At 39.4% G+C, this 72,089-nt stretch overlaps 1 protein-coding gene across 1 annotated transcript; it reads right to left on the bottom strand.

The window, feature by feature from the left end:
* Positions 1–16,443: 16,443 nt before the first annotated feature.
* WLS (Wnt ligand secretion mediator) lies at positions 16,444–61,827 on the bottom strand. Its single transcript, XM_058177162.1, has 12 exons — positions 61,499–61,827; positions 47,752–48,024; positions 35,254–35,378; positions 33,881–34,042; positions 30,837–30,973; positions 29,639–29,807; positions 28,917–29,014; positions 27,628–27,691; positions 23,582–23,725; positions 21,132–21,215; positions 20,601–20,754; positions 16,444–17,425 (listed from the first exon to the last, which is right to left on the bottom strand). Exons 1-12 carry the CDS (start codon positions 61,602–61,604, stop codon positions 17,316–17,318), a joined length of 1,626 nt encoding a protein of 541 aa, XP_058033145.1. The 5' UTR covers positions 61,605–61,827; the 3' UTR covers positions 16,444–17,315.
* Positions 61,828–72,089: the final 10,262 nt, after the last annotated feature.

Here is a 72,089-nt window from a genome sequence, read left to right as displayed (position 1 = left end):
CATGTCCACAAACCTTAAAGTTGCCAAGTTTGGAGACCCCTGCTAATATATCATAAAAAATCATCTCTCTTACTGTGAGCTGCTAGGAGAGGACTATTGCTATAATATTGCATATTTCCTTTGATTTTTACTCATGGGTTATTTATTTGCATTTAAAAAGCAGACAGGTTAATTACAGCTCTGTATCGTGGCTTGATTTTCAAAGGTTTTCTATTATTTATTATTCAGGGCAGCTATACTTCTTCAGCTACTAAAAGCAACACATTATTGTATTTCCCCAGAACATAGATGCACGAAGCTGTGTAGTATATATATTATCTCCTCCTTTAACCATGCCCAGGATGGAGAGAGAAAATATATAATTTCTGCTCTGCTTCCCTTAAAGTATTGCAAAACATAGCTCCAACTTTTTAGGGCTCTTCATTTAAAGACACAGATTAGCAATTTTCTTTGTAGGGCACACCCATTTTTTCCCTTTAAAAATGGTATTAACCATGCTGCAATTTTTGCTGACATGCAAAAATTACTCTACCAGGGAAGAATTGCAAACAAATAGGTTGAACATAATGGGGAGGAAATCTAAACCCGATTTGTCCTTATTTGCATATCTGCTTGTTAAAGTCACAAAAAATGAGATTGGACCCTGCTAAAGGTTAACTCTGAGCTCAGATCTGTTTTATAGTGTCCTATTGTTTTTGTCCCCTTCTACTTTCTACAGGATTTCCAGGAGTTAGACTTACTTCAGATTGGGTGCTTTGTTGCAATACGGTAGTCCTCGATTTATAACTGCAATTGAGCCCCAATTTCTGTTGTTAACTGAGACATTTGTTAAGTGAGTTTTGCCCCATTTTATGACCTTTCTTGCCATAGTTGTTAAGTGAATCGCTGCAGTTGATAAGTTAGTAACCTGGTTGTTAAGTGAATCTGACTTCCCCATTGATTTTGCTGGTCAAAAGGCTGTAAAACATGATGTTGGGACATAGCAATGGTCATAACTATGAACCAGTAGCTAAGTATCTGGTTTTTGAACACATGATCCTGGGGCTTGCTACAAAGGTCATTAAGTATGAAAAATGGTCACTTTTTTTCAGTTTCATTGTAACGTTGAAGTCACTAAATGAACTGTTGTAAGTCAAGGAGTTAATTTCTTCCAGTTTGCAGCCTCCCCAGTTCTTCCGTTTCCTAATTTGAAAATGCCCAAAGGAAGGATGTCTTCTTGGGACTGAATAGAAGCACAACCAACCAGGGAGACCCAGACTGCTGGAGAGAGGTTGGTACAAGGAAACACTTTATATATTTTTTCCACCATTTTTTTTCATCCAATTACCGGTAATAAGAATGGAGGGAAACTCTGATAAAATGATGGGTACATCACTGGGGTAGACCTTTCTTTCACTTTAGCTCGGAGAGCTATAGATCCCAGCATACCTGACTTCAGGATATTTTTGATCAAAGTTTTTTTCTTGCTGCCTTAGAAAGTTTCTTAGTGTTACTGAATATATTTTTTCCCCCTCTGTCTTCATTATCCTGAATGTTTCTAGTGATCCTGCATCCACAAATACTTTTTGTAAGAGGGATTTTTTTTAGCTGCAGTTTTCAGCTGGCTTCTCCTGGAGGGAAAACACTAACTTTCAATTAAGGTTCAGAAGATAGCACAACTGTTCAGTAGGAAACTGAAAATGGAGACGACTTTAAGTCGATGGGGGGGAGGGAAATGGAAACTATAATGGGAATTTAACTGGCATTTTAGTTGGATTTCTAAGCCCGTTCAGCCCAATTAAATTCTTGAGCTATGTAAAGATAGTACAAAACAATTAGAGGTTCCTAAAACAGAATTATTTTTCTTTTCTATATTACAGTCTTTAAAATACCCAAGAGCTGGCAGCGTTTACTAAAGGTTGCCTCTTTCTCTGCATGCTCCAACTGCTACTTAATTGGCCTTGGGTGGCTGCATTATCAAGAACATTAATTTTAAAAGCTAACTTACTTTAAACATTAACCTTTTCAGGGTACTTTACAGAGCTGCTAAACTATAGTTTCTAAATCTGCTTGTTCATCTGGTGATGGGAAGATATGATAATGAAAAGTACTGATCTGGAAACCAGGAGACTGTGAGTTGTAGTCTCGCCTTAGGCATGAAAGCCAGATGGATGATCTTGGGCCTGTCACTCTCTCTCGGCCCAATCCACCTTACAGGGTTGTTGCTGGAGTGGGGGTGCAACAGGAGGATCAAGGAGTATTAGGTATGTTCACCGCCTTGTGTTAGTTATACAAAAATAATAAAGGTAGGATAAAAAACATCTAATAAAAACACACTTTTGCAAAAAAGAAAAAACCAAACCAAAACACTGTATATGCCCGTGATGGTGAACCTATAGCACGCGTGCCACAGGTGGCACGCGTAGCCGTATCAGTGAGAACACGAGCTCAGCTCTGGTGCATATGTGTACACTGGCCAGCTGATTTTCAGGCCTTCTGGGTCCACCAGAAGTAGGGAAACAGGCTGTTTCCTGCTTCCGGAGGGCCTGGTGGTGTTTGGAAAGGCCCATTTTTCCCTCTCACCTGGCTCCAGAGCCTCTCTATGAGTCTGGGGAGGGCGAAAATGGCCTTTCCCCACTCCCCAGACCCTTTGGAGGCCAGAAACGGCCCGTTTACCAACTTCCGGTTGGACAGGAAGTGATGTTTTTTGCTGTCCCCAGCCTCCAAAGCCTCTCTAGGAGTCTCTGGAGGCTGGAGAGAGCAAAAAAACATCATTTCCTGTCCAACTGGAAGTTGGTAAACAGGCTGTTTCTGGCCTCCGGCGGGCATCAGGAGGGAGTGGGGAAGGCTGTTTTCACCTTCCCTAGATTCATAGAGGCTCTGGAGTCAGATGAGAGAGAAAAACAGGCCTACAGGGCCATCGCGTGCCAGGAGCTGGGGGGCGAATCACACATGCATGCGCGGGGGTGGAGATAGCATAGAACTATGGCTGTGGGAGCGTGCGCACGTGACCCCCCACCCCCCTCCTGGCATGCGATGGCAAAAAGGTTAGCCATCACTGGTATATGCAATACATAGTCATAGTTTGCTTAATCCCAGTTTATTGATTGAATATACATTACTTTTTACAAACCATATTAACACCAGAAACCACAATGGCTTGGCTTTAATAAACCACTTAGCTAAAACCAAACAAAGCTTTGCTGTCTTCTCTTGATTCTCGGCATTTTTGCAGCCCAGATAGGTACTTCTATGCCTGCTCTGGAATTCTGGGAGTTGAAGTCCATAGTCCTAAAATTGCCATAGTTGCCCACCCCTGTTGTAGAGGCAGCCTTTTGCAATCATTTTTTTTTCCTGGAGGAACCTTTAAAACAATTTTCAGGCCTGAGGGAACTCCTGCCTAAATATAATTATATCCACAGCTCAACGTACATTAGCATGATCAATGAGTTGCAGTGTTCCCATTATAGCAAACCACAGTGTGCAAAGTTTTCTGGGTTTTTTAAAGTTGGTTTTTAATGATAATCTCTCATGGAAATTGTAGTGACCTCTTGGAGAACCCGAGGCTCCTGAAACTCCACTTAAGAAAGACTTTACACCTTGCTTTTCCTGGATAAAATCTGAAACATTTTGAGGTCATTGCATTGCTTCCACTTCTACTACCGTGTTTCCCCAAAAATAAGACCCTGTCTTATATTTTTTGAACCCCGAAATAAGCACTTGGCCTTATTTTCAGGGAGGTCTTATTATTATTTTGGGACACATGGAGAAAACCAGAGGAAATGGCGGGGACCGGCTGCGCATGCATTTAAATATTTTCAGGGAAGGCTTATTTTCAGGGGTGGGTATTTTAGTGCATGCGCTCAAAAGCCCAATTGGGCTTATTATCAGGGGATGTCTTATTTTAATTTAAGGGAAACAGGGTAGATGAGTTTCATACCCTTGCTTGTAGGATGGAGACCCTTTGCCCACATTCATCCACACTGGTATTTTGATACAGGTAGTCCTTGACTTACGACTGGTTGCTTAGCAACCAATCAAATTTATGACAGACCCCGAAAAAGGGATTCGACGTTCTGATGGCCACCCCTTATGGTCACATGACCACATTCTGGCCACTTGGCAACCAAACTGCATTATGGACATTTGCAGCACCCTGCAGCCCCTGTGACCGTGATTTATGACATTATTTTTTTTTGCCAGAAACTGGCATTTACTCCCAGCAAAAAAAAATCAACTCATAGTGAACAATGTCTGTTTAATAGCTGCAACATTCACTTTACAATCGCTGTGTTCACGTAATGACTGACGTAAAAAAGGTGAACTTGGGCATGCTCACGTGACCTGCTTTATACCCTCTCACGATGTATGACTGAAATTGTGAGCTTGATTGTAGTCATAAGTCAAGGAGCGCCTGTACTTGCTGTCAGCTCCTATGATCCAGCTTGTTTCAGTAGCGTGTGGGCTGAGTGAAGCTGGTCACGATCAATGCTGTTTAATCTTGCTGCCGGCTTTCTTCCCCAGAGAACTGGAGGACATAACCATGGTGACTGAAAGCCTTTCGTGTCTGCCCTTTGAACAGAGAGCTTTTCTATGCATTGACTGAAAGCTTCTATTGAGCACAGTACCAAGTTGGCTTGTTTCTTCTCACGACGTCTGACACAACTGTGGCTGAGCTAGCCGAGAGCTACAGGAAAAGCTCCCTCCCTCCCTCCCACCCTTCCTGTTAATGGACACCAATGCATATAGATATTCGCTACCTTATGTAATTACTGATATGCTGCTGTTCAGCACGCACACCATGCAATATGACATTACTACTTGAATGAGACATGGTTAGTTAGGTAATAATAACCCCCAGTGACATCACCATTAAAATACCCATTGTGTATAATGTGTGTTGTGGTCCGCCAGCAGCCTGCGGAGCTAGCAACAGAGTCAGACAGAGATGAGGCTGAGGAAGAGCATGGGCCAGTCCTGGAGGCTGGGGAAAGCCTGGATGAGGGCTCTGTGACAGAGGCAGAGGTGGGGCCAGGGCCATCGGGGAGTGGGGTGCGGACTCCAGAGCCTCCAGAGGCTGACAGTAGTGAGGCAGAGAAACAGGAGGAGCCTGTTCCTAATGCATGCATGAGAAGAGCTGCCAGAAGGCAAAAGCAGTTAAAGCAAAGAGGATGACTTGGGAGTAGGGCCAAGAGATGATTGGCCCCTCCCATAAAGTTTAAAAGACCAGCGACGGCATTTGGACTCTTTGCCGGAAAACAACATTGATAGCTTTGTCTTGTTGCATTTGTTTCATAAATCTGTGTCTTCTGAACTTTTGCCAAGAATGGCATTTGGCAGTTTGCCTAATTGGACCAAAGTTGGTGATAGGACTGAGGAACTGTGTTGAGAGGAATTTACTTTAATTTAGTTGGACTATGCTGAGAATGAATTAATTCTCAGCTGTTCTAATAAAGTTTGTTTGTTTTTACACAGACTGAGTTTCCTACTACCTACTTGGGCCTGGGTCACAACAATGTGAAGGTTGGATTCTATGTCTCCAGGAGAACAATGTGAGAGGAATTTAATAGCACAGAGGATCATGCCATAAATCACAAAAGTCTCTTTACATTTGTTGGATTAAATTTTCCCAGTCAAGTTAGGAGTGGCTTTTCATGGACTTATTTTAACAGTTGTTGCATTGAGAAAGTGCCTCCAAGTTTAGGCACATACAAGCTCTGTCTGAGCGAAACATTTCCTAATGGAGAGTATTTTTATCTCGCCATGCACAGGATGTGTCAATAAAGTTGGTTTGCCTATTGATTCCTTTCTTTTAGATTAGGTTTGTTAAGCCATACCCAGAAATGGAGGTACATTAGCAGTTCCAACCAAATTGAGACGCCCGAGTACCCGTTATGGCTTTTCTTGTCCTTTTTCCCACTGATCCCTTTTGTAGTCTACAGCTATTATTTCAGGTTGGTTATAGACGACATGGAGAAAACAATTAAAAAGACAAGAGAGGGGATGATTGCTGAGTCCAAGGTTAGCTTATTATGCTAACTGCAGTCTTCCTTCTCTCTGAAGGCCTTTGGCATGTGGACTTAAAAAACTGGAATTGTCAAAAAGGACAATATTATGTAGAAAAGTTAGGGAGCTGAAGCTCTTAGGTTGAGAAAGATACCGAGTCACAATTTGTGAGTTCACCAATATGATACCTAACAAGCCATTACATCTTGGGTGATGTGTGAACTTAGTTATCATTTAGCCCAACAATTCTAAGGTAAAAATCCATTTCTAGTTTCCCATTATATCATGAGAACGATTTACTGAAAATGATTTACTGTATTGTATTTCCATTCCCACAACACATGTAACTGGATCAATAAGAGTGATGGGAACACCAGAAAAGAATTAGTTGACTTAATTATCTACTTTTCAGGGGATAAGTTAAATTCCAGGGGATTAGATCCTGTCAAACATACCTATTCCAACTAGGCAGTCATTTTCTGATAATGCTAAACACATCTCTCTTATTTTGTGTATTTAGTCCTCCAAAAACAGTGATAAGAGCTGGAAAGTAAATATATCTGGAAATACAAACCTCTGTAATGCAAAACTCAGTGCCAGAGTCTAGTAATCCAGAACGTGCCTGCATGAGCAAATAAAAATTTACTGGTCTTCTGGTGCTAAAACTCATGGCTTGCCAGGCACTTTCTGGAGGATGTAAGCAGGGCTTCCGTTTCCCAATTGGTGACTTGATTCAATTGTTGGTGTGACAACACACTGTCAGTAGCACCCTAAGGATTGACTGCCTGGATTAAGCATGCTGAGGAACAGACCCTCAATGACATCTCTTTGACAATCCAGGTTGAGATAGCAGACATTGTTTTGACAAGAGGGCTACAAAGCTTAGTCCATGCTGAGCCTCAAAGCTTTGATTAGCCTTGGGATCATTTTAGTCTTCTGCTTAAGCTATTTTAATATCAGTAAAATATAAGCTACCTCCAAGCACACGTCTCATCACCAGGCTTACTATGGATTATTCAGAAGAGCTCTAGGCACAGATACAGAATTAGCCATCCTAAAATGACTGCACAGTTGTTATAACAGCACTAGAAGGAATGAAGGTCATTCTGATTAAACTCCTCTCTTGTTTCAGATGTCTAGAAGAATTAGAGAAATAATTTACCTTCTGTCATTCTGCTCACCCCCTAAGCAGCAACTCTGCAAAAATTACCGGGAATCCAGTTGAGAGGAATTCAGATGGAAGAGGGTCAATGAAGCGTGTTTACTCCTTTCTTGTAACAGTAAGGTGTTTTGGGCTAAATCATTGCTGGATCTGAATTTTTCTTTGCTAGACCTAAAATCCTTGGTGTGTGTGTTTGCTTAGGTTAATCTTAAAAATCAAGCTGAGAGCTGAACAAGGTGAATGAGTCCCTAGTTCTTAAACTAAAGGAGAGAACGAGAAGACAAGAAGAGTTTTAATGTGTCCAGAAGGAAGCATATCATACTTTGGCCTTCAGATTGTAAGGAAAAGCATCTTTACTCTTACAAGGTCAAGTCAGACTCATTTAATCCTGGGGGCCTCAACTAATGAAAGCATCGAACAGACATGTTTTTGGGAGAGGCTAGAAAGTACTTGTCTTGGGGACATGTGCTATCACCACTGAAAATGGAAAGGAAGATGTTTAAAATATGTTTTCAGCACCATCTTATCATCACCATCTTATCCTGGGATCGATTTCAGAAACGTTATCCCTTATTTTTCAATGTACTTTAAGATTAGTTTTCTCTAAGAAAAAGCAGTCTTTTACAACTCTTGACAGCTTTTTTCTTTTACTGTTCTACATTATGCTGACTGGCCTCCAGCATCAACACAATTTTACAGAAATATGCCATATAAATGGAATTAAAAGCTTTGTGACAGGAAGGTACAGCATTTGCTCCACTCTATTTATCTGATAGCCTGAAAACCTGAAGATGCTGGGATTCATTCTATCTAGCCTCAAAATGTATTGCAAACTTTTCAAGAAAGTATTGGAATATTCTATCAGTACTTCAGGTTTTAAAGATGGTTGGATTTGTGTCTTCCAATATTAAAATATTAATTCATCAAAAAATTTCATGTTTATTAGCCAATTTTCCCCCCTCCAAAAGCTATCATTTAATAAAAATAATGTCATTTAATAAAAATACTGAAGATGTGATGCATTTAAATACATTTTAACCCATTTGATTTGGAGCTTGTCTTTGGTTGTCTAGTGTTGGTTTAAGATTTGTATTTTTATTAATAAGATTTTGAGATGAGAATTAAAGTTTAAACATGCGAATTTAAGGCTCAATTACGTACCAAAAAATTAGGAATATGTCAATTTGTAATGAACTTTGGATATATCAGGCTTGCGCGTATCAGAATGTAGCAAACTTGATAATGTGCAGTGGGGGAGGGGCAGGTGGAACTCTACCAGCCCAGATTTAAAACACTGGATGGAGGACCTGTTTTGTTGCTTTCAACCTTCCAAATGGCCTTTTGTAGATGCAATAGAAATACTGACCGATATAAGTTGGTATGATTGGCATTTGTTCTAAAAATGAATATTTATATATTGATGTGTTTTAGGGTGTTTTTCCTCTTTAATTCTGGCTAAGTATTTTTTTATATATATATTCTGAAACACATGAAAATGCAGGGCCTCTAGGGTTTTATAACTGTTGGAGAGGAGGTTTGGATCCCAACTTGACAGATCTAAGAGTAAACATACTGGATGCAGGTAGTAGTTAGAACTGGTTCGAAGCCTACAGCTTTTAACAAACAAAAATGACTTAACAGACTTTACAAGAAATCTTAAATTACTTATTCCATAATACTACAGTGGCCAAATTGAAAACCATTTTGGAGGTTCTAATAACCATTGCCCACAAGCAGGATTCTTATGCCCAACATGTAGGATCTTACCATAACTCTTCTATACATCCCCAAAGAATGACAATTGACAAAATTATTTGCCTTGAAGATAATGCATTAAAAAAAGGAAAGCATTTATTTAATGGGATTTAACAGGGATTGGATTAGGAATTAATAAAATAATTAAAACAGAGCTATTCCTTGTACCTTTGCTCTGGGGCAAGAAAATATAAAAACCGATAACACCAATGAAGAAAAGGCAAGGGTATCATATAATACAATCAAGAGCCTACTTAAGTCTGTAGACTTCTACAGAAAGCTATCCTGTGTCAGGGTTCCAAGCAAATCCATAGCAAGCAAAACTTGAGGCAGGTAGATTCCTCAAAGAGTAACTTTATTGGAAATATCATATTGGCACATATCTTTTCTTTTATGTCCTATCCTATCCTATCCTATCCTATCCTACCCTACCCTACCCTACCCTACCCTATCCTATTCGGTGAAAAACAACTCTCCCGCAGTTTTTACCTAATTAAGTTTTTCTACTTTCTACTTTCTCAAAACAATTAGTCACATCCTCCAATCACAGTACGGACTGATAGCATCACTCTGCCTTCCTCTGACCAGGTGTGAGAATGTCCTTGATTCCCAACAGAAAATATTTTGTTTTGGCTACAGAAACCCCTCTATCTCAAATCCCTCCTCCCTATCAACCTCAGCTCCAGTGTGGCAACAGTGAAGTGATCAATAATAATAATAATAATAATAATAATAATAATAATAATAATAATAATAATAATAATTTAATTTTTATACTGCTCTTTCTCCCGAAGGACTCGGGGCGGTGAACAGGCAGATAAAATAATACAATACATTTCAATAAAAACACTATTTAAAAAACTTATTCCAAAAGCCTAAATTTAAAATACAATACAGAATATAAAATAAACCCCAATAAAATCCATGTTTAAAAACCCTATTAAGCCAGTCCTGCTCGGAAGAATAGATATGTTTTAAGCTCGCGGCGAAAGGTCCGGAGGTCAGGAAGTTGTCGAAGTCCTGGGGGAAGCTCATTCCAGAGGGTAGGTGCCCCCACAGAGAAGGCTCTCCCCCTGGGGTCGCCAGCCTACACTGTTTGGCTGACGGCACTCTGAGGAGGCCCTCTCTATGGGAGTGTACTGGCCGGTGGGAAGCATGTGGTAACAGAAGGCGGTCCCGAAGATATCCCGGTCCTATGCCATGGAGCACTTTAAAGGTGGTAACCAACACCTTGAAGTGCACTTGGAAAACCACAGGTAGCCAGTGCAGCCTGCGCAGGATCGGTGTTATATGGGAGCCATGAGTGGCTCCCTCTATCACCTGCGCAGCTGCATTCTGAACTAACTGAAGTCTCTGGGTGCACCTCAAGGGGAGCCCCATGTAGAGAGCGTTACAGTAGTCCAGGCGAGAAGTGACGAGGGCGTGAGTGACCGTGCATAAGGCATCCCGGTCTAGAAAGGGGCGCAACTGGCGGACCAGGCGGACCTGGTAAAAAGCTCTCCTGGAGACGGTCGCCAAGTGATCTTCAAAAGACAACCGTCCATCCAGGAGAACCCCCAGATTGCGCACCCTCTCCATTGGGGCCAATGATTTGCCTCCAACAGTCAGCCGCGGTTGCAGCTGACTGTACCGGGATGCCGGCATCCACAGCCACTCAGTCTTGGAGGGGTTGAGCTTGAGCCTGTTTCTCCCCATCCAGACCCGTACGGCCTCCACACACCGAGACAACACTTCAACAGCTACATTGGGGTGGTCAGGGGTGGAAATGTACAGCTGGGTGTCATCCGCGTACAGTTGATAACTCACCCCAAAACCACTGATGACCTCGCCCAGCGGCTTCATGTAGATGTTGAACAGGAGAGGCGAGAGAACCGACCCCTGTGGCACCCCACAAAGGAGGCGCCTCGAGGTCGACCTCTGCCCCCCTGCCAACACCGTCTGCGATCGGTCGGAGAAATAGGATGAGAACCACTGAAACATGGTGCCTCCCACACCCAATCCCCCCAACCGCCGCAGCAGGATACCATGGTCGATGGTATCAAAAGCCACTGAGAGATCAAGGAGAACCAGGGCAGAGGAATAACCCCTATCCCGGGCCCTCCAGAGGTCATCCACCAATGCGACCAATGCTGTCTCCGTGCTGTACCCGGGTCGGAAACCGGACTGGAACGGGTCTAGATAGACAGATTCATCCAGGTACTGGGGTAACTGGTGTGCCACCACACTCTCAACAACCTTCGCCACAAAGCAAAGGTTGGAGACTGGACGATAGTTACTCAAAACAGCTGGGTCCAGGGAAGGCTTCTTGAGGAGGGGTCTCACCACCGCCTCTTTCAAGGCGGTGGGAACAACACCCTCCCTCAGAGAAGCGTTAACAATCCCCTGGAGCCAGCCTCGTGTAACCTCCCGGGTGGCCAGCACCAACCAGGAGGGACACGGGTCCAATAAACATGTGGTGGCATTCAGCCGCCCCACACAACCTGTCCATGTCCTCGGAAGCCACAGGGTCAAACTCCTCCCAGATGGTCTCAACAAGACTAGCCTCCGTCACCTCGCCCAAAACTACCCAGTTTTGGTCCAGACAGTCCCGAAGCTGAGCGATTTTGTCAAACAGATACCTGCTGAAATCCTCAGCACAACCCTGTAAGGGGTCATCGCAACCCTCCTGGTGAAGAAGGGAGCAAGTCACCCTAAACAGGGCGGCTGGGCGGTTCTCTGCTGATGCAATGAGGGTAGATACATAGGCCCGCTTGGCCTCCCTCAATGCCACTAGGTAGGTCTGAGTAAAAGACCTAACTAGTGTTCGGTCAGCTTCAGAACGGCTGGACCTCCACGCGCTCTCTAGGCGTCTTCTCTGGCGTTTCATCTCCCTCAGCTCCTCAGAAAACCAAGGAGCTGGTTGAGACCTATGCCGGGTCAGAAGCCGCAAAGGCACGACACGGTCCAAAGCGCCCACCGCGGCCTGTTCCCAGGCCACAACAAGCTCCTCGGCCGAGCTGTGGGCCAGATCGCCAGGGAACGGCCCAAGCTCCATCAGGAACCTCTCCGGGTCCATCAGTCGCCTGGGACGGAACCAACGTATTGGTCCCGTCTCCCTGCAGTGTGGAACGGCGGTCCGAAAGTCCAGACGAAGGAGAGAGTGGTCTGACTATGACAAAGGTTCAATGACTAATTCTCGTACTTCCAGATCACTCAACCACTGTCCAGAGACAAAAATCAGATCCAGTGTGCTTCCCCCGACATGGGTGGGGCCGTCAATTAATTGGGTCAGGTCCATGGCCATCATGGAGGCCATGAATTCCCGAGCCGCCGTCAACGACACACTGGCTGATGGCAAGTTGAAATCCCCCATGACCATAAGCCTAGGGGTATCAACTGCCATCCCGGCTATCAACTCCAGCAACTCAGGCAGGGCTGTTGCCACGCAGCAAGGAGCCAGGTACGTGATCAACAAGCCCACCTGCATCCTACGCCCCCACTTCACGTAAAGGGATTCACAACCGGCTATCTGAGGAACAGTGGCCTCCATCAGCTCCAGACTCTCTCTAATAACCACTGCCACCCCTCCACCCCTACCTTGGGCCCTCGGTTGATGAAATGCCCAGAAACCCGGTGGGCACATCTCCACCAGGGGAATCCCCCCTTCAATGCCCAACCAAATCTCCGAAATGCCCACAAGATCCGCAGCCCACCCCCGTATAAGATCGTAAATCAGGGGGGCTTTATTCACTACAGACCTAGCATTGCACAACATCAGCCGAAGGTCCAAGCCCTGGGGATACTGGCCACTCGGGGAACGGGAAAAGTCTGAGGGGCCAGAGCGCGCAATCGCTCTCAAACAGCGAGTGCACACCCCCTGAACATGATATGGCCCCCCACTTCCGCCATATCTGCCTCTCCCACTTACCGTACTGATGGAACGATCCTCTGGAATTGGAGAATAAGGCTTCCCCTTGACCTCCGAACCTAGTAAAGTATCGCCGCGAGCAACCGCAAGGACTGGCTCCCTCCCCGACGGGTTTCCCCCGATACCCGCCTTTACCCTCCCACCCCTTAAAAATTGTTTATCTAAAAAACCCCAAAGATTCTTTCTTGACGCATGCCATCTCTCTGGGTCCCAAAACCCATCATTGAGATAGGCCCTCGATAACGTAGAGGGCCATTTCTGCGAGGCGGAGGATCCTCGCAGACGATGAAGTTCTAACGAAGAATAAATCATATCTCGTATCAGGCATAATTGGCGCAAAAATGAGTTTATCCGTAACCGTAGATGATGATAAAGCAGTCATATTCAGAACCAATGACATAGGTCCCACAGATGATAAAAGACGATGGACATTCTCGCAAGGAGATTCCGTTCAAGATGGTAAAAGTAATAACAGACATACAGATGTTAAAAATGTCGCTGCCAACCTCCTCCCCCTGTAAACACCTCACTCCCCCAACAGGGTAAGTGGGAAGAGGGGGGAGGGTAAACGAAATCCAGGATGGGCTGATCTTAAACCTGGTTAGCCCAAGGCAAAATCCGGGCAGCATACAAACGCTAACCCAAGCCCACGCGTGGTCATATAGCGATCCTGATAGGTAGTCCAAGCTGGCCCCCATCCAATGCTCCAGAGTCCGGGGGGGGGGGAGTCTAAGCTCCAGAGTCTAAACTCCCCATTACAACTCCGAAGTGTAGGGGAAGAAAAGGAGACCTCCATGCCTAGGTCCATGTCCATTCAAAGCGAAAACGACCAGCCCTAAAACAGCCTCCTCAGATCTTATCAGGTCCAGATGAAAAAAAATCCAAGGGAAAGGAGGGAGAAAAGGGAGAGAGCATGCTGCCGCCGCTGCCGCTAGGAGGGTTCCAAAATCAAAAATGGCTCCGGTCAGGTCAGCTTCAGGGTTGAGATCCTGATCAATGTTTCTAAATGCAAGTTAAAGTGGTGCTTTCACGGATTATGTGGAGTTTGTAAATGAATATACAAAACAGTCATGCCCCAAATTTGGAAAAGTTCAAGTTTATATCCTCTAGCATAAAAGAGTAGTGCTCTTGTAAGGGGTCTCATGTTCTGGCTCTCTGTGCGCATTATTAGTTCCTGGTTCAGAATATATTCAGAATAACAACAAGAATTGGAAAGGGCTTTGAAGGTCGTCTAGTTCAACCTCCTGTTCAAATAGGAGACCCTATACCTGTGATAAAGAACCTATGGCACGTGTGCCACAGGCGGCACGCGGAGACATATCTATGGGCATGCAAGCGTTGCCCTAGCTCAGCTCCAGAGTGCATGTGCACACTGGCCAGCTGATTTTCGGGCCTTTTGGGCCCACTGGAAGTCGGGAAATGGGCTGTTTCTGGCCTCCGGGAGGGGCATTTTTGCCCTCCCCAGGCTCGTAGAAAGCCTCTGGATCTGGGGAAGGCTAAAAATGGACCTACCGGGCCCACCATGCCAAAAGTGGGGGGAGCGGGGTGCGTGTGTCATGCGCGCATGTACAGGGTGGGTTGGGGCGCATTGAATTATGGGTGTGGGCACACACATGCGTGATCCCCCGTGCTCCCCCCGCTTTTGGCACATGACGGCAAAAAGGTTAGCCATCATTGCCCTATATCATTTCAGAGAAATCTGAAGACAAGCCTCTTCTTAAAAGCCTCCAGCCCCTACAACTTCTGAAGACAAGCCATTCCACTAGTGACTAGTCTATTGTTGCTGAGTTTATCCACTGGTTTATTGTTGTTACTTTTGAACGCCAGTCATCTCTTATAAAACTCACTTATCCTAAGATTTAAGATCCAGGACTGACTTAGTATATTACAGAGATGTGACTGGGCTGGGCATAGGGAGGGTGCTCTCCGAAATATGCCCATACACAGGCCACTGGGCTTGGCACCAGCTATGACCCCATAGCTGGAGTACAGTTGCTTGGGGTTTTTGGGGGGTGAGGGGTGCAGGTAGCTGAAGTAATCTTGTGTGGTTGGGCCTTAGGGATCAGTTGGATTTGCTACTAATATCAGTCTCCATGCTCATACTGCTTGATGCCGTATCTGGACTGGTGTTGCAGTTTATGGTCTTTGGGGGTTTCAACTTGGATACACTTGAATACAGACTGTATTTTCTTGGATACAGACTCAGAGGCAGCCAGTTCATGGTCACCCCAGTCTTGACTTAGATAACAGGTGTGACCTATACAATGGCCATGTGCTAGAACTGGTCTTTGTTTTGGAGGAATGATATGCAGTTTAAGGGATATTGCCATCAGTGCCTTGACATAGACAGATCACTCCCTGTTATCCTTAGAGTTACCACATCATCCCCTCTTTGCAAGGAGGCTGGACTATTCACTTGATTTCCCCATGGTGGGTATGTCTGTCTGTCTGTCAGTGTTGGGAGGGTTCAAAGGCCCACTTCCTGCAGAAAGGCCCTCTTGCACTCGATGCACCTTGGCACCGCAGCCTTTCTAGCTGGCCAGCTGAGTGGCTGGCAGGCTGCAGCTACAACCATACTTCCCCCGCACATAAAGGGTGGCAAGCACGCGGTGGCTGATGGTTTCCTGCTGTAGCTTCCCCGCCCCCTGCCTTGCCTCATCTCATCCTGCTGCACAAGCCACACCCACTGGAGACCCCTGGATTCCCTCCCTAACCCTGCCCGGCCCCCACAGGCACCACCCATGTGAGCGACATCAAGCTAGCTGCGCACCCGGGCTGCGCCAAGTCGGCTGCGACTACCCCAGTCACATCCCTCCTCCCTCCAGCCCCTGGAGAACAAACACAATCCTGATCTGGCCCTCAATGAAATCGAGTTTGACACCCCTGGTCTAATAAATCCAGAATACCTTGTATAGCTCATGGAAGTTCATAAACATAATACTATTTTTCATAGATCCACTGATATCCATGTGAAGACCTTTGCTCACTCAATTTCTATTTCCAAGTTGGTTACAAAAGAGGGAGCAAAGAAAAAACATCCATCCTCAAACCACTTCTTGAAATTGCCTAAAATGGGAAGCGTTTATAAGAAAGCTATCATTTCAAAGCATTATCCTCCACCTGCGCATCATTACAATAAACAAGGGTGAAAATTACTAATACTTGTTTCCATGCTCCAAATAGAACTCCTTTCTGAGCTGATTCTGTACATTAACTCCGGAAGGCATTGCCCCATTTTTTCCAATCTACACAATTTCAACCGCATTGAATTAAGTCTTTGAAGAGGGCTCTGTAAAACAGAGGAGAGGCATAGCATCTGTTCAGGCATTCCTTGAATTTTTGCTCCAAATGATACTTAAAAGGCATGTCATATTTTATTCATGTTGTTTGGAATATTTTACTATCCTTGTTTCTCAGATATGGATCTTATTCCACTCATTTGCTTAAACTAGATTTTCAACTGTGAAGTTAGAGTAATTGTGGTTCATGAGAAAGCATTTGGTCTCCAATAGAGGTCAGCATTATCCCAATTATGTTTACTATTTCTGAAGAAGCACAGTGACGATGACAGATTAAAATACAGCAATCATCCCCCTCCCTTTTTTTTACAAATTTCAGTCAAGAAAAAAACAGCAACATATTTTTATACTTTATTTGTAGTACAAAAAGATGAACTACAGTGGTCCCCAGAGCTACTTAGAGCATTTTTTTAAAAAAGAAAGAAAATAAGAATTTAAAACACATACATACACGCTTGCACACCCCATTCAGTTCTATGGAATTATATATAAGTAAACAAGAATTCTTAAAAGTATATAAAAGGATATCTACACCAAAAAGACTTGTTAAGAGTTCAGGACACATATTCATACATCAACAGAGGTTTCAAAATGTCCTCTTTTTGTACCAAACTTTAGAAAAGGCAGTGTTACACTAGACTATGAAAAAAGTCATGAACACATTCATTAAAGTATGTAAATATTGAACTGGCTACATATGATGCAAATAACTAAACTGGTTCCAGACATATGCACTGGGACTGTTGTATAAAACCTTGACTTAGGAAGCATATAATGTATTCCAATTAGTTTCCCAAGAACATCCATAGCAGCAGCAGCTGGAGTGTTGGTAAGTAGTGAAATACACGCAAAGGTAAGGAGGAAATACTTACGGAGTAATCACTCCTCCCACCTCATTCCTGGTGCTAATACTCAAGACCAGTCTTTCCCAAACTGGTTAGTTTAGCCGGCTGTGGAAATTGTATACCCAACGTTTTTTGAGATTGGGGAATATTGCTCAAGATGAAGAATTAAAAGAATTCAAACTTGACAAAAAATTCTCCCCAGGAAAGACACATGGATAATAAGCATACCATTAGTTCTTGCCAGATAGTCATTATTTTCTGCAATGCACCCTTCAGATGATTCCAAACAAATCCTTGCAAGAAAATATGTAATCATGCTGTGTAATTTGCATTTAGGCACAAGTAAAATTGTGCTGAAGTGATTATTCCTGGGCCTCCTTGCGAGCCAGTTTGTAAACCTGGGTTGGTCCATCCACATGAGTGATGGTAGTAGTGAGTTGAAGTTCTTCTCCAGTATTAACTCCCAAATCGCCTGAAAAGATAAAATTGCATGTGAGATGAATGTGTAACTGGGATGATAGTTTTATCGCAAAATTACCACAGCATTTAGAAAGAAGTAAGCAGACTCCAATGGAGACGTTTCATGAATGGACATAGTTTCCATTAAAAAAATGGGGGATATGGGCTATTTCTCTAGAATAGAATAGAATAGAATAGAATAGAATAGAATAGAATAGAATAGAATAGAATAGAATAGAATAGAATAGAATAGAATTTTTATTGGCCAAGTGTGATTGGACACACAAGGAATTTGTCTTGGTGCATATGCTCTCAGTGTACATAAAAGAAAAGATACGTTCATCAAGGTACAACATTTACAACACAATTGATGGTCAATATAACAATATAAATCATAAGGATTGCCAGCAACAAGTTATAGTCATACAGTCATAAATGGAAAGAGATTGGTGATGGGAACTATGAGAAGATTAATAGTAGTGCAGATTCACTACTATTTTGTTTCACTACTAGTTTGTGCAATTCTACATGCATCTACATATTTGTTCAGTAACAGTCCCTCTTTCTAACAACAAGGGCTGTGTGTGTGTGTGTGTGTGTGTAATAAAATAAACATGCAATAGGACATTTTTATTAAAAATAATCATTGTGCAGTAGGACTTCCATTTAATAAGTGTGCATAAATCTCAGGATATAAAGAATCTGAAAATAATCTTTCAATTAATTCAGGATCTAGTACAAGATTTAATTCGATTCAAGCTTGTGCAACAAACTGTTAAGAGATGGATTGTACCATGTGTAATCAAAATGTGGGGGGGAATCAATTCTCAGATCCAGAAATCTCTTTTCCATTCTTTCCTTAGTATGTATTTCCACAATCTAAACTTCCTTTAACCTTTCCAAAAAACCCTTTAAGACCTTACTGTTCTCCCAAGCCCAGGGGTCAGGAGATTAGCTGAACCTATTGATGGGCTGTATGCTAAAATAAAGCCAGGTTATGATACACACTTGAAAGTAAATCAGGAAGACTGTAACTGTGGAGTCTGTCTGGCAAGAATAAAGAATGCTTATCAACAGGAAATATGCATATAATGCTAGGGATCTTCTAAACATGCTGGAATCCTAATTGACTGATTAGTTGTACTGCAGTGCAACTGAATCACAACTGCAGGAAAGTGCATCTCACCATTTGACTGATCTTCACCGTAATTTTTATGGGAAGGTGCATACAGGAACATCAGGGCAAAGACATATAGGTTCCACATTCCATAAATCCCTGTGAAAAAGGCACTGTTCCAATGAAATGTAAGGTCACCCCATTTCCAGTGACCTTCAGTCACCTAAACAGGATAGAAAGTTGATATATAATCCAGCAGCGAAGACATAAGAGTAGACTTAGGACAAACAAACAAAGTCAATTATTTTCATCTCCGGTAGAGAGACTTCTCCCTCTTCCAAAACATCTATTTCTGGCCTTCACTCCACTGCATGGCTTTAACTCCCAAATCGCCTGAAAAGGTAAAATTGCATGTGAGATGAATGTGTAACTGGGATGATAGTTTTATCGCAAAATTACCACAGCATTTAGAAAGAAGTAAGCAGACTCCAATGGAGACGTTTCATGAATGGACATAGTTTCCATTAAAAAAATGGGGGATATGGGCTATTTCTCTAGAATAGAATTTTTATTGGCCAAGTGTGATTGGACACACAAGGAATTTGTCTTGGTGCATATGCTCTCAGTGTACATAAAAGAAAAGATACGTTCATCAAGGTACAACATTTACAACACAATTGATGGTCAATATATCAATATAAATCATAAGGATTGCCAGCAACAAGTTATAGTCATACAGTCATAAATGGAAAGAGATTGGTGATGGGAACTATGAGAAGATTAATAGTAGTGCAGATTCACTACTATTTTGTTTCACTACTAGTTTGTGCAATTCTACATGCATCTACATATTTGTTCAGTAACAGTCCCTCTTTCTAACAACAAGAAGGGCTGTGTGTTAATAAAAATAAACATGCAATAGGACATTTTTATTAAAAATAATCATTGTGCAGTAGGACTTCCATTTAATAAGTGTGCATAAATCTCAGGATATAAAGAATCTTTCAATTAATTCAGGATCTAGTACAAGATTTAATTTGATTCAAGCTTGTGCAACAAGCTGTTAAGAGATGGATTGTACCATGTGTAATCAAAATGTGGGGGGGAATCAATTCTCAGATCCAGAAATCTCTTTTCCATTCTTTCCTTAGTATGTATTTCCACAATCTAAACTTCCTTTAACCTTTTCAAAAAACCCTTTAAGACCTTACTGTTCTCCCAAGCCCAGGGGTCAGGAGATTAGCTGAACCTATTGATGGGCTGTATGCTAAAATAAAGCCAGGTTATGATACACACTTGAAAGTAAATCAGGAAGACTGTAACTGTGGAGTCTGTCTGGCAAGAATAAAGAATGCTTATCAACAGGAAATATGCATGTGTAAATCTTGTAACAATTCTGGGTAGTTAGAAAACTGATAAAAGTAACAACAGTTAGACAACTTGCAGGCCTCATCAAAAATTAGGAATACAGATGCCCTGCAGCTAATTAAATGTGTATTAGATAACTCCTGGGGCATTCATTGGCCAAGGCTTAGGGATAGGGACAGCTATCAAAGAACAAATTGTACAATTATTACTAAAATATTTATTAGATGATATTTCTTATTATCTCGCCTTGTCCTGCATTCTCTTTTATTGAAAACATATAAAGCTTTCTTAATCCTTTGTTCTTGGTTCTTGGCATTTTGGCCAGGAGCCCTTTTCCTTAGAGTACTCCAATAAAAAGCAATCAGAAAACCTGCACCTCGTGTCTGGCGTCCATCATTGGCTTCGGCACCAGGCTCAGACCCGAATTGGGGACAACACTATGAAGTAACCCATGCTACTTTTTGCTTTTTTATGATTACTTTTATTGTTATATTGTTTGCTGCTCAGACCACACAAGTGGGTGGCCATATCAATCAAATCAAATAACTATACTAACTTGGGGCATTTATTAGCAATTAAAACCCATAATCAATAGAAATATGCATATAATGCTAGGGATCTTCTAAACATGCTGGAATCCTAATTGACTGATTAGTTGTACTGCAGTGCAACTGAATCACAACTGCAGGAAAGTGCATCTCACCATTTGACTGATCTTCACCGTAATTTTTATGGGAAGGTGCATACAGGAACATCAGGGCAAAGACATATAGGTTCCACATTCCATAAATCCCTGTGAAAAAGGCACTGTTCCAATGAAATGTAAGGTCACCCCATTTCCAGTGACCTTCAGTCACCTAAACAGGATAGAAAGTTGATATATAATCCAGCAGCGAAGACATAAGAGTAGACTTAGGACAAACAAACAAAGTCAATTATTTTCATCTCCGGTAGAGAGACTTCTCCCTCTTCCAAAACATCTATTTCTGGCCTTCACTCCACTGCATGGCTTTAACTCCCAATTTGCAGTGAGCCAACAATAAGAAAAACAGCTGGGTTTAACGTTAAACCAGGGAAAGAAATCTATGAGGCTTCCCACTTTTCCCTCAGTTATGAAATAAAGATATGAAAAGATTCCTTGTTGATACATTGCTTCAGGATATAAAAAACAAAGTAGCAGAACACATTGCTACTAGATAGCAATAATTTTCGGTAGTCATTTTAGATTTCTCACCTGACTGAAAATGAAAAATATTACTGTCATGGCAGCACAAGCTAATGTGATCAGCATCAAGAACTTGAACCGAAAAATCAATCCCTGTGAGAAAGAGAAGCAAATTTAATCGGGGAGAAAGAAACAACAAAAAATATTGAACTATTCCAAATCAAAGATTCTGAAGAAATCCTATATAGTAGGGAGAGAGGGGTTTACTCCACTTTAGGGGTGCTTCTCATCTCTATTTCTTTAAGCCATTGAGCCAGTGCTGTCTGGAGACATTTCTGCAATTATATGGCCTGCATCATATCATGCTGCAGTGCAACGTGTATTGTAAAAACACTGAATGCTGTTATTTTCCCATCAAAATGGTACCCATTTATCTACTTGCATTTACATGCTTTCAAACTGCTAGGTTGGCAGGAGTTGAGGCAAGTGACAGGAGCTGACTCCGTCACATGGTGGCAGGACTCGAAATGGACAGAGTAAGAAAAAAAATCTCATCTGCTATTATTCCCTTGGTTGGTTGTGCTATGCAACTGCAGATGTACAAGTGCAAGTCTTGAAATAAAAGGCACAAGGACAGCAAATTCTAGATTTAGGAAGCTGTCACTGACAGCAGTTGTCAGGAACAGTTGTCAACAGCAGTCGACAGCAAATGTAGTGTAGTGTTCAAGATGATGGATTAAGAATAGGGAGGTGAGAGAGCTCCACCTACAGTGTCTTGTGCTCTTGAATGTAGATGAGGCGAAGAGTAAGCAAGCAATAGACAATGTAACATTCCATTGATCTTTTATCAAAGCCAGCTTGTGCTTAGAGAAATGTGGAATTTGAAAGGGAAAGGAAATGAACTCTTTTGTCATCTGGGAAACTATCCAGATAAATGTATCCTTTCTAATAGCAGGTTTTTTTCCCCTTTTGCATAGAGGGCAACAGGAAGATAATCTATTCCCCGTTCTGCTGCGTGACCTGAGAAGATAGATCCATCCAGCTCAATCTTTTTTTACCTTTTTTCCACAACAAAACACTTGCTGCTACATTTACAGAGTGGGAGTTAATACCCAAGGATAAATGTACCCTCTCTGCAGGAGCTTCTGAAAAGCTGCTTAATTTGCAGTCTGGTCTATGTATAAGGGCAATTTCCAGTTGCTTATTGGATGCAGGTCTGAAGCATTCCTTCTAGGAAACAAATTCAATCCACATAAGAGTTCCACCTGCACTACAATGGAGAGAATGGGAAACAATATACAAGAAGGTGTATCTTACGACTATGAGGCACGATGACTCAGTGGTTAAGACACTGGGCTTGTTGGCTGCATAGTTGCAGTCAGCCCCAGTTCAAAACCCGCGCACTGTGCAATGGGGTGAGTGCCTGTTACTTGCCCCAGCTCCTGCCCCATTAGCAGTTTGAGAGCATGCAAATGTGAGTAGATAAATAGGTACCACTTCAGTGGGAAGGTAACAGCATTTTGTGCATCCCAGCATATAGTCATACTGGCCACATGACCATGGAAATGTCTTCAGCAATACTGGCTTCTTCAATGAAGAAACAGAGGTGAGCACTTACCCCCTACACTCGGGACACTATGGCACTTTGGCAAGAATCATTAGCAAAATGGAAAGGATTTGATTCTTCCATGAGAAATGTCACGTGGGGAAATGGTATATTCATGTCTTACTTACACCTCATCTTGCTGGAGAGTCTTCATTATTCCTAAATATCTTTTTTAGCTGTAGTGGTAAAAAAAGCATTTCACAGTGATTGGACTGGTTTGGTTACCCATTTGTTATGGAGGGGCCAGACAATAAGAAGGAACTCTTGTTTGCTACCTGCTCTGGTCCTTGAGAAAAGCAACTCTTTCTACCTTTGCAGATAGAAAAAGGACTGCTTCTTTTTACACTATCCTAGGGAATGCAGTGGCTCAGTGGCTAAGATGCTGAGCTTGTCGATCAGAAAGGTCAGTTCAGCGTGAGCTCCCGTTACTTTTCTCAGCTTCTGCCAACCTAGCAGTTCAAAAGCATGTAAAAAATCCACATAGAAAAATAGGGACCACCTTGGTGGGAAGGTAACAGTGTTCCATGTGCCTCTGGTGTTTAGTCATGCCAGCCACGTGACCACAGAATTGTCATCAGACAGCGCTGGCTTTTTGGCTTAGAAACGGAGATGAGCACCGCTTTCTAGAGTCGGGAATGACTAGCATATATGTGCAAGGGGAACCATTACCTTAAGGGGGGAGCATAGCTCAAGGCAAGGCTTTAGGGACAAAATTTCAGTTTATCAAAGCCTTCACTAATATAATCAATGTTGTAGGGTTCCTAATGTAGATCCAAGCCTATGAGATTTTGTTAGTAGGAATAATGTGTCCCTTGAACTGGATTAGGTTCCACACAATGGTCTTGCTGGAATACCAACAGAAACTGACGTCGTTTTTAAACACAAGTACCCCAACATCTTACAGGTTCCTTACCTCATAATGAAGCCTGCGGGCTTTACTCATTGATGGCAGGCTGGATTGTTTGCCACTGATATTTCTGAACACTTGAAACACCATAAAACACAGGAACAAGAAGTAGAGGCAGAGACAGATTCCAGCAACAATAATAAATGCCATCTTAAATGGTAAAGTTAAGGGAACCAATAAAGGCAGTAATAGCAGTAGTTCATTTGGCATTTTGTTTGCAAAACAAAATCCTATTCTGCTCTTAAATGCAAGCACAGCAAGAAATGTTGCATTTGTGACACTTGATGTTTGCTAAAATAAACTTGGAAATTAAGCCTGTAACAAATATGCTGCTGTTCGGCAAGCTCATCGTGTTATTAATGTCTCCAATCATTTCTGCCCACCCAGTATATATTCCAGCCGAGTGAGTGTGCTCCAGGTCCCCTCCATTAAGCAATATCCTGTAAGCCCTAGGTAGCATATCTTCTCTGCTATGCCTCCCCCAGATAAAGACGGAAATTTTGAAAAACTTCCACTGATCCCAGGCCTGGGATTGATGTTTGTTATTTGTTTAAGGTCATTATTTTGTGTTGTGTAGTTTCTTGTTTATTGAGTCATTTTAGTCTGGTCTGTCTGTCTGCAGTTATGTCTTCAGTTGTTTTTATGGTTTTTTTTCTAGTTTTCTACTCTTTTCATAGTTCACTGGCGTTGGGCAGCCAATAAATTTAAATAAATAAATACATAGGCTAAAACAAGGAGTCCTACCATTTGTGTTCCATACTAAAATCCTGGGCAAAAAAGCAACTAACTACCCTGAAACCTCAGAAAACGCTTGTTAGAGGTTTGCACTGCCATGACCTTGTAATTTAGCACTATTTCATCAGCTTCACATTGAGCATTAATGGCAAAGAAACTCAGAAGAGGAGGAGATGCGGAATGGAGATCTCAGGTTCTCCTTCACCAAGGTTGACAATGGAGGATTGGAGGAAGGGAACTGGCCAGTTGCTGACAGAAGAGTGGTGAGATTTGGGGAGGCACTGGTGTTGAAAGGAAGAATGGCCAGCTAAATCCTGATTTAGCTATCTACACTACTTACCAGAGCTTATAAAACATTTGCTAGACCAATTCTTGAATACAGCTCACCTGTCTGGAACCCATACCACATTTCAGACATCAGTACAATTGAACGTGTCCAGAAATACTTTACAAGAAGAGTTCTCCACTCCTCTGAATACAACAAAATACCTTATGCCACCAGACTTGAAATCTTGGGTTTAGAAAACTTAGAACTCCGCTGCCTTCGACAGGACCTGTGTTTAACTCACAGAATCATCTATTGCAATGTCCTTCCTGTTAAAAGACTACTTTTGCTTCAAGCACAACAATACAAGAGCAAACAATAGATTTAAACTTAATGTTAACCGCTTCAATCTTGATTGCAGAAAATATGACTTCAGTAATATAGTTGTTAATGCTTGGAACACACTACCTGACTCTGTGGTCTCTTCTCAAAATCCCCAAAGCTTTAACCAAAAACTCTCTACTACTGACCTCACCCCATTCCTAAGAGGTCTGTAAGGGGCGTGCATAAGAGCACAAACGTGCCTACCATTCCTGTCCTATTGTTTCCTTTCATTATATCCAATTAATATAGTTATCACATACTTATGCTTATATATTATATAGTTACTTTCATGCTTATGCTTATATATACACTGTTGTGACAAAATAAATAAATAAAATAAAATAAATAAAATATGTGAGAGGGTAGACTCAGATAGGAGGACTTCAGGGGTGCCAGTGTCCTAACAGGAACAGTTCTATCACTTTGAGAATAAAATATCTATTTGCATGTAGTAGTATGTACCTGGCTTTGGATCGCATTCAGGGTAAGAGATGGGGAGCTCGAGGATGGCCCTGGTTTAAAATGAAAAAATAAGCCACAGTGGCTCTTCTAAGACTGCAGGTGGTTCCTATGGTTGTCAAGCAGGACATTGAGACATCACTCCACAACTTGTGATTTTACTGCTGGCTTCTCCATTGACTTGATCAGCTGTAAAGCATGCAAATGGGATCACGTTACCATGGGGACAGTGATAAATTATAATGTCTGCTGGTTGCAAAGTGCCTGAATGTCAATCATGTGACCACGGTGATGGAGACAGTCTTATATAGGAGGACTGGTCGTAAAATTATTTTTTCAGCACCATCATAACTTCAAACAGTTGCTATACATGGCAGTTATTAAGCAAGGACTATCTATAGCAGGGGTGTCCAAAGTTTTTTTGGTGAGGGCCAAATACAGAAAAATAAGCAAAGGCACGGGCCACACCATTGAACGGGGGGGGGGGAGGGCTAATTTTTTTTCGTACCAGTTCTGTGGGCGTGGCTTATTTTGGGGTGTGGCTGAGGAACTCTGGGAATTGAAGTCCACAAGTCTTAAAGAGACCAAGTTTGGACACCCCTGATCTTGGCTTTTGTTTTGTATTTGGTATGAACTTGAAACTCCCTTCATTATTCCCTGCCCAAGGGGTGGAGGCGCGAGGAGCCTCGCCAGGCGGCCTGAGGAAGGCGAGGGTAGAACTGCTGGGGTCGGGCACGGCCAGCAGCCTCTTTCCCGCTCGCCGCCGCCTCCTCCGCCCCCTCCCTTCGTTATTCCCTGCCCAAGGGGTGGAGGCGCGAGGAGTCTCGTCAGGTGGCCCGAGGAAGGCGAGGGTAGAACTGCTGGGGTCGGGCACGGCCAGCAGCCTCTTTCCCGCTCGCCACCTCCTCACCTGTTTCTCGATGGCTGTCAATGCCGCCACGCGTGTCCGACATGGGGAGGTGCGAGGAGCCTCGCCAGGCGGCCGAGGAAGGCGAGGGTAGAACTGCTGGGGTCAGGCACGGCCAGCAGCCTCTTTCCCGCTCGCCGCCGCCTCCTCCGCCCCCTCCCTTCATTATTCCCCGCCCATGGGGAGGAGCCACGAGCCTCGCAGCGAACCACCGGGCAAGTACCGGGAGGCGGCCGAAAAGGGCCATATTGAATTATACTTTCAGAATTTGCTGCGGGCCAATAAAAACTGACCCGTGGGCCGCAGTTGGCCCGCGGGCCGTAGTTTGGACACCCCTGATCTATAGTATTCAGGGATGGCTCCTGCCACTGTATAAATTTAGGAAATAAATAATTTGATGGGTGTGGGAGATAGAAGAAAAGGCTGGTGTGTGCACCTTTATCAGACTGCTGACCACCTTAGCAAGGAGAGGAACGTGTTTATGGGGATAAAGGTAGGTTGTGGTTGAGCCTGATATCCCATGTTGTGATATTGATATTGATGGGGAAAGTGAACTTATCAAGTAGTAAAGATCAGGAGACATGAGGGAGGGCACAGATAAGCCATTCCATTGGAAGGGGAGCTGGTAGTTTGGTACCAGTTTTTGCTTTCGCTCTGTGGTCTCATTCCCAAGCTCGATCTCTGGTGGCCTCAGGTTGATACAGAAAATTCCAGGTTCATCTATCACAAGATCTTGTTCACTGATGATTTGAAAGTGGATGAAGAGGCAGACCTGGCAATTTACATTAGTAAAACCTGGTTGCATAAGGGTAGCAATGTCACCCTCATAGAATTCTGCCTTTCTGGATTTCATGACTTATAGCAACCTTGATGCCAAACCAGCAGGTGGAAGCACTGATCTATAGAATTGCCTATGACCATGACATCTACCTGTGAGATATTTGTCTTAAATGTTTTATGTATTCTGTTGGATCATGGAGATAGTTTGGGGATCCTACACAAGCATTGGAGTCTACCCCTCATCATTTGGTGTTGGGTGATTTCAGCTTCCATTTCCTCATGTCTGAATCTGGAAAGGCTTTGGACCTGACTATGGACAAGTATAAACCCAAGATCAATCCTATGCCATGATGGTAAGGGAGGAAAAGTAATGCAGCCTTGAATCAATGTTCCATGAGGTTTAAATTAAAAAAACAACAACCCTATCAGCTTATTAGTGTCACCTTCCCAAAATTCAGAGGTTTTGGGGCAGAACACAGAAGATAACAAATGGTTCTGAATGAAGTAAAATGCAAAGGATACAGCCAGCTCTGTGCCAACATCTGTAGCCCAGATACTATAGAATGGATTTTTTAATTGTACTCCTCTGGAAAAGAAAAACAGTAGATCAAATTATACATACAGCATGTGTAAAAATAATGAACTATTTGGGAAGATTGGAGGAACAATGTCTAAAGAGCCCCTGTGAGCTTTATGAAAGGGAGGAGTGATGTTCTTTTAATTGCTTTAAAAAGTGTATTTCACTACACAGAACCAGAAATGCTCAATGGTCTATTTCCATGCTATTCACATTGCAGATAAAAATAAAAGAATAGTTTTATTATTAGCTTGATTCAAATCCTTTTTATTTGTATGAAACAACCTGGGGAAGAACTATATACTACCAGAAACAATTAACCAGAAAAATATAATAACTATAAGTCTCTACCCTTTTCCTCTCTTCTCTAACTTGCAATAACAAAATGTGTGATGAGATATGATATAATCCTGTGCTTCTCTGCTCTTATTCAAAGCTTATTGTTGTTACAACAGAAGAGAAGGTTACTACGATAGTTAAATTTACTTATGGGAAGAAAAAGTTTTTTAGGCTGGGTACTACTCTCTTTAGTAATATCCAACAAGTCTGGAAATATATTTTCTTTTTTACAAACATTTTCTTTATACAAAAGAAACAAAACGTGTATTTTATGATTGCAATGGGCAGGCTCCATTATGGTCATATGTTGAGGACTATCTGTACAAGTTTTTTTTTTTAAATGAACAATATCCACAGTAAAGCTAAGTTAGAAAAGCTATGAAAAAGAAGGCATTCTTGAACTTAATAACAGCAGCAAGGCTGTTGATTGGACAATATTGGAAGAAAAAAGAGTTACCTACAATAGAAGAACGGATATTGAAAGTTACTAGCTTGGCTGAGATGGCTAAAATCTCAGCTTTTTTGAAAGACAATACTCAGGAAAGATATTTAATTGAATGGAAAAAATGGATTATTTACAAAACAGATATCAGATTAAGAAATATCAGATTGCCTTTGAATAATTAGGAAGTATTATTTTATATAATGGGGGGGTTAGGAAATGAAAAGATGAGGTTAATTGGATTAGAAGGGAAAATTTTACTCTATGTTTGATTTATGTATAACAATACCTTGTGATTGACCCGGGAAGCCGTGTGTGTGTGTGTGTGTGTGTGTGTGTGTTTGTGTATGTGAAGGAGGGGGAAAAGGGTTTTGTGGGGAGGGGGAAAAGGGGGGGAAATGTTTTTGCTTGTTAAAACTTTTTCAATAAAAAAAAAGAAGGCATTCTAATTACCTCTCGCACATGTCAAAGGCAAACAAACAGAATGCGCCTACAGCTATTGGTCCAACTTGTTTCCAGTAAGCTGCGAAACGATTTCGTTCATTCTGATCCTAAAACAGATTAAATAAGAAGATAATAAAATCATTATTAGAGGAGACAAAAATAAAATGTATTGATTTCGCAGGTATAATTAGAACGGGAACTGTAGCAAAGGATTTGTATTCCGAAATCATACTTTATATTAGAACAATGGTGAAGATATGGACATGTAAAATGTAAACCGTCATACTTTAGTAAAACTAAATAAGACTATGGAATGAATCCCCATCTCCAGCAATCCTATACATGTTGATTCCCAGAAGAAAATGCAAGGATGAAGCTTTTCTGTCAGCTTTAGCCAATTACAGCTAAGGTTGATCCAAACAATATAAAAATGATAGGATCTTGAGTCTCATTCTTTTATATAAATCTTACTCCACTAAGAAATTATTAATTTGATATTTGTTTTGATAATAAAGCCCTGTGTTCATAACTTCCAGCTATAATAGACTACGGTTCTCATAATCCCCACCCAGCTCAATTTATGGTTTATTTTCTGAGAATAATTGGAGTGCTAGAAAGTGGGGAATTGCTTTGCAGAATGAAAACAAACTGTAAAATATATAACAATGGACAATGGGGGGAGGGGGGAATCCTGGAATAGTATACTCACAAGCTCATGTGAGAGCACCTACCATCATATGCTCTCCACAGAAGATGATCCAAAAAGACAAGAGCATAGCATAGAAGATCCCTTGACGAATATCTCCAAAAAGCAGCATCCAAGTCCAGTCAAAACCAATAGAAAACCATTCTACTGGAATGTTTATGAAAGTCATAGAGATTCCAAGGGTAAAGATTATCCTGAAACAAATAGTAACATTTCCAAAAACTCTTCCACTTTCATCAGTTGTTCCAATAAGCTTTATGTAATATTCAGGTAAATGCCTCCTAAAATGACCCCTGGCTCCACCTACTTGACATGCTACAAAGGCCGATATAGGCTTTGTACTGATGGAAGCTGCACACCACCACAATATATAGAGGTACTAGGGATGGGCTAGACACACCAATATTCTTCCTGACTATGTTTGTCTGTCAAACTACCTATCTAGGAAAATTCTAGCAATGGTATCAAGTTGACTCAGTTTTTTAAACAGGGGTGTCAAACTCGCATTGTCACAGCAATGTCATGTGACGTATCAGGATTCTCCCCCTTTGCTAAATTGGCGTGGCCAACGCATTACACATCCAGCCTGCAGGCCACGAGTTTGACAGCCCTATTTTAAAACATTTCTCTGAATTCACATGAAAAGTTCACCTTAACTTCAGTTAGTAAAGTCTACCTGAAAAAGAAATTAGTGACTCAGTGCATCTGTCCACAGCTGGTAAATTTGTTATCAGCCATAGTTATGGCAAGTAGATGAATCTATAACGTGATAACATTTTGAATGCTACAAGACAGATTTCTTGTTATTTTTCAAATAGAGTATGTTGGGAAAACAAGGATCAGTCACCAGGTTGGGAGAAAGCTGTTTTAGCTGTTCTACAAGATGCAAATAAAATAGTGTACCGCCAAATTTAGAAAGTGAATAGAGGGAGAATATGCTTCAGTACTGGATTTTTTACTAGCATCAGAATTCTTTAACATTAGAACTAAGACAGTTACAGTCCAAGACATCTAGAGGACACCAGACTATCCCTACCTACTTTGTTATATCTTACTGTGTAGATTAGCCAATCTTGATTTAACAGAGCTGTAGAATAAACTGGTAGCATGGGCTCCTCAAGGGGGAGTAATGACTGCCATTCCAACAATAACTACACAAGATTTGGTCTCCTCTTTCAAAAAAAAACAAAAAAACAGACAACACTTTCATGATCATTGCTTACTTTTCCAGGAGCACAGGTGACCGTGTCATCTGCATGATCCGTCTCCAATACCAAACCATGATGATGAAAATGCTGGGTGTAAGGAATGTTTTCATGGCAAACCAGACTTTTGTGAAGCCTCCGTTTTGATGGATACCCTGAAAATGAACTTAAGTTTTAGTGCTGCTTTTCTTCACATTGCTAATACCAATCCTAGTCTTGCAATGCTTCATTTGTTTAAACTACCATAGCCTTCCCACTTATCCAGAAGATCTTATAAAAAACAGGTTAAAACAACAAAGACAGATAATATAAACACACTGTTTATATTAAAATATGCACTATACAATCACAGTAGCAGAGATGAGTTGTACTTGGGGAACATAAGACATGGGAAAGTTGTAAACAGAAGAGTAAAAAAATAAATAAATGAAACATTTATCTGGTGCCAAAAGCTAGTAATGTTGGAATGTCAAATGGACCTCAAGGCAAAAGGTCTTCTAAAAGCAGGGTGCTGAAATCAAGAAAGCTTTTGCCAGAGGTGGGATGTTAAGAAGAGCACTTAGAGGCTCTTTTAAGTATTAGGGCCTTAAGCTGCTAAGTTTGAAATTTGACTATTAACAAATAAATTTCAAAAAAACAGAAGAGGATACATGGAAAGACACCCCTGAGGTGAGGAAAGATCTACTGAAAGCTCAACAGAGTGAAGAAGCGATAGAGACAGAAAAAATACTTAGATCAAACATGAATGATATAAGAAGATATAAGACCCCAAGAGAGGACTATTGGAGATGTGCCAAGAAGAAAATAAGATATGAGATATGAAAATGGCAAGAGATGAGGGATAGATTTGGAATAGTTTAACATAGGAGTTGTTTTATTAAAAATTAGTATAGAGGTAGTAACTAGAAATGGGGGAAATATTACTTTTTAACTTGGGAACTATTTTATCAATGGTTAGAAAATAGAAGCAGAAGTTAGAAATTTAAAATCAAGGAAGATATGTTAACAAAGATGAAGTAATTAATGAATATTGAATAATTACGACAAGTAAACATGATTAATAGACTTGGGCGATAACGGTTATCAATGTGATGTTTACATGATGTTTATAATGTTGGATATTATTAATTGATTATAGACAAAACTGAACAGAGCATTTAATTAAAGAATGGAAAATGTTTAATAAGGATAAGCAAAGACCATGGCAAATGGATTTTGAGACTAAGTCATAATTATTGTGTATAAGTTCTATTATGTGTATTTCAAAGAGATTGCACCCAAACAGTACACTGCTATTGTGAATATGGAAATTTTATATATAATAAAGAAAACTGCTTAATAATAAAAGAACCAAATAAATTTCAGCTCAATTCTTCTAGGACTGATGTTATTTAGTTTCAGAAGAGTGCTAATATTCTCCACTAGCTTCTGAATTGTCCTCAAAGAAAAAGCCACATAAATTGCTCTATGGATTCAAATGAGGCTAGTCACTTTTTGTAATTTTATGTAAATAGAAAATAAATAAAAATGCAATCTAAGTAGGCCCCTTTTATCATTTCCCATATTCTCTTAGTTTAGCTTCTTGGAAGATGAAGAAAAGAAAGCAGTATTGCTCTTGCTCTGTCTGCAAAATGAAATTCAAAGTCAGGTGACAGACAGGTGCTGATAGTCTAGCAAAATGGCTGCTTGCTCCTGGAGGCACTGAGGAAGCGATTACCAGCAGAGCAAGTGAAAAATTAGTTAATTTCATGGGTGCAAAGCAGCATAATGGCTGAAGAGCCATCAAAGGGGGAAAATCTGCAGGGAACCTGGAAACTAATTATAGGAACAACATTCCACATTTCCAACCACTGAATTATCATATTCTTTTCTTCTTCTTTTCCCGCACCCCAAAGATTATGGACTTAATTCTGTGTTTTAAAAAGTAATTATAGGAGCTGGGAGACAACCTTTATTTTTGTTTGTTTGATTGATTGATTGATTTTATTTTATTTTTATACCGCCCTTCTCCCGAAGGACTCAGGGCAGTTTACAGCCAAATAAAACAACATAGACATAGACAAAAATTAAAAACGTATTAAAAAACTGATTATAAAATGGCCAAATAGAATTAAAACTAAAATAAAACCATCCTAAAACCCCACTTAAAAATTTTATCAGGCTAGCCCCGCACGATGGAATAAAAAGGTCTTGAGCTCGCGTTTAAAAGACCGGAGGTCGGGAGTTGACGCAACCCCGGAGGCAGCTCATTCCATAGGGCTGGAGCCCCCACAGACAAGGCCCTCCCCCTGGGGGCCGCCAGTCGACATTGTTTGACTGATGGCACCCTGAGGAAGCCCTCCCTATGGGAGCACACAGGCCGATGGGAGGCTATAGGTGGCAGTAGGCGGTCCCGTAAGTAACCCGGTCCTATGCCATGGAGCGCTTTAAAGGTGATAACCAACACCTTGAATTGCACCCGGAAGACCACCGGCAACCAGTGCAGGCTGTGCAGGAGAGGTGTTATATGGGAGCATCGCGGTGCCCCTTCTATTACCCGCGCAGCCGCATTCTGGACCAGTTAGAGCCTCCTGGTGCTCTTCAAGGGGAGCCGCATGTAGAGAGCATTGCAGTAGTAGTTATAATTAGCTCAGCTGCAAAAGATCCTGTAATCAATATAAAACATCCCAAATAATTACCTGCCAATTCTATTCTGATTCTACTTCCTCAGCTACCAAACCTACTAGTCAAATTAGTTAAGGAGATTTTAAAACACTGTGGAAATTGGGTTTCCAAATTCTTCTTTTGAATGGTAAGGCGCATCATATGCTCATTTCCATGCTAACTTACTGAAACAAATTCTATTGTCCACATTTTCAGTCTGGTTTCTTTCTAGTGGAATCTAACCACAAAGAATTTAGAATAAAATAGTAAGCGCAATTAATTCCATATTCAGAATTTCAAAATATCTCAACAAATATGTGAAATAAATACAGATGTTTGGATTCTGTTAGGCTTGCAGCTTATGTGTATGCTTATACGGAGAAGGAAAATAGTATAAAAAAATATTAACAGATACTTACCACTAAACGGATATCCTTTATTTCACCAATTCCTACATTAATACCTGCCTTTTCATTCACAGGAAGACGAATGTTGAGAAGATAGTATTTGTGAGCTACGGTCCCAATCTCCATGAATGGGAGAAAGTCACAATCGTAAAACTTCCCTTCGTGCTCTACAGTCTATTGAAAAACCAGATAAGAAAACAGTGCTATAAAGATCGAACATATCCATTCATAAAACTATTGTTCCTTTATAATGTATGAACATATACACTGTATTTTGGAAATTATAACTGCTTTCTTGGGATAGGTTCATATTTCACACCAAGCTAAGGACAAATAAATTGTATAGTTTTTCTTTATGTGACTTTCAACTTAATGGGACAAGTTAACTTAAAAATACTGTGCGGATTTTTCTGAAATGGAAAATATTTTCTCCTCTAACCCTAATCCCAACTTTACAGTTATATGTTCTCCCAGCAAAATCGGCTGTCAAAATAACTAAAGACTACGTTTAGTTGTATCATTATTATCATTCAAAGTAAGCATAATTAAACATAGCAAAAAACAAATAAATAAATAAATAAAAAGAACATTGAAACTTACATCTTACTAAAGCCAAACTATAACATCTGTTCAGCCAAACCTGGAAGTGTGAAATAATTCATAACTTTCCACTAACTATGCTTTACTGTAGTCCACATACTGAAATAATTTTATAGGCGAGGGAGGGAGAAATGTATGAACATCCGTAGTTTGGCAAATGATTCTTGGTTGTGATTGTCAAAAACACTGGTGGAGTAAAATTTTTATTAATCTTCCAGTGCTGGGTTATCAATAAAACCATTACTAATATAGACTTACTAGTCCTAGTAGGTTAATAAGGTAAAGGTAAAGGTTCCCCTCGCACATACATGCTAGTCGTTGCCGAATCTAGGGGGTGGTGCTCATGTCCGTTTCAAAGCCGAAGAGCCAACGCTGTCCAAAGACGTCTCCGTGGTCATGTGGCCGGCATGACTCAATGCCAAAGGCGCACAGAACGTTGTTACCTTCCCACCAAAGGTGGTCCCTATTTTTTCTACTTGCATTTTTACATGCTTTCGAAACTGCTAGGTTGGCAGAGTAGGTTAATAGTAAAGTACAAAGTTTCAAAAACAAGCCTCCTTACAATTTATTTATTTTTCTGTATAAATTTATATTTATATTTATAATTTAAAGTTCTTAAACTTCTCAAGATACTTTAATTAAAGTTGGAAATCTTAGGACAGTCTCCAACTATGCTGTATCCTTGGCAGAATTAATTCAGTGCATTTGAAAGCAAATAATACAAAAGAGATTGCATTTTACTAGGACAAGTGTATTAAAACAGAACAGAACCACAAAGAACTTACTTTTGGAGCACCAAATGTACAGTTGAGCTTTCGGGTTTCTACTGCATGTGCCATTTCTGTCCACTCACTAACTGTATCATCACGATATCCTAAGTGCACATCAAGACTAACTTTTGCATTTTCTCCTGCAAAAGCAACAGGATACATGTTAAATGTGTCAAATAATATTTTTATGGCAAAATCAGAGCAATTACTTTTGGCTGCCCCAAATACTGATTGACTGTAACTCTAGACATTCCTTGCCCCTTGTGCCATGACAAAGAGCAGTGTGACAATTCCTTTTGTGCATTGTATTATAGTTTACATCTTCCTTGGTGTAGCTAAAAATCCCACTGCATTCCCTTCACTTACTTTCCAGATTTTTTTTTTTCATGGGTGGCACATCTTTATGAACACCTGTGCTTTGCTTAAAATTACAGTGTGTCACTGACAATCTATATAAAACCAGTACTGCTTGGATTTACGTTAACAAAATACATTTTCAAGCAAGACCAATTACTCCATACCATCAATAATGATCTACATAAAATTATTTATCAAATGTATATCCTGCTGCAGTCTAATCAGACTCTCAGATTGCCACAAAAGTTTGACACAAAATTTATAATATAAAAATCACAATAAATAAAAGAACCTGTTAGTACAATTAGATGATACCACACTTCAAATGCCCATTGCAAGACTCCTATTTTTAACATTTTCATGTCAGAATCTATTGAACCTCCAACAGGAGGATGATTCTAGAGACCTGGTTTCCAGGCTTCAACCTGCCCAATTTTCTGAAAATCTGGAATTACTAGCTGGTTCTTCTAGTTAGTACGACTGAATCTAAAGGGCTGACTCCAGTGGAGAGATGTGGTCCTGAAAGTGACTTGGAGTAAAATTATAAAGAGCTTTACAGGTTAAAGATAAGCTACCAGCCGGTACCTGAGAGGAAAAGGGGAGGGTGGGAGGTGTCGGAAAGGGCGACTCCCCAGCTCCAATCCGTATCAACGGAGAGCCCTCCCTAGCTGCAAGCAACAATCATAGATCCAAGAAAAATCAAGATAAAAGAAAACAAATTTACCTGAAAGGAAAGGGGAAAAAAGCCAAAATCCAAAATAAGAAAAGGATATCCAGGGAATAATATAGTTCAGCTCTAAAGCTCTGGAGATAAAAATTAATTGACCATAGCTGAGGCTGAGTTGAAAAAGGCTGGGGAACGTCACCAGGGAGGCGGATCCTCAGAAGTTTTTTTTTTCCAACTCAGAGACCATAGAGCTAGAGACTGGAATAACCCAAATGGCACCTCCCATCGCCACACTATGGAGAACTGCTGCTGAGCACCTAGATCACTGCAATCTGCCATTCCAGGTGATCTTTAAACATAGCTCTATGAGTACAGCACATTGCAATAAGCTAAGGAGGTGGTAATTGGGGCATGGGATTTGGTTAAGAATTTTACATCATGACTTTGGATGGTGCTGGAGATGCTGTCAAAGTCTTGTCCTGAAAGCTATGAGGATCTGGGTGGGACAGAATAGGCCTCAACTGAATCCCAGCAAGGCAGAACATTGATTTGTACGTCAGGACTTTCCTATGGTCCCAGTAATTCCTTTGAATGGAGTTTCATTCCTCCTGACAGAAAAAGATTGCAGAAGAATCAGAGGAGGACGCCAAGATGCCATTTCCAGCCTTAACTGGAATGTGAATACAAGTAATAACTATTTGTGACCTAGGCCCAAGTAGTTATTATCAGACACAATCAGTCCTAAACAAACATCTTTTATTATAACATCTCAGAATTACTTCATTCTCAGCTTAGTCCAAATTAATTCCAAAACAAGTCCTTCAGAAAAAGTCCTTTGGCCTTATCACAAACCTTTATCTTCTTTGGCACCCTGCCAAAGGCCTTTCTTGGCAAAGCCCATGAAGTTCAGAAACAAGAGACACCAACTCAAAACAGATTTAGTAACGTTGCTTTCCTACAAAGAGCCCAAGAGCCGTTGCTGGTCTTTTAAGCCTTATGAGAGGGGCCAATCATCTCCTGGCCTTACTCCTAAGTCGTCCTTTTTGCTTTAGCTGCTCTTTGCCTTCTGGCAGCTCTTCACATGCGTGCAATAGGAACCGGTTCCTCCTGTTCCTCTGACTCTCTACTGTCTGTCTCTGGAGGCTCCGGAGTCCGTGCAACGCTCCCAAATGGCCCTGGCCCCATTTCTGCCTCCAATGCAGAGCCCTCGTCTGGGCCTACCCCTGACTCCGGGACTGGCCCATTGTCCACCCAGCCTCCTCACTGTCTGACTCCGCTGCCAGCTCCGCAGGCTGCTGGTGGACCAAAACAATACCTTGCTACAATACCTCCATCACTACCCACTTAGACTATTGCAACGTCTACGTCCTGAGAGATTATAGGTAAAACAACAAAACCCCTAGACCAGCGATAGCAAACCTTTTCGGCACCAAGTACCCAAATCAGAATTCGCGTGCATGTGCGCTCACCAAAGTGCTTAAAACCTGAAGACCACTTGTTTTTTGGGCTGTTTTCAGGCACTCCAGGCCCCGCGAAGACCAGCTGGCCAGCTCACATGTGTGCGCTGGAAACCAGAAGACCAGCTGGTGATGGCGCGCATGCCCACAGAGAGGGCTGTGCATGCCACCTCTGGCACGCATGTCATAGGTTCCCCATCATGGCCCTAGACAGTGTCCAGTATCTAAAGACACAAGTAGGAGCCCACTGACTTAAAGTTGACTCATCCTTCCCCTTCCGAGGTTGATAAAATGAGGACCCAGATTGTAGGGGGCAATATGCTGAATCTGTAAACAGCTTAGAGAGGGCTGTAAAGCACTGTGAAGTGATATATAAGTCTAAGTGCTATTGCTAAGTAGAATCAAAATTCATGTTAAGTGGCTTTATTGGCAAAATGTTGTACTAACTGTTCACAGCAACCAGGTGGTAACGCTACAAGGTAGTTCTTCCCAAAAAGGGAATTAGTCCCCCAGCAATGGTCTGCTGGGCAATTACTGTCAATGCAGCAAATGTTCCATCTTTTTTATTGCTATAGAAGATGTCCAAACTGACAGCAACAGTGCTTGAGCAAACTGTTCTGTAGATGATGGTGTGCTCAAGAATCTGATGCCTTCTCCATGATCAAAGGCAAGGGTTAATTCCTGTCTAAATAAAGAATAGAGAAAATTGATGTGAGCCCTTCAAAGTAGGAATTGGACATCACAAAAACTAATGGAACTCTATTGAACATGTACACCCTGTTGAAGGGTGTAGTAACAGTTTTGAAAGCCTGATTATTTTTTGTCTTCCCCTCTTATATCAAAGAGAGTTTGATATCAAAGAGAGTTTGATATAAGAGCAAATTTCATTTTCACTCCCTCCTGTCTCCCAGGGCTAAGCTTTATGATGGTCTTCTTCAAGATTATCTCTGTATTTCTCTCTACTTACTGAGAATCTCAGCTCCACTTCGGTACTTTTATACACTAAAAACAGCATAAAATAATGGTGTTGTATCATTCACAATGTTTATTTCCAGTCTGCATTTGAGTAAGAACTTCTCTGAAGCTCTTCTTTTCTACACATCTGTTACCATTTCACAGTTATAATTTTATTGGGATTACATGGAGAGACACTCATCTAGAATGCTGGGAATGGGTGTGGAAGGGCTTTGTGGTTCAGACCAGCTATTTATAAAGTACCTGAAGGTGTTTCTTTTTTCTATGGGCGCACCATCCTTTTCCAGTTACTTTTCTATTTTGCAATAAGCACAAACTATATATTTCAGATTTAAATGCAAGTTCCTACATTAAAGTCCATCCATTTTGTTTTATTGTGCACACTTTTAGTGGCACGTAAAAGTGTGTGAGCCTTTTGAATTTTCAATATTTCTGCATAAATGCAAAGAAAACTTACCCACAAATCAGTACACAATAAAGAGATCTGGGTGGTATCTGAAACATCATTTGATCAGTTCCCCTGCCCAGAAAATCTAACCTTCTTTCTGGGAAGTGGCCATCCAGACAAAGCTTAAACCTAAGTTAAGAAGTTATTTCTTTTGTTAGATGTGAAAATCTGTGTTGACAGGAATCTCTTCCTATATTTGCCTCTGAATAGTTTTGCTGGTAAACATCCTGGCATCTTATCCTCTGATGTTACAAAATAAGTAAGTTTCTCTAGAACATATATAACATAACATAACATAACATCAGAGTTGGAAGGGACCTTGGAGGCCTTCTAGTCCAACCCCCTGCCCAGGCAGGAAACCCTACACCATCTCAGTCAGATGGTTATCCAACATTTTCTTAAAAATTTCCAGTGTTGGAGCATTCACAACTTCTGAAGGCAAGTCGTTCCACTTATTAATTGTTCTAACTGTCAGGAAATTTCTCCTTAGTTCTAAGTTGCTTCTTTCTTTGATCAGTTTCCACCCATTGCTTCTTGTTCTACCCTCAGGTGCTTTGGAGAACAGCCCGACTCCCTCTTCTTTGTGGCAGCCCCTGAGATATTGGAACACTGCTATCATGTCTCCCCTAGTCCTTCTTTTTGTTAAACTAGACATACCCAGTTCCTGCAACCGTTCTTCATATGTTTTATCCTCCAGTCCCTAATCATCTTTGTTGCTCTTCTCTGCACTCTTTCTAGAGTCTCAACATCTTTTTACATCGTGGCGACCAAAACTGGATGCAATATTCCAAGTGTGGCCTTACCAAGGCATTATAAAGTGGTACTAACACTTCACGTGATCTTGATTCTATCCTCTGTTTATGCAGCCCAGAACTGTGTTGGCGTTTTTAACAGCTGCTGCACACTGCTGGCTCATATCTAAATGGTTATCCACTAGGACTCCAAGATCCCTCTCACAGGTACTACTATTGAGCAAGGTACCACATATACGGTACTGGTGCATTTTGTTTTTGGCCTAAATGTAGAACCTTACTTTTTCACTGTTGAATTTCATTTTGTTAGATAGCGCCCAATGTTCAAGTCTGTCAAGATCTTTCTGTAACTTGAGCCTATCTTCTGGAGTGTTGGCTATTCCTGCCAGCTTGGTGTCATCTGCAAATTTGATGAGTTCCCCATCTATCCCCTCGTCCAAGTCATTGATGAAGATGTTGAAGAGTACTGGGCCTAAAACAGAGCCTTGGGGTACTCCACTGCATACTTCCCTCCATGTGGATGTAGTTCCGTTGAGGACTACACATTGAGTGCGGTTGGTCAGCCAGTTACGAATCCATCTGGTGGTGGTGCTGTCAAACCCACATTTTTCTATTTTATTTAGTAGTAGGTTATGGTCTACTTTATCAAATGCTTTACTGAAGTCCAAGTAAATTATATCGACAGCATTCCTCTGGTCTATTAATTTTGTCATTTTGTCAAAGAATGCGATAAGATTAGTCTGGCATGATCTGTTTTTGACAAACCCATGTTGGCTTTTGGTTATTACTTTGTTTGCTTCTAGGTGTTCGGTGATTCGTTGCTTGATTATCTTTTCCAGAATCTTCCCCGGTATTGAGGTCAGACTGATAGGTCTGTAGTTTCCTGGATCTGTTTTTTTTCCTTTTTTGAAGATGGGAACTGCATCAGCTCTTTTCCAGTCCTCTGGCAGCTCCCCTGTGCTCCAGGATCTTTGAAAGATATAGTTCAGTGGTTCTGAGATCACGTCTGCCAGTTCCTTCAGAACCTTGGGGTGTAATCCATCCGGTCCTGGTGATTTGATCTCGTCTAGGGTAGACAGGTGTTCACTTACCATTTTTTTCCCTATTTTAACTTGTGTTTCTAATCTGTTTTTTGTAGTGCTGTTTTTGATAGGTTGGATTGTTATATGTATGTACAGTGTATATATTTATATCTATATGTATCAGGGCTGAAATCTATTTACCTTCCTTACAGGCTCAGAAATCCACATGCCATGTGTGCTTGCAACATCCATGTGCAGACCTTCTGCGCATGCACAAAACCTTCTGAGCATGCACAGAAGGTGAAAAACACATTACTTCCATGGTTAAAACCAGGAAGTAATGACACTCAGGAGGTGGGTGTCGCCGGTGGTTCGGCGATCACTACCAGATCGCAGAACCACACGCCATGATCGCTACCAGATTGTGAGATCCGGTCAGAGCCGGGAGCATTTCATCCTTGATATATATCAATATTCTTTTTTTAAACTGGATGCCAAAACAGATTAGTCTTACAACTGAGGTCTGCTCCGAGTGCAATAGATAGGTGACTAACACTTACCATTAGTTGGATACTCTGCTTTGGTAGAGAAGGCTACATGTCTTTCATAACTTGATTATAATTTTCCAGTTCCCATCCCTTCATTTCTTTCTTTAAATAGTAAATGAAGGGCATAGATGCACAAGCCCCTGTTGTGTGATGTTGTTGTTTTTGTTCTTAGCATCAACAGTGTTTGAGAGAATATAATAAGAAATCTGGGATGCTAGCTTAAATAAGTAACAGAAGGTGACTCTGCAATTCCAGACATGTACAATCATGACAGTCAACTCTCACAAAGCAAGCTCCATGTTGTTAAAGTAAAATAGCAAACTGCCCTCTGAATTTAGTCTAAGTTATTGAAGCAAGAAAATTGGAACTACTGAAAATACAATTACAGAAATAATGAATAAAATAACGCTAAAGTCTTTATTCCTTGAAAAGATAACTTTCTAAACATTTTACAATCTTTTTTTGGAATTATCATTTTTTAGCCATGCCTAAATAGGGGATTTCTTTTGTAGAAAATTGGGATTCTCCATTTAGTCTCTCTAGCACATCTTCCCATTTTAATTTCGCTTCATGGTCCCATCTAGTCAAATGTCAGGTTCCTGCATACAAGTATTTCCTTTCAGAATTCCATCCACTGCCTGGATGACTAAGCTCTTTCACCAGCTGTGTTATTGCTGGAAGACAGTCAATATTTTTCACACAGTGTATTTGTTTCGTGGGGTTTGTGCAAAATGTGACTTGGTGCTGCATCAGAACAAAAACTGAAATCAGTTTGGCGACCTCAAAATAAGAAAATAAAAGAAGCTCCCAAATGTTCAATAGTTACCACTATTTATAATTAGATGTTAGTCACTTCTATGAGATAAGTGGTTTCATCCAGTTTTTTTAAAAAAAATATCGTATTGACAAAGACTGCAAAGAAATAATGATGTATGACAGTTTGAGTTAGTGAGTTGGGCAACCACGTAGAGAGAGGGGAGAAGGGAGGGGGGAGGGAGAGAGAGAGAGAGAGAGAGGGAGAGAGGGAGAGAGGGAGGAAAGAATTCCAATGATTGCCAAATGTAAAATACAATATTTATAGTAAAATTAAGGTTCAATTCTAGGGCCTCTTTCTCCTGCTCCTGTGTAGCTTCCCACTTTGGGGCAGTAGGAACAATTTCTATTTATGTCTTATTACAGTACTGTAACAGACTACCTGGGTCTTAATCAATTTGCTTCTGACCTTGCCAGAACAAGCTCTCACAATGATCTAGCTTCATTTCAAGAAGTTGCTCATTCTTCTGCTTAATACTTAAAAAAAAAAGGAGGGGGGAAGAAATATTCTGCTGAATAATCTTTTTCTTTGTGTCAATCTAATGCTTGCACAAAGATAATTGATTCATGTATTTAAATATTACACTAATTTTATTCATAGCAGTAGTTAAGTGAAATACAATATTTAGCCAGAAGAAGACTTAATTTCCATAAGCCTGCACTGCATAATAAATAATATCCAGGGGAAAGAAAAACACAGCACTCTCCAAGGTCAAGAACAGCTTGCAAGGTATGTTAGAATTTGCATTATCTGGAACACACACACCTATATTTTTGAAGAAATCTTACCAAGAATCGGATTTTAGGTCACCATCAAAAAACTTCTGATCAAATGATGATTTTATAAGAACTCAACATTTTTACTCACATCATTGCTGAATTTCAGCACTATGCAAAATAAACAAAACCCAGAATTAAATTTAGGTAGATTGGTGACTTTTAGTTTCCTATCATATTCATTTTGTGACTCAAATCAGCCCAGGGGTACTGGCCAAAGGAAGCAAGTGGACTGAGTCACGTAAGTGAGTCAGTGAACCCATTTTTATTCCATTCGTGTCCCCCAGGAATGTTATATGTTCCTATACACACCCTCTCCAAATCTTAATGTCAAATGCCAAAATAACTCTGCCCACCAGGAAACAATTGGAAGCAAAAAATTATGGAAGATATTTTAAGACTAGGTTTCTGATTGCATTGCCTAAGAATAGAAAGAAAAAGAGAGAGAGAGAGAGAGAGAATGTATTGAAAGCCAAGTTAGTAAAAGATTAGGGAGAAAAAGCAGATACAGGAATGCAAAGAATGTTGCACGGCCTTATAGATAACAGAATCTGTATGCATCCTCTGGCTCCTCTTGAATCTTACTAAAATTAGAAGACTATTGAATTATGTTAAAAAAAAAAAAGTGAACTCACATATTGCTAATACTACTATCCCGGATCAAAAACTTCAATCCTTTCAGAGAATAACATTGTATTTAATATTTATTTCTTAAAAGCATTCCAGTAGATGGTTTGGCTGAAAAAAAAAGGTCATTTAATTTTGGTTATCATAGTCAAAATCATCAAAATTAGGCAGCCTATATACATTTATGTAAACTAGGGTATCTACTGTATTTTTCAGAGTATAAGATGCACTTCCCCCCCTAAAAGTGGGTGAAAATTTCAGTGTCTTATACAGCGAATGTTATGGCATTGGGGGGAGGGGAGTTGGTGCGGCACTGATCAGCTGTTCTAGAATGGGCCACAGTGGCAAAGTGGCCGTGGAGGTGGCAAACAGGCTGCGGAAAATGGGCCGTGGCTGCAGCGAATGATCTATGCTAAATGGGCCATGGCAGCAGTGAACGGGCGGCAGCAAACAGGCGGTGGTGACAAATGGGTGGTGGCGAATGGGCCGCGGCTATTCAATAGTCAAGCTATTCTCCAAAGCATCTGAAGGCAGGACAAGAAGCAATGGATGGAAACTAATCAAGAAGAGAAGCAATCTAGAACTAAGAAGAAATTTCCTGACAGTTAGAACAATTAATCAGTGGAACAACTTGCCTCCAGAAGTTGTGAATGCTCCAACACTGGAAGTTTTTAAGAAGAGATTGGACAACCAGTTGTCTGAAATGGTATAGGGTTTCCTGCCTGAGCAGGGAGTTGGACTAGAAGACCTCCAAGGTCCCTTCTAACTCTGTTATTCTGTAACCTAGTTATGTATTTCCAATCCAGGCCAATTGGGAATGTGGTAGAATTCCTGTCCTGAAAGCTGTCAGGATCTAGAGTGGAAAAAAAAAGGTCAAATGAAGCAAGATTCAGAAATCTTCTGATTCTGGGATGATATGATATTTGGATTTTAATTGGGTTGTGTTCTCTCACCGAGAATAGACCAACAGTTTGCATACCCTCCTTGATTCATAACTCTTGGTGAAAAAGCAGATGGAGGTCATAGCCAAAAGGGGCTGATGCAATTTCTTAGACGATATATAATTTCTTAGATCTTATTGCATTTTGTTTTATTTACATTGGTCATGTCAGTTGATTCTTGTGTACTGCTTACACGTCCTTCAAGACTGAAGCAGCATATAAATTTTATAAATAAATGAATATAATAGATCCTGAAGCCACAACCTGGTATCCTCTTAAATCTTCCAAATGACTTATGTTCTTAGACAGCTCCTATGATGGGGAAGCTTGACCTTAAAAAATCCCATCTATGGGAGTTTTGCAAGCACAGTCAACAGCATGGACTTTTTTCAGTTGGGCTAGCTGAGAATACAGGATCCAGGGTTTACATCAAGTCCAAATCCCCTTTTAGCTCTTTAGATGTGCTGGTGAATGCATGTCAAGGTCTACAATACATCTTCAAGAATGGAAATTACATAATAACCAAGCATTTCCTGGCCAGTACTGAGTAGAGACAATGTTAAATTTCTATAGTTAAGATAAAAACTAAAGCCATTTTTAAACAATCAAACTCACTGCCAACTATTACCTAATGTTAATGCAAATTAGTAAGGGATAAGGATTAGGAAAAGCTACATACTGGATGATGATTAAAGCCTACAAAATAAAAAGGCTGTTAAGAATAAATTCTGGCTTGGAATCAGGCCAACTGATACTTTCATTTGCTATCTAGAAATGTCAAAGACAAGGCAGAAATGCATTCACTCAAATTAGAGAGGAAAAGCAAGCCAAGAATGATCTCAAATGACTTTCACCTTCATGGCTATTGACTGCAAGAACAAAATCAGTCAGAAAGGAAAACTTCTGATATCAGATGAATTTGGAAGGAATGATTATTTTGGCCAGCATTAGTTGCAAACTATCAATTTTTAAACAATTATTATCCTAATTAATCTTGCTAGCACCCACATATTCCTTGGAAGTTTTAAAAGGAAATCCCACAAGAATTTCAGTGCTTAGTGAACTGAATTAATTTGAAATTAAAGCAGCTGTTGAATTTTAACCTAGATTATCATGTGCAGTTCTTTAATGTTTCTTATATTCCTGGAAAAATATGCAATTGTTAAGACAAAGATTGTATGTATGGATGTATGGATGGATGTATAGATGGATGTATCTTAAATTAAATCACTATGCATATTGTTTTACTAGTACTAAATCTTGAAAGTCTTCATTTACTATAAACTCTACTTAGAATATTTATATATTTAATTAATTGGATAGAATATTAGTTTCTAACACCATTATGTCAATTCATAGAGTACTGTTTGTGGAAAACTCACTTTTATCCATTTTTTTTTTTTGTTTACATTTATACCCCGCCCTTCTCCGAAGACTCAGAGCGGCTTACAGTGTATAAGGCAATAGTCTCATTCTATTTGTATATTTTTACAAAGTCAACTTATTGCCCCCCCAACAATCTGGGTCCTCATTTTACCTACCTTATAAAGGATGGAAGGCTGAGTCAACCTTGGGCCGGGCTCGAACCTGCAGTAATTGCAGGCTACTGTGTTCTTAATAACAGGCTTTACCAGCGTGAGCTAAACCGGCCCTTTATTTGCTTATGTTAAACTGATATTATGGGATAAACCGATTAAAATTCATAAAAAGTCTGTTATTTGGATCATTTGAATTGATAGTGATTTATTGAATGATAATGAGGTTTTATTATACCAATTGAAGAGAATATAACAGGGTTGAACTGTGAAGCCTATGGTGCTGATGATGCTACCAAGTTAGGTAACGTCTGCAAATAAATAACCAAGCTCAGAGAGCTTAAAGGACTTGACAGTTTTTATTATATTTATTTATTCTGTGTTATAGAGAAAACACATTAAAAAAACTGGCAATATTTTATAATTTCTGTTACATATTGATTTGACTCAGTAGCATTTCTATTGCAGACACCCCTTATAGGTAATCCTTGACTTATAACAATTCATTTAGTGACTGTTCAAAGTTACAACGGCACTGAATAAAGTAATTTATGACCATTGTTCACACTTACTATGGTTGCAGCATCCCTATGATCACATGATCTAAATTCAGATGCTTGGCAACTAATTCATATTTATGACTGTTGTAGTGTATTGGGGTCATGTTTTGTGACCTTCTGTAAAGCAAAGTTACGGGGACATTAGATTTACTTAACAACCATGTTACTAACTTAACAATTCAGTAATTCACTTAACAACTGTGGAAAGAAAAGTCATAAAATGAGGCAGAACTCATTTAACAAATGTCTTGTTTAGCAACAGAAATATAGTTGGGGCTCATCTGTGCTCGTAAGTCAAGGTCATAAATACCTGTATTTATTAGGCATGATTACTAAATGATATGAGACTAAAAATTAGTTGTTATAAATACTTATTGTCAATAAACTAATTCTATATGGAAATATTAAATATTGCCTGGAATAAAGAACTGGAGGCCCCCATTTTATCTATACAGAGTCTTAATGTATGAAAAAAATTCAATTGATTTAAACTATGACTTACTGAAAAAATGTATTTCAAATTTATTTTACATATATTAATCTGACTTGGGAGAAATATTTTAATATTATCAGATAGCCATTTTATTTTTAACTATTGTATATACTGATGGCTCCTACTGATAATAGGAATGGATTTTCCACATCTCCTCATTTCTAAGAGATTGAAAAGACAGATTATATATGGGCCATTATAATGAAATTATAGATGACCAGGCTGAGCCAAGCATGTCATCACTCTCCAGTCCCTTCATGTCCTCAAGAGATATAAGTCCAGCCCACCTTCAATTCCATTTACTTTTATCAAGAGTCCAAAACGACTGCCAATTCATTTTGACTGTTAGCAGTTCAGATTCTTGTAAAAAATGAGTTCACATTCAATAAACCTGTATTCATTTGAACCACTTTGGCTGCTCATTTCCTGCGCTTGACAGAAATATGGTCACTCTTCACTGAAATTTTGGACACTAACTAATTTCCAATTCCATTTATTTTACAGTTTTTCCATTAACTTAGAAATGCCTTTTGCTACTTACTAATTTGGTTGTTACTCTTGAAAGCAATGTCCATATGCAAAATGCAGAGAATAAACTGGAACCAGGGGCTCATCTCATTCTTGGGAAGTGGTATGTGAATGGCAAACACAATGTTATTCGCTTCTATTTGTCTGTTCACCGCTTCATCCAAGTCTCTGAGTTTATTACACTGGTCAGGTCCCCACGGTATAAACCATTTGGTCTTATGATGGTCCTTCTGCAAGTCTATGCACTTTGCCGCCATATAAGGCACAGCAGCCGTAGGGTCTGGGGCTGAAAAATAAACAAACAAACAAAATCCATACATAAGCATTTTAGCATTCACCAAATTCACAAGAAAATCAAAGCTAACTGGATGAATTTGATCAATCACTGTCTCTCAGCCCAACAGGGCCTCTGGTGGCTCAACAGACTAAGCAGTCTGTTATTAACACAGCTGCTTGCAATTACTGCAAGTTCAAGTCCCACCAGGCCCAAGGTTGACTCAGCCTTCCATCCTTTATAAGGTAGATAAAATGAGGACCCAGATTGTTGGGGGCAATAAAAGTTGACTTTGTATATAATATACAAATGGATGAAGACTACTGCTTAACACAATGTAAGCTGCCCTGAGTCTTCGGAGAAGGGCGGGATATAAATTCAAATAAAAACAAAAAACAAAACATAACTTACAGGGTTGTTTTGTGGGGGGTGGGGGTGGAGAATGGGACAAAATGAATGACTACCATGAAAATTGCCCTGAGCTTCTGAATGAAACAAGAAATAAATCAAATAAATGTGGCCGTGTACAAAATAACATTACTTAAGTATCAATTTACCAAAAACGTTTCATATAAAACATCAATGTTACAAGATGAAAAAAGCAAACTATTCACTGACTGAAATTTCACACTGATCTAGATAGATGTCTTGCTCTTTCTATTTCTGTGAGTGGTGTCATATACCAGTCAACCTAATTTGTACATTCAACCTAATTTGTTGAATAATGCACAGGTAGCTTAATTCACACAAAGCATCAAGCCCCCCCCAACTATCTTGACTTAGTGCAAACTTGGCAAAAGGAGCTGGACAGGTAAGCTACAAAAAATGTTGACAGGCAGGTCTCTGCTCTTAGAAGGTTCTAAAAAGGCAAAAGGGAACTGTAAATACCTATCACCTATTATAAGTGACCAAGCTTAGCCAGAAAGTGTAAATGACTCAAAGACTTTATATACACACACACACATATACACACGTTTTCTGACCAAAAGACCGACTGACCTACCTATCTATCTACCTACACACACACACACACACACACACACATATACACACACGCATATATATATATATACATGCCATCTTTTTCCTTTTATTAATCCTTTTGGTGTCCATGAAAGTTTCTTGTGCAATAATAGGCTAATAACATTTTATTAAAATGTTAAATTATAATATGTATGTAAATATATTAAGTGTATTATCACATCTAACTAATTCAACAATATGCAAGGCAAAGCATAGAGGTAACCTGCAATCCTACAGTTTATAAGCCATTTTTTCCTACTGATAGAGAAATCCCCAGTAACAATGACATGACAATCTTCTGAAACAGGGAGCAAACCCCACTCTCATTTGGCACTGAAGTTGTTTGCTAATTGGGCAACAAAACATCTTCAAGAAGCCCACCAAGCTCAGAGAGCATCAAAGACTCCATAGACCAGAGGTGTCAAACTCACGGCCTGTAGGCCAGATGCATCACGTGCTGGCCCCACCCAGTTTAGTGAAGGGGAAAAAAAATTCCAATACATCAAGTGACAACGTGAGTTTGACACCCCTGCCATAAACAGATATTACTGGAATTCAACCTAGCTCCATCAAGGTGAGTGAGGCACCCCTTACCTATGGATCCAAAACAATATGATGAAAAAAAAGTCACCTAAGTGATTTAATCTGCTGCTAAATCTATTCAGGTCAGATTTCAGAATCACATAACACAACAGAATAAGGTTGTGGCTTGCCACATAAAATTCCCGATGTGATTCTCAAAATGGCAATTATTTCCTACACAGTCTGCTTTTTACTTTGTCTTATAGTGCACACACTTGTATCATACTCAATTAGCCAGTCTTTTAATCCTGCTCATAAAGCAGTGACCTGCTCCAATGAACCAAATGAATCTCCCTGGGCCTCCCACTCCTAGAGATCTCGTCTTGTCTGATAGTGGATTATACAAATTTATTTTACAGTATGATGAACAAGCTCTTAAATATCTGAAGCCAAATCACAGACACCCCACTGGGAAAAGATTTCTTCTCTCTCTTTCTCTCCCTCACTGACAAAGATACACTGCCTGTGATTGGATCAGTTACTAGTTTTTATTATTAAATGTTACACCTATACTCCACTGAAAAAGAATATATATTTTTTTTAAAAAAATAAGAACATAACATTGGGCTGCAAGCCCAGTGGGGATCCCAACTATCATGCTTCAGACCACAGTTTCAACCCTATTTTAGGAATGAAAAGTTTTCATGAGCTAGTAGCTATCTACTTTGGTCTTAAAATCACACTTTCAATTTTCTATGAATGGAATTTTTCCTTAGTTTTCAAAATAATCTTTTAGCAAAGTACCATTTCAGTAAAAAAAAAAAATTATCCAGAAATTGAAAAACAGGCAGACTGTTTGCAATTTTTTAGAGTTATACCTTGCTTGTTCTGACTCTAATCATATGTCCTTTAGTAGACAGATAGTTCTCAATTTATAATCGCAACTGAGATGAAATTTTGGTTGTATGACGTTGCACTTGCAAGTTGAGGCACTCTATATGATCAGACTCAATTTTCCAACCATTTTTATGGTGGTCATTAAGCAAATCATGTATTTGTTAAGCAAATCAGGCAGTCCTAAGTCTGAATCCACTCTCCTGAATGTGCATTTTTTGCTGAAATGCTAGTTTTAAAATAATTCATAGTTGTGATAGGTCAGCTAAAATGAAGTTTATTTCATAACAGAAAACAGGAGTGGATGAGTTAATGTTTTCTGTAGGGTAGGATTTGTTAAATCATAAATTTAAAATATTCAAAATATTACACAAACTTAAAGAGATTTGAACAGTGTGTCTGGAATGTCTGGGTATTATCTAGGAATATTATTTTAATTATTTAGTGCCAGCTGCAAGCTGCCTCTTCAGATGTTGGGAGATTTGCTAGACAGCAAAATTAAAATTTATCCTACAGAATCTGTTTATATTTGAAGCAGTTGTCTTTAGTCACTAATTTTAAACCTTTATAGTTCATATAAAGTAGCTATTGATACATGGAAGAAGAATAAAACACAAAATATGTGGCATTTTGAGTATAAAGTCACTTGTCTCTATGCTAACTTGAATGCTTTTTTGTGATAGTCCAAAATAAGGGCTATTATCTTATCCAATTGTATATGGTTGGTTGTTTTTGAGGGCAGGTTATGTGGAATTTGTAGCTGCCCATATATCAATGTTCTCCTATTCATTTTGACTTATTTTATCTCGCTAAAAGGAGCTAACTCAATGGACACATGGAGTGAAAAATGCATCTATATATGATATAGTTCCAAAAGTTTTAAGAAAGGCAAGTGTATATCAAAGAAGCTTACAATATTTCCACAGCTGTTTTGAAACTTTTTTTAGCATGAATACAGGCAAGCTTTTGGGATGGAGTTAGTTTTATTCATCCGATAGATGACTTATGAACGAGACAGAAAAAACACAACTTGGTTGATATAAATACAATAGAACGAGTCCAGAAATATTTTACTAGAAGAGTTCTTCACTCCTCCGAAAACAATAAAATACCTTATACCAACAGACTTGAAATCCTGGGATTAGAAAACTTACAACTCCGTCAACTTCGACATGACCTGTGTTTAACACACAAAATCATCTATTGCAATATCCTTCCTATAAAAGACTACTTCAGCTTCAATCGCAATATTACAAGAGCAAAAAATAGATTCAAGCTAAATGTCAACCGCTTCAAACTTGATTGCAGAAAATATGACTTCTTTAACAGAGTTGTTAATGCTTGGAACTCATTACCTGACTCCATAGTCTCTATTCAAAATCCCAAAATCTTCAACCAAAAACTGTCTACTATTGACCTCACCCCATTCCTAAGAGGACTATAAGGGGCGTGCATAAGAGCGCAATAGTGCCTACCGTTCCTGTCCTATTGTTCCCTTCATTATATCAAATTAATATAGTTGATGCATATTTTTTTACTTATATATATATATATATTTTCTTCAAGATATGTTGTTTTATCTATGACAATTGTTTGTGTATACTGTTGTGACAAAAAGAAATTAAAAAAAATATTGTTTGTTCTCTTCGAACCATCCTATACCTTCAACCATGACACTGTCCTGGTATTTTTAAGAACATTATCAGATAGTACAAAGTATTCATCATTCCTTAAAACACTGGCAGAGTCAAAAGAGTTTGGGGGGGGGGCAGAATGTTATCAGTATGCTGACCACACTCAACACATCTTCTCATAGGATTCAAGAGATGCTGTGCATATTCTGAACCAGAGCCTGGACCCAGTGTTGTATGGATGAAGCTGAACTGTGAGAGTCCTTTTAAATAATTCCAGTACAATAATTGGGAGAGTGCATTGCCTCAGAAAGAATGTGTATGTAGTTCAAGGTTTTGCACTGAACATGGAAGCCTCTCATTTGGGATTGGAACACCTGACAGATCACACTCTTCATCACAGACTGGGGTAACTGTTACCAGCACATGTTACATAGGATAAAGATTATAATTTTGTACTTATTTTGCAGTAAATAAATCTGCTGTGGTGATGTACAGCCCCTAAGCCATAGCTCTTGAAGCAAACCTCTCCATAAAAATCACTATCTGCTTCCCAATTTTTTTAATCTATGTCTACATATGCTTAAGAGTAGGATGCTTGGCTTTTGTCACCTGACTTTAACAACATAAATGACAGATCACTGATTACTGACTGAAATAAAACTGAAGTGACAGCCAATGCTGTCTTAGAAACTGGGATGACTTAGATCCTTCTTTCCCACTCTCGTTCAGTTTAGAGGTGGATGGGTTCTGGTGGTGGGGAATTTTTCCTTGAAAGAGTTGTTCTGCAGTCTTAAAAGAGGCAGTGGTTACCCATTTATGGCATGGAGCTGAGTTATTTGAAGGACTGCTAGGGACTCTCTCTGATTATGTCTACCCATCCATTTGGTCTGACTGAAATTATGCCATTTGATGGGGCCCAGGATGAAAGTATTTTCTGTTCTCTTGACCACATTGATCTATTTCAAGGCATTGCCACCAGCCCTGGGGATTTGCAGGTCTGGCCAAGAGTCCTTGCAACTGTTGACTTATTATTGGTAAGTTGAGTTCTTATTCCAGCTGTGGATCATCACACGCATGCTGCTATTTGTTGTTGTTTTTATGCTATTTTAATTGTTAGCCACTCTGAGTCATGAACCTGAGATAGATGGCCATATAAATTGAGTTAATATAAATATGTGAAAGTATATAATATAAATATATGGAAGTGGGGAAGGCTTAGGGAGCTTTCTTGAATGGATTCAAAAGAGGTTCTTTTGAATAGCCTTCTTCAACCCTTTTTCAATTTTGGAATTTTATTCCAAAATTCAAAATGCAGCAATAGACCTTAGTTTCATTTTCCTTCAAGTCACCTCATAAATAGTTGTCTGTGGGAAACCATGGGGGACACAAGTACTGTGATCTAATTAAGCACAAGTGGAGCGAAACATATTCAGGATTTCATTTCAACATTTATGCTATATCAACCTGTTATTAAAGCATATCTACAGGAGTTTTGCCCATAATTTTCTACAGCTCCTTCAGTGTTATTTTCTGACCCTTATTCACACTCCTACAAATCCTTTAGAAAAATCTCAATTGCATGGTGTCTACACTGATTAAAGTCTGAAGCCTAGTGACCTCATGTGATGTTAACTGCTCCCATGCTCCAACAGCATTCTCTTTTTCTATTCAATTACCCCCTTCTGAGCAGAGGCTATCACCACCAAATGAGTGCATACAAAGGCCTTCTGCTTCATTACACTAACTCAACAGCAGGATAGGAATAAACAAGCTAATTTATCATCTTTACCTCTCTCATCTTACAAGCCCAGCATCTTTTCTTTTTTCTTTCTTGATTTTAATTACCCAGGAACATCAAGCTCACTAAATTCATAGCATTTAAACCAACCTGGAGTCCTCCAGAAGGACTGGATTATAACACCATCATCCTTAGTCTTTCCCATTTTTTTTACTGGCTAACTAGTTTTATTTATTCTGAAAGTTAGCAGATGCTTTTTGCCAGCTTTTGTATAGCAAAGGCTTCAAGCCTATATACTCTTTTGTGTACATGTCACTGAAATTAAAAGAACTGAGTAAAACTATTTAGGATTGTAATTTCATCCCTATGTAACAGATTTTAACAGATTCCAGGTATGGAATCTTAAGACTATAACTAAAATAAAGTACACAACTGAATCAAATTGTGGTCCAAATTAATATGCTTCTTGTTATCAAATGGTTTATTTTTCTCAGATATTTAGAAACAAAGACAAAAATATCCAGGTAATCAAGGGCAGATTTCAATGAAGCCAAGTCAGCAGCATAACTGAGGGCCTTATTTTCCTAAGGCAGAAGAGCAACCATCCTCTTTATTGCCTCAAGACCAGAGGCACTAAAATCATGGCCTCATGGTTTATGAAGCATCCCAAGAAGAGAAAATTCCATTAATGCAGTGGTTCTCAACCTTTATAATGCTGCAACCCCTTTAATACAATTCCCCATGATGTGGCGATCCTAACAATAAAATTATTTTTTTTTAGGCAGCGATCTCAGCACACCTCAGCAGCCGCAGAAGGGGGAAAAAAGCGACAAACTGTTTTTTTGAATTTATCGCGCCTGAAGCCATATTGGCTAGCGATCTGAACTGCTTGCGATTGCCTTGAGGACGGAGGCATTAAAGCGGAGACTCCTCCCCTATTAAGTTTATCGCACCTGAAGCCAGATTAGGCTAGTGATTGGGAGTGATTGCAGCTGGCTTGAGAGGGAGACATCAGAGCAAAGATTTCTCTCTTTTTTAATTCATCGCGCCTGAAGCCGAATTCGTGATTCTTTGACTCGCAAGTATACTTCCCATATTTCTGATGGTCTTAGGCGACCCCTGGCAAATTGTCATTCGACCCCCAACGGGGTCGCGACCCACAGGTTGAGAACCGCTGCATTAATGAATGTTGAAGGCTGTATGTTCTCTCCCAGGTTCTATAAAATGCAGAAAGACCAGAAAAGTTAGAGATAGAACCATTAAGGTCTGATTTGTACCCTATGACCATCATTAAGTATTGTACCTTGATGAAGGTATCTTTTCTTTATGTACACTGACAGCATATGCACCAAGACAAATTCCTTGTGTGTCCAATCACACTTGGCCAATAAAAATTCTATTCTATTCTATTCTATTCTATTCTATTCTATTCTATTCTATTCAATTCTATTGATTACTATTTCTTCCATTATACCTTTTAATTTTATTTTCCCTTGTATTGCTCATGCTAAGACTACTGCAGAATGGAACAGGCTATAAACAGAAACAAATGAACACACATCCAAGGGAACTATACATTAATACAAGAAATGAGACAAGTTGAAATGGTCCATTTCTTAATAATGGTGAGTTTGTAGGCTTAGATTTAGAAGCGTGGTCGCCCAGAACTTAGGCAGGAGCATGTAAGCCTGTAATAAAACTGAGACACAGAAGACTCATATTTCTCTAAGCAAGACAAACGTAGCTTGGAGTAGATAAATAGAAAAAGAGAACAGCAGCCTATTTATTTCTTGCCAGCAAATAAAATAAACTTGTAAAAATGTAAAAATGAAATTTAAAAGCCTATCAGTTGTGATCATTGGGAGAACTGGCAACTACATTCAAGCTTGCATTCTCACCTTTTGTTTCCTTTAACATACTGGTAATATATCCACCTGCAACATATATATATTTTTGCTGACTTTTTTCACTTTTGGAAATATGATACTGCTAAAGAACAATTTCATTCTTAACTGTAGATTCTTAAAGCTCTTGCTGTGGAGTTCAGATATGCTGTATCTTGGGTTTGCCAGTTGCAAAATCAATACCAGACACAGAGTAACTATCCTTCAAATAACTCATGCCAAGAAATACAGAACTCAAGAAGTTTTTTTAATTTTTTTTTTTACTTAACTAGGAGGATCAAAAGAGGATCAGTATTTTCTCATTTTTGCATCTTTACAGTATACTACAAAATCTTTTAGTGATCCTTTCCTTGGATCATGAGGTAGCACAATTTCTTTAAAACCCTAATAAGGATAAAATCATTCTGAAAGAGCACAAGACAAGTGCTGCTAATCATTGTGTCACAAATATGATTAGGTATCAAGTTTACCATGACTAACTGCTTGGGATTATAGCTGAAAACCAATTATTTAAATTTCATACTGTAACTATTGTTGCTAATTGGCTCATTGCAGCAAAACATGCCTCCCCCTTGCCTAAGCCTTTCTTTTGTCAATTTTTTACTTTTGAAAAGCCATGTGTCTTGCTACTGCAGCCAAGCTATTAAATCAGTTCACAAATAGGTCTAAATAAAAATGATGAGCACATGGTAATCAAGGTGAAGAGAGCCCAGTTTTTAAATAGCAACCAATTTTTATAGCTGAGCTTAAAAAGTTTGATTTTTCAGGTAACAACTGGAGCATTGAAACCATTTCTATAGATAGAAAGCAGAGGCAGATTTCTGCACATGTATCACATTTATGCCTTGAAGGAATGCTAAAGCATCTCTGGTATGTGCATGTAAGCTTTCATCTCAATAGAGACATCACGAAAGTTAGATTTTTAGTTCCAGACAAGCCCAAAGGAATTCTCCTCAATGAATCATAATCTTTAAACCAGGCAAAGAACTTTAATTTAAGTAAGGTAATTATTTTCAATATTTACATTTGCTTTAGATTTATTTTCCAACATGGTTATTATCATTCATTTTGGCTTCCTAGCCTCATTTATCATGACAATTACTTATCTGAGATTAATCAGTTAATGAAGCTGCCATGTAAAAGGCCTTACAGCTGCAAAAGTTTTTAACTCTAAATTTGCAAGTGTTTCTGAATACTCTGAATTTGCAAGTGAGATCTTAATCTACATATTCATAGCAGAACATCTTTTTTTAAAAAAAAAACCAAGCAGCAATAACATTTTACGTTCAAATTCAGGAATCTTTTCTAATCTTTGTGCATATTTCTAGACAACTACAAAGAGAAGGATTGCATGTAAAAGTTAAGTGATAAAGCAGTTCACTGCAGAAAGTGCACCTTTTCTGACTGTAAACAAAAAGACAAAACCAAATTCAAATAATATGGGTTTAATGCAATCTATGTCCTATCCCAATCTTATAATGCACTTGCCTTCATGATTAGCTAGAATTTGATACTAGCGAGTGATTCTCTTTGGCCGTCCCAACCATAGGAATGGTTAAATAATTATGGACATTCTTTTCATAGTATTTTTACTATGATACTTCTCCCAAAAAAGCCAGAGATGCCAAGCTCCTGACCCACCTTAGTAGAATTGGAATAAAGCAAGAATGTTGGAGGGTCATGGAAATAGCAGGTGCTTCTATGGTTAACTATTTCTACTCTTATTTTCCAAACTTGTATCCTTCAGATATATTGGATCCCAATTCCCATAATGCCTGGCTGTCATAGCTATTAAAGTTTAACAAATCAGCAGGTACTAGACAGACAAAACATACTGTATGTCACAACCACCATCTTTAAATATAGAAGACCACCAAATGATATTCAGATCTGAAATATAATACATTCCTGTTCACCACTACAGCTTAAACGCATTCATGGCATGTTTCACAATAAATTATTCCACAGTAAACAAATGTTGTTACATTAAATTATGAGCAAACCATCTATCTAATATTGATAATTGCCCAGAGTTACCTTGTGGTAAGATGGGGATCAATAAATTTAATAAAGTAACCATTTGGATATAAGATCATCGATAAGCTATAAAGAAGTATCACTAAATGTCCCATAACTGCAGATTCTGAAAAGTATCCCTAGGGAAAGATTAACAGAGAAATAAATTTGTGTCCATTCATGTAAAATTGCATCATGAATTGGATTTATTACAAATTGGCGGTATGAATTAAAATGTCATTCATTTCAAATATTCCACACAGCTGGCTCAGTAACCATATTTCTTATCCAGGGCACACTTATTGGGTTAGGAATGTCCCATATAAATGTACATCCTTCTCCCTCTGCAACTAATATGAGATTTCCTAACTTCTCTGAATTCTCCTTCAAGTTAAACTCAACTCCTGATGTCTTCATGGATATTGTGATAGCCAAATAGTAAACTGTGGTTTGAGCACTCCCTGAAAATAAGCATTAACTAATCATCATAATAAGCTGCAGTTTAAAAGAGAGGGAATTTCACATTCCATTGAAAGTATATGGGTACCAAATACATCCCAGATCATTAAAAAAGAAACTGGATTAGAAATGGAATGTCTGAATTAGGGTTTATATACATGTTAAACAGACAAAAGCAAGACCAACAATTTTAATTAATCCGTTCTGGAAATCACATCAAAATAGAGGGATCCATTACTTCAAAATATAATTATAAAAAAACCCAAAACAAAACAAAAACAAAAACCCATAGCCCTCCATACCACATCACATTTACAACATTGCCCAGCAACACGAATTCCCAATGGGTACTTTCAGATATTTATGTCCTGGTCTATAAAGTAATAAGCTTAGGTAATTTGATCATTGACAGATCTAAGAATCAATGATTAATTGGTTACCTTTTTCCACAGAGAGTTGCAAAACTAATAAATCTTCATATTGATGACTATTATGAATATGGATTTTTCAGTAATGGAAGCCACACTCTACAGTTTCTTGCCAGGAAGGCTTACCAAATTTGCTCACTCATCTTCTTTAAAAGGCAGATCAACACTCTTTTTCTTTTATTTACAAAGATCTGGGCCTGGATGGATAACTGCTGTTTCATTTATCAACTGCCAATTTTTGTAAACTTAATTGCAGAAAAATATGCTTTCCTAACAATTTCCGCTTCCTTTAAATTTGACTAAATTGATTCATAAACTGCCTTGAAAACCTGCTTAATACGAAAGCAAACAGAACTTTAAAAAAAACCTAGTTCATCTACTTAAAATGCTTAATTGAACCAAGCTTGTCTTTGAAAAAGATGATGTAATAACAGGAACACATTCTTTGGATGACTCCATATACCACAGAAAAGACTATTGCTATTGCTTTTTCAAGCTTCAGCTATGACTGTGTTGTAACTGTATACAGTAAAAGCTTCTATGATTTGGATATAACACTCAATACAGATTTGGCAATGCATTATGGGACATCACAGCAGGAAGTCTGGATACCATATGATTTTGAGTGTATTTATACCATGGGAAAAGAAAAAGGCATGCACACCTGCACATTAAAAACAAACAAACACAGAAGTCACTACTGGAAGTCCTTTCAAAATTATCCAACCATTATATTTACAAAAAAAATGTGCATTCCGGCACATCCCCCCAACACAAGGAATCTCTTGAAGGCATGTATTGTATTCCCAAAGATTAAATTCAGTTGTATAAAATAAAGTGCTTTAAAAGTGACTTATAACTTAATACCCCAAGACATTTTATCTGTGAAGCTCAATATTCAAAAGAATCGCAAGCATGCAGATGAATAAATGTATCTGTTTTTATTTCAGAAAAATGCAAAATCTGAATATCAAAACAACACTCTTGCTTCAAAGTAACCCAATGCATTATGATACAGTAGATTTCCCCCCTACCTCTAGATTATGCCTAGGTAAAATGACTGCACAATCAAACACATAGTGCAAGCATGCTGGTCTGGTCTGAGACAAAAAGCTGGCTGAAATGTGTTGCAACATGTCTGTTTTGTCCATTACAGCTGGTTTCTTGGTGTCTGGCAGACTCGCACTGTCTAGTTTTAGAAAAACCTTAGCAATATGCAAAGAATTTCACACTGATAAAAGAACCATACCAAAACAGATTTAAGTCACCCTTAACATTTACATCACAAAACCTTTCAATTGAAGGCCATGTATTTAAATGTTTCCATAAAATAGAATGTTTCCCATTTTTCCTGATAATATTCTTCCAAGATCACCTTTCAAAAGAAATTGCTGAAAGGTGAAATTTGAGCATCTGCAGGGTGGCTTTTTAAAAGTTCTCTTCTTCTCTCTCCCCCCTCCCCCACCCAATCTGCTAGACTGTTCCTTATTTTGTTTCTTAAACATAAACAGATTTCCTGGGGAAGCTATTTTTCCTTTTCCCTTGAACTGGCACTGTTTCTGCAGAGAATATTTGGCTAATTAATTTTTAATTTAAAATCAATAGAGAGCTATTATTTGTGAAACAAAATGAAGGGATAAGCCCATCCAGAATATATGTGTTGTAGCTATTTTATCTATGATCCAGTGACATACCAAATTGAAAGATTCATGTCTAAGACTAGAAAATGAATGAGAAAATAGTGACTGTGGGTCCAAACTGCAAAATAAGGATTAACTAGTTAACTTGTGGCTAGCATAGTTTTCATTCTTTTTAGTACCTCCATAGAGGAATTTAAAGACCTGCCTGGGCCTTGAAAATGGGGCAATTAAAGGTTTTACATGTTTGAAGGAAAAGAATTAAGATACCCTTTCCTGTATCCTTAGTTTGTGTTCTCATGTTCCACTTTCTCATGAGATTTTATTTATTTTATTTTATCTATTAAGATATTTTATTTTTGTTTAAGGCAGGGAGCAGCATAGGTTTTGTAGCTGGGAGGGAGAAAGAAACTACCCTCAAAATCACAATGTACGTTTCTGAAGCTTTCTCCTCAATAGTCTCAGGGAGGAAGTCCAGGCAACATCAAAAGAAGCCACAAAGACTTTCAGTGGGAAGGGATGGGGGAATTAAAAAGTCAAAAGCAAAACTCTTCTCTCTCCCTGGAGGGGGAAGGCATCCTTGACTCTTTCCTCCTGCGCTTCCTCCTCCCGTTCTGCTAAACCCTTCCCCGCCCTTAACAGTCTGAAATCCAATCTAAAGAGAGGCTGCCTAGGCAAAATCACGCAGTGCTCCAGAGAAAAAAAGGAAGAAAGCAAAGACCCATTAAGTGGGATACAATGCCGGAACATGCCTTTCGTGGGCTGGAGCGGTTCCACTTTTTCTTTGAAGGAAATCAGGGCCCTTCTTGCAGCCGAGTTGGAGGAAAGGCGGATTTTGGGGGAGGGGGGAAGGAAGGGACGCGCGCGCGAGAGAAATTAAGAGACTTGATCAACTTTTCCACCCCAAGGGGTTTTGCACCAACTGAGTCGCCATGCTTAGAGGATCAGCCTGCCGTTTGTTTCCGTGGAGCAGATCCTAAAGCCGTGGCAAACCTCCCTCTGTCCTAAACTTTTTCGACGCCTCCCTGCTTTCCTTTGCTTGCGGCCCTAGACAGCAGTGGGCACAAAGAGGCCCGTGGCGCGCTGTTTTCTTAACTACAATAGCAGGGCAAATGAGATCATAGAAGCAAGCCAGGGATACAGTAACAAGTATCCAGACAGACAAGGGGTGAAGCCCGAGTCGGAGCAAGACGAGGAAGAAGAGGAAAAAGTTTGCTTTTGGAACACTTACCTATCAGACCCCCCACCAGAAAGGCGACGACTTGGAAAATCAGCAAGATCCCGCCAACAATGCAGAGCTTTTTAGTGCTCATGTTCTCGATAATTGCCCCAGCCATTTTTGCAGTGTTTTCTCTCCTGCACTCTATGCGGCGGCGGCGGCTGTGAAAGTTAAAGCTGCAAAGGGATGGGAAGGAAGAGGGGAACCTCAGCACCGATTGCCCGGGAAAGCCCGGACCCGTCTCCCTCCCTACCGAGAGCTGTGATTGTAGCCGGCCCTCGAGTGCATGTGGCTGCTTTAAAGGAGCAGGAAAGCGAATCACATGATACCCACCTCCCTCCTCCTCTCTCCCCTTCTCTCTCCCTGAGCTATTCAGCAGCAATTGGTGTCAGTCTCACATAGCAGTGGGGGAAAGCCGAAGAAAGGCTGCTTAAATTAACAACTTGAAGAGAGATGGATGTATTCCCATAACTCGAGAAGATCTCGCAATTTTGTTCCCCAGGATCTCTTCTAGCGAATTCTGGAATGATAGTCACAAGACAAAAGATCTAACAGATTTTGGAAAAACAGAGGCAGGAACGATGAAAGCGATTTTAAAAATTCATTTGTTTTTAAGGCACTGGAGGTGGGAAATACTTTGAAACTTTTCCCCATGGTCAACTGCTTTTCATTTCCTTTTTTTTTAAGATCTGTTTTTCAGAAGCTTGCGTTAAGGCAAAAATCATTCCTGTTAACTGTTTACAATTTAGAAGCCTGAAGAGTGGGGAATGAAAAAAAAATCATTATTTATCTGGTCTCTTATCTGTTATGAACTCAGCTTGAATTAGCTTTCCAGGGGCCTTATTGTGCACTATGACATTTCAAAACTTTCAAATTCTAAACACCAAATATAAGAAATCTAAATGCCTGGGAAGACTTGCTGGACAATGTCATATAGGGGATAAATGAGACAACAAATGCTTGGCTAAAGTCTCCGATTTCAGAGTTGGCATCCTCTGTATCACATCTGCCTGTCTCTAATAAAAAAAGCTTATTTGAGGAAATGTTGTGGCTTTGGAAAATTCTTGTTCCATTGAAATTTTTTTTTACAATGCTTCAGATAAAAAAAAATTAAAAATTCCGGGGGTCGAGTTAATGTGGGTGGTACACTTTACTTCAATGGAAAAATGATCATTGTTGCAACCTATGACCATCATTTGTGTTGTAAATGTTATACCTTTGATGTATTTTTTTTCTTTTTTCTTTTTCTTTTATGTACACTGAGAGCATATGCACCAAAACAAATTCCTTGTGTGTCCAATCACACTTGGCCAATAAAATTCTATTCTATTCTATTCTATTCTATTCTATTCTATTCTATTCTATTCTATTCTATTCTATTCTATTCTGAAGGGCATTGTAACCTAGTTATAATATAAAGGTTAATACTATGTTTTGTTTTCATTGCAACAAAAGTATTAGATCTATATTCACTTTAGCAAGTGAATTTTCTTTTGAAATTTTGAGCCAATGGGGAACTGGGAATAAGCATCCAACTTTACTGAAATATCCCTAATATAATCAGGCCAAAGCTATCTTGAGTCCTTTCTTGCATTTCTTTGCCTTGTCTTACACATTCTTATTCATTGATGTAATTTCTGGAAACCCAGCTGCATTACAACTAGGATTCAGAAACCTTGTCTAGTTCTCCTGTTTCTCTCTCATCTTGCAAAAAATGCTTGTTCCATGATCAAGAATAGGCCTTTTTATGGACTTCGAGTTTGCCCATTCAAGAGTTTTTGATACGGAAAGAAGGATGTCTGACCCCTTCCTTCCCTTGGGATGTGTGGGGCTGAGAGGCAATCTGCCCACCACCTAAATTTATCCAGTTACTATGATTTTAAATGGGATAGTTTTATCCTGCAGTGTGTGTGTGTGTGTGTTATATAACCTTTTTTAATATAACCCACACTTCTTAAAAACTTAAGTAAAACCAATTTATATATTTAACACAGTTTTAGCACCATGTCGTCTAACATTGGTGTCTCTTTACTGTTATACTAAATCATGCTAAACTAGCTAATTGGCTCTACATGTGAATAATTTTGACAAACCACAGTATTGCTTCTGAGCAAACAATCACATATATGCTTAGTATAGTAAACTGAATTGATCGTTGGGAATGTTCTAATGCCAAATACTCAAGAAATTACAAAATCTAACAGATAAAGTTTAGGCTTAGTCACTCCTCCCACCCCACTCCCTGCCAACTTTCCTCTTTTGTTCATTTGTGAACCTTCCATTTGGGCAGTAAGAGTCACGTTAAGAGGAAGGATAACTGGAACCCAGCCCTCTATCTAAACATGAATACAAATAGAAGGTGGATGAATCCGGGTACAAAACCTTTCAATATCGACTTCATGAATTGTTTTTATTCCTCAGTGCTGTATGTGATTTTAATTCTACTGAATTCATAAGGGTTTTATTTAAAAAAATTCAAAGAACCATATTTATAGCTCCAGGTAAGCATGTTATTTGCTTGTGTGGAAAAACATGCTTACCTGGAACTATAAATATGATTTATAAGCGTATTTTTCCACACAAGCATATCCCACTTAATATAAGAGGACTGGATATCCAGGGAAGTATGGATAGGCTTGCAATCTTAAAACGTATGGAGACATAATCAAGCAGAATGAATATTAATTTTGACAACTACTATTCTGCTCAAACTGTACCTATATATCAACTTTTTGATATATTTATTTTAAATATGTTCATACTGGGGGTAACATTTCTTCTCAGAGAATCTCTGAATTTGTACAGAAGCTCTAAAGTAAAATTTCTATATATTTAATTGGGCAATATTATTAATATTGTTAATTGATTAAAGCTCCAAAAAATTACAGTTTTTTTTACAGTGATCACATTAGCTCAATACTGGGTAATAAACAAAAGTACAACTTCAGAGATTATAGTAAGACAAGATTTTTAGCTGTAGTTGAATAAAGCACATTGACAAGTGCATACAATTGCATTAAACAACAATATAACCTATAAAATAAAAGAGCTTAATGCATATAACATGCTAAATCAGTATGAAACAACTATATTGGTTTATTTCAAAATTATAGTCCAAATCCAAGAGGATAAAAATTACTAAAGCTAAGGCTAAAATAAGATTCACAAGATTCCTTCTGCAAATACATTGTAAATTTTTATGTTAAAGATTACCAACTATTCAGGAAAAAAATGCAGCCAGGCCTGCTTTTTCTTGTCTTAGCAACTTACTGTACCTCCAAAAGTCATCAGAAGCTTCTCATAGTAGGAAGATAAACACAATCTTTTATAAATGTGTTTTATTGATGATATAGGACTAGAGGGTGAAAGCTGTCCTGGTTTCGTCTAGATGAAATTTACCGGCAGCCTTTTCTAGTCAAAAATTCATGTGTAATAAATAAATACCTACTCCATCTTGTTTGCAAAGAACACTGACAGCTGCTTATTAAACCATCTTCACAATATTTTGAACAAAACAATGACTTTTAAAAATGAAAGACAATTTCATCAACGATCTTACATTCAGACACAAAGAAAAAGGAGAACAAACATTTATCTATCTGGGCAATGAACTCACGTAACATAATCCACCTACAAAAGTTGGCTATTATTAAGTTACATTTACTGGCTATTTCACATTCAGCAATAGTTCTTGATATACAATATATGATGATCTGGGAAACTGTAGAAAATCCATATACATTCGTATCTTAATGTTTAAGATCTTTATCTTAGACATAATAAAAATATTTTTATTCTGCAACAGTCAGCTAAATTGCATTCTGTAGATTTTTGCCTATTTTAAAAATACATTAAATGAAAATTAGAACAATCATGGTTCTAGCTAGCAGCCAAGACACATTCTTCATATACAGTCAGAGGTAATACACTTTTTGTTGTGGCTCCAGCACCACCACCACCCCGGGCCTGGCTTCCTGCCAGAAAATGACTCAGAGAGTGAGGGGGAAGGGCTGTCAGGGCTCCCTTCTGCAGGGCCAGCCTCTCTGGCTCAGCTCCAGGAGCCAGAGGCAGGCCAGGTGGAGGAGGTGATGAGGCCTCTGTCTCCTGTATCTTCCCCCACCCAGGCAATGCTTCCAGACCCAGCTGTGGACAATCAGTCCTGGTTAGATCCCCGGTTTCGTAGACAAGAGAGGCGGGAACAATAGAAGAAGGGGTGGAGCAGGCCTAGAAAGTGCTGAGTCATGGAGCCACACCCCACAGGGTATAAAAGCAGGAGGGGCTGCTCTATTACTTTGTGACGGACAAACAAACTGACTGGAGAAAACTTGAGCTGAACTATTTGACTGAGCATTTGGCCTGGATTGCTGTTTGTTCCTGATTTCCTGGTTGCTCTGGAGCTTCTGACACGCCTGCATCAAGGAAGATAAAGGAAACCTTGGCAGACGTTCGCTGTTTTGCTGCCAGAGCTGATAGCTGCCATGGACTAATTTGCCAGCTAATTGAGTCAGTTCATGTGTCTCCCAGACTGAGGTGGGGGGACAGAACACTTTTGTAGTGGTCAGATATTATCAAAAGTAACTGCTATAACCAGAACCATGCTGCCATTTATTTATAATATTTCCAGAAAGCAACTGGATGGTTGCTAAACCAAACAATTAGCTTGTTGATCTGATCCAGAAACAAATTGTAATTTTATTATGTACATGTGTTGAAGAAAAATAAATCCTACTCAAGTCCAGCTCGACTACTAGTGACTTCATGATATATCAATGTAATTTTTCTTAATTTGCCACAGCTTTTTTCAGGATATTTTAAGACTTCCAGACTAGACTAAAACTTTCAGATTTCTTAGTGGTCTCCTATCCTAGTACTAGGTCTGATTATACTTTTTGAAATCAAGATGGCTGGGTATGTTTAAAAAATGGTTCTAAAGACGTATTTTAGCAGATAGCAAGCATCACTTATTTCTGTTACTCATTGAAATCTCCTTTTTGTCAGTTTTCCATATGAATCATGACAAAACTAATGCTTCTGTGACAAGAATCAACTTGCATGGAAGCCTGGAAAAAGAGGAGCTGCTTAATAGATAACATTGAGAAACTGCTCATGCAAGGTCAAAAGGATTTATCCTGCATCAATTCTCCTGCATATGTAAACAGATACTTGTAGTTCAGCCTTACTGTTAACTTGACTTTAGTTTTTGTAAGTAATAGAATAATAATTTCTAAAATTTCTATGATACTGAGGCCTATCTCAGCAATCAAAGGCTATGAGTAAAATCTATGGTGATTTTTTGCATTGCTGTATTTTTACGAGAAAATACTGGCAGTACTGTAGATCTACAAATAATATTTTCATGCTAGCTTAGTAAATAATATCCTTCCAATATTAAAAGAGCCTGAAGGATCTCACTTTGGGAGAAGAACTGTCTTTCCCAAACAGGTGTCATCTTGTGCAGAACTTCCAAAATTTCCAGGCAGCAAATGTGATCTTGCTGGCTACGAAATCTGGGAGTTATAATCAAGGAAATTTTAAGGTGAACAGATTAGGAAAGATTGGTCTAGCTATAGTGAGCTATATATATGGACAGATAGGTCTCGGTTTGAACTTTAACTAATTTATATAAACTGGGTTTCATTGAGTAGGTCTTACCATTGTTTCACATATCAAGTTAAACTATAAACCACATTCTACAAATCAGAATGGCTAGATTCTTACTTAACTAACATCAACCAAACATATTACAGCTTACTGGGTTATGTAAACCATACTTTGTAGCTGGCCCAAATATTAAAAAAACCCCACCCAACTCAACCCAGGTTACTGATAGTTCCTAACAGGCATGGGAGGGATGTGGTTGCTCTTCCTAGTTGATCATAGTAAACTAAAAGTCTGATGTGGTCCCTTGCTGCACAGATATTGCCTGTCTTTTCCTCCCCCTCCCTCTCTCCCCCCCTCTCTCTGCTAATGGCAGACAACTGAAAGAGGGCAAGAAGGAAAAAAAATCAGTTTTCAGAATAAGCATCAGGCAGGCCCAAAGAGCTCTATACCTACCTGTTGAACCTATGATAAAAGTCAAAGCTCAATCCAGTTTAATATATTCCTCTTTTTTTAAAAAAAGAAAATATATAGACTTTTAATTTTTTTTAGAAAGAGCTCAATACCTTTAAGAAATCAAATATGAATAACATATATCTGGACATCTTAATAAATTACCAAGTAGCTTGCAACTGAACTACAAAGATTTTGGTTTTTTTTGACTAGTCAACTAGTCAACTAGTCACCCAGTTCTACTATTGGTATATAAAAAAGTCAAAACAAAACAAAATGTTTTGGGGGGAGGGGTGTCCGAGGGAGGGGAAGAGAAACACAGACAGAGAAAAATCATAATGTACAAAAGAGAAAAGTATTGCTTTAATTAAGGGAAATAAATTCATTTTAAATTTTGCAGAACAGCCAATTATATGGTAAAACTGAAAACATAAGTCATAACTTAATTCACAGACTAAATGAAGCATGCTAGACAAAACTACAGTCTCTTCTTCCTTGACATTCTTTGACCTTTCCTGGCATAATAAAAACTCAGTGAAATGAGTTTTCAAACTCTCTCCGCCCGCCGGACTGATAATACAGTCTTAGTCTTAAGAGAGCGCATATCGGGAAGTGTTACAGGATTTCACAGTGTGGGCATGCATTTCTTTGGCATGGTTTGAAATACATTGCTCTGCTGCCAAGAAATAAATGCTCTGTGAAGGAATGCTCTGTGAGAGGCAGCCTAGAAGGATAATAACATGAACACCCCCTACTGCTAAGAATATGAATCATCCATTTCAAGGCTTTGTGCATTTTGCTCTATCTGCGCTGCCAATATGGATTTGCCTTTCTACCTTTTCTCACAGATTCCTCCAAGACAGAAACATCATCTCACTTTTGCCTCAATTAAGCTACAGATAGTTATCTCTCCCAAGTTCCTAACACAGACACACGCTGGATTATTTGGATATGGCTTCAATTGAGCCTTGTAAGAAATAAGGGAATTCAAAGATAAAATAGGAATAATGAAGGGAATAGTAATAAATTTGTTATTCTATTGTATAATATATGATATGCTTCTATAAAAGTATTTTCCTTTTAAGCATTTATTTGTTAAGCATTTATAATACACATACCTATGTAAAACATATGTATGGAATCAATTGTATCCTTCCTGCATTAAGATCTAAATATGACTGAATTTTACAATGTAGTTAGATTATATGCTTTGTGGAACTTTTCTTCCATGTTTATGGTGCATATGCTTGGAGAAGGACGTGTGGGCATTATCTCGTTCTTTGGCATAGGAGAGGGGCCCTGCTGATGATGCACGGAGACATTCCTTAACACTAGAGAGCTGATAGATGTTATGTAATAATGTATTAACAGATAGATAGGTATGGATAGGTACTAGAGAAGAGAAGGCAATCTGAGAAAACAAAGAGAGATATAATGTATTCCTTTGAGGCATCTTGGATTAGCTAAAACCTTGGAGGGCCTATCCAATAAATCCAAAGGAGGAGGGAAATGGGCCCTTGGGATAGCATTGTATTGTTGGAAGAAAACGTCCATCTGGGTTTTGTTCCAAGTGGGGATAAAGACACTGGAAACACGGAGACTGCTTGGAAAGATGGTTTAATGTGGTCAGGATCACATGGCTTGAGTTCCTGAACAGAAAAAGGACGAGGTGCTGTGCATGCCCTGGCTTTATGCTCTCTCTAAGCTTTGAACTTCCCGGGGCACAGGAAGAGTATCCTGATTGGTTGTCAGACTCCCAGGGGGTGGGGGTCTTAGCTAGCCTTGCTGGCTGATGTAATCTTCCCAGGTGCCATGTGGTGAGTTTCTGTTGCTAGGTAGGTCCTATTGTGTTGAAGATGATGGTCCATTGACAAAGGTGGGTGGGGAGTGAGTTTCTGCCTCAGGCCCATTGACAAAGGTGGGGGGAGACAGGAAGCTGCAGAGAGCTGCTTTGTCTTTAAAACATGTTTCTCCATTTCTCATCTAAAGAAATATAATATTATGCTCCTTTTTAATATTTTCTAAAATATTTCATTCTTCTAGGAGAGGGGAGGGTGCTAACTTCCACAGTATATAATGAATGTTTTTGAAATCTAGGGGTGTGGCTTCTTGGCTCAAACTTCTTTTTTGAGGTCTGCTGGGATACCCACCCTATTTTGCAAAATTGCTTTTATTATTTTCTTTTAATAAAATCTCTTTGTTTTCATCAATCCAAGTGTTTGTTGGCTGAAATTCATTTCCAACAGCCTGACCAAAGAGAAGTGAAGCACAGAACGAAAAAAATAGCATTCAATGCTAGAAATGCACAGATTTCTGGACATAAACTGTTTCAACTCCTACCCTCAAAACGACGCTATAGAGCACTGCACACCAGAACAACTAGACACAAGAACAGTTTTTTCCCGAAGGCCATCACTCTGCTAAACAAATAATTCCCTCAACACTGTCAGACTATTTACTGAATCTGCACTACTATTAATCGTTTCATAGTTCCCATCACCAATCTCTTTCCACTTATGACTGTATGACTGTAACTTGTTGCTGGCAATCCTTATGATTTATACTGATATATTGATCATCAATTGTGTTGTAAATGTTGTACCTTGATGAACATATCTTTTCTTTTATGTACACTGAGAGCATATGCACCAAGACAAATTCCTTGTGTGTCCAATCACACTTGGCCAATAAAATTCTATTCTATTCTATTCTATTCTATTTCGATAGATAACATAACATAACATAACAACAGAGTTGGAAGGGACCTTGGAGGCCTTCTAGTCCAACCCCCTGCCCAGGCAGGAACCCTACACCATCTCAGTCAGATGGTTATCCAACATTTTCTTAAAAATTTCCAGTGTTGGAGCATTCACAACTTCTGCAGGCAAGTCGTTCCACTTATTAATTGTTCTAACTGTCAGGAAATTTCTCCTTAGTTCTAAATTGCTTCTTTCTTTGATCAGTTTCCACCCATTGCTTCTTGTTCTACCCTCAGGTGCTTTGGAGAACAGCCCGACTCCCTCTTCTTTGTGGCAACCCCTGAGATATTGGAACACTGCTATCATGTCTCCCCTAGTCCTTCTTTTCATTAAACTAGACATACCCAGTTCTTGCAACCGTTCTTCGGTTAGATGATAGATGATAGATAGATTTTTTTTATTTTTATTTATTTGTCATAACAGCATACATAAGCATAAACATGAAGCAACTATATAACATATAAGCATATATATGAGTATAAGCATGTAATAACTATATAAATTGGATATAATGAAAGGAAACAGTAGGACAGGAACGGTAGGCACATTTGTGCTCTTATGCACGCCCCTTATAGACCTCTTAGGAATGGGGTGAGGTCAATAGTAGACAGTTTTTGGTTAAAGATTTGGGGATTTTGAGTAGAGACCACAGAGTCAGGTAGTGTGTTCCAAGTATTACCGTATATACTCGAATATAAGCCGATCCAAGTATAAGCCGAGGTCCCCAATTTTACCCCAAAAAACTGGTGTAAACTGGGGACTCGAGTATAAGCTGAGGGTGGGAAATGAGGCAGCTACCTGTCGGGGAAACCCTCCCTCCCTCAGCCGAGAAGGCTGGCGGCTCCCCCGCCCCGCCCTCTCACTGCACTGGCAGGGCTTCCCCGCGCTAATGCAAAAGCCCGCCAAGTTTGCGCCATCCGGTATAATGTGAAAAAAAGAAGAAAAACTCGAGAAAGCGAGAGTACGAGTATAAGTTTAGGACGTTTTTCAGCACAAAAAACGTGCTGAAAAACTCGGCTTATACTCGAGTATATACGGTAATAACTCTGTTACTGAAGTCATATTTTCTGCAATCAAGATTGAAGCAGTTAACATTAAGTTTAAATCTATTGTTTGCTCTTGTATTGTTGTGATTGAAGCTGAAGTAGTCTTCAACAGGAAGGACATTGCAATAGATGATTCTATGAGTTAAACACAGGTCCTGTCAAAGGCAGCGGAGTTCTAAGTTTTCTAAACCCAAGATTTCAAGTCTGGTGGCATAAGATATAGATTCCACGTTTCTCTTCGGTGCTCGGCAATTTAATTTTATAAACATTTTGCTCAGAATAGTTTACTATTTTATATGTATTTTGAGAAATGCTGTGCGTAAAACTGGTTTGTCTCATGCTGCAATTAAAACCATGTTGGTAAAAATTAAGTCTCCATTCCCTCAGGATAAATGGGACATACACTTCACTAAACATGTTTAGTATTGGAACTTTAGTAGATGCACAACTTTGTACTTCCAGTTTATCTGGAGGGAATGTGCTGATTCTTGCTTATCTAAATTTCTCTGTGACACTGCAGGATTAGTGGACTTAGTGCAGAAGGGAGTGTAAACTGCACGCTTCTCTTTAACGTGCTGTGTGTGTGCAGTGAATGGACAGAACAATTGCAATTATTCTATGTAGCAAAATAATGCAACTTTTTTCTAACCATAGACCAGTTACCACTTTTTGACATGACCAGAGCTGCAATCTAAAAACAAAAGACCAAACAAAACCAATAATTATTTAAACTTATTTAAAATTGAA

This window comes from Ahaetulla prasina, chromosome 3, assembly GCF_028640845.1.
Source record: "Ahaetulla prasina isolate Xishuangbanna chromosome 3, ASM2864084v1, whole genome shotgun sequence".
Classification (NCBI taxonomy): Eukaryota; Metazoa; Chordata; class Lepidosauria; order Squamata; family Colubridae; genus Ahaetulla; species Ahaetulla prasina.
This window is presented reverse-complemented; position numbering and strand designations above follow the sequence as displayed.

What these genes read in the sequence shown, in the direction of transcription:
- WLS (XM_058177162.1), bottom strand. Translation starts at nt 61,604, where the DNA reads ATGGCTGGGGCAATTATCGAGAACATGAGCACTAAAAAGCTCTGCATT. An exon ending in TAAAGGATATCCGTTTAGTG is followed by an intron (nt 30,974 to 33,880) that starts GTAAGTATCTGT and finishes GTTCATTTTCAG; the next exon opens with GGTATCCATCAAAACGGAGG. An exon ending in TCTGTGGAGAGCATATGATG is followed by an intron (nt 29,015 to 29,638) that starts GTAGGTGCTCTC and finishes AATCTGTTTTAG; the next exon opens with GATCAGAATGAACGAAATCG.